Source organism: Emys orbicularis, chromosome 3 (assembly GCF_028017835.1).
Source record: "Emys orbicularis isolate rEmyOrb1 chromosome 3, rEmyOrb1.hap1, whole genome shotgun sequence".
NCBI classification, from domain to species: Eukaryota; Metazoa; Chordata; order Testudines; family Emydidae; genus Emys; species Emys orbicularis.
Window position 1 is genome coordinate 35,211,815 of NC_088685.1, and position 72,089 is coordinate 35,283,903.

Below are 72,089 nucleotides of genomic sequence, written 5' to 3' on the forward strand. Positions count from 1 at the left end.
GCCCACCTTATAACTTTTAGCACAGAACTTGCTGGGATGAGGGAGACCCAGGCTCAATCCCCCGCTCTCTGCCAGAGGGGGAAGAAAAGATCTGAACAGGGGTCTCCCACCTCTCAAGAGAATGGCCTAGCCACTGAGCTATGGGATAGTCTGATGTGGGCTCCCTCAGTCTCTCCTGTGGAAGCTGTTCCACTATGTATACTAATGAAAGAGTGATTGGAGCAGGGGGACTGGAGCTAGGATCTCCCACCTCACAGGTGGGTGCCCTAAACACTGGAGTACAGAATCATATTCTTTCTTTCTCACACACACACACTCACACTCTGATTATTCCACTGTGGCTACTGGATCAGACCCCTCAGACAAATTAGATGGCCAAACACCTCTATTCCCCTGGGCTGTGGATCATTCTGGGGCATAGGTGGGAGATTGCTGCTTCCCTACAGGGAAGCACTTGTGTGCATGCTCAGAAGCATAGACTCCTATGGAACTTTTACTGCTAAAACTGAGTGAGTTTAGGTGCCTACAGGGTTTCAGCAGGAGTTTTGTGCATTTATGTCGTCCTGAAACTGAGACTTAGGCACCTGGACCAGAGTCTTAGGTGCCTAATTCTAGATTGTGCATTCAGGCCTTAGTTAGTAGGGGAATTCATATGGGTAAATTTCCCAGGCTTTTCACAGGGTTAAAGTCACTGGAAATTGGTCAGTTAACCCCCCATTCAGTGTCTTGAGACCTGATCCTGTAAGACAAAAGAATGCACAGATCCTCTTCATCACTGAGCATTTGGGCCGATAGTTCAGCCAAACTGAACTCAGCAGACAACAGAGCGCCCATATCTAGCTAATTTAATTTTGAATAGCTTAGTTAATTAAAATAATATCTGTGAATCAGTTAATTAAAATAAGGAAATCTGAAACTAGATTTTTTTTAGTAATTCATAAAATGTGGACTTTGCAAAAGTTTTGAAACCTAATTCAAGCTTATTACAAATTCAGAAGTGAACTCAGAGTTATTTGTGGGGTTACAAGAGGGTCCTAAATATCTCCCCACAACCCATCTGTGAGACTTTTTTATCTGACAGGTAGTGGAAGAGGTGGAGATGGGTAGGGAAAATATAAATGATTAAACTTGTTCGTGAGTAGGAATGGCATGTGAAGTAGAATCCCTCTTATTGAAACTTCTGATTTCCTGAAAGCCTCATAATCCATAATCAGGTCATGCTCTCTGCCTTGCACCACTTACATAAACAGCAAACTTTCTTACATATGCTGTGTATCCAAATACATTCTGAGGGCTTGACCCAAAGCCCAATATTGCCATGTTCCATTTGGATAAATGTAAATGGGAGTTCTTCTATATCCACAGGACAAACGTTCTCTTTTTTTCAAATATATACAGTATTAAAATCCTAATGGACACTTCACACACCTTGACAAATGATACTACAGGTAATACTGAAACAGAAATCACTGGCTAATGTGCTAAATTCTGCCTTCAGACCGTGGATTCACCATGTCTTCCAATTTACTTTGTGGATCTTTTTATAGGTCCTTGGGTCATCTGTTGGAGGTGGTACATCTTGCTATTTAAAGTTTGATCTTGGCACTGATGATTGTTCTACATATAAAACATGGAAAGATTCTATCCTTATTGGTTTAAATGCTTAGCTCTGGGATTCCCATATATTAAATGTTAAACCATAACCATTGACTAGTTCACATATGTATGGTCATGGGAAACCCCTGTTTATGTCCATAAATAATATGACCATAATAGATTTCACTCAGGTATATTATTTTATTTCCAAAAATTTACACAGTTGCAAGTTCTGCTTATGTAAAATTCAGTGCTGCCACATTGGATAGTGTAGAAAAACAAAAACTAAAAACAGCGGGAAATGACAGGTACAGTCTGCAGCATAAGCATTTGTTGACTAGGGATAGAGAAAAATCACACCAGTCAGTCTAAATAAACCTTGTTAATTGCATCATATGGGCATATAGAAGAGACAACAGAGAGAGCGATAATATTGTCTTTAGCAATGCCATCAGTGTCTGAAACATGGGGACAAATCCTGTTTGCCTTATTCACACTAGTCTCATCTGTAGAAATCTGGGAGTCTAATTTGTGTAAGTACATCAGTCAGGATTTGACTCAGTTTCTTCATAATTCAGCTGTTGAAAAGGAAAGCAACTGTAGATATTCAGTATGTATGCATGCGTGTGCATGCATACACACAGAGTGACCCACATTCTCTTTGTCTTTCTCAAGCAAGTAGTCTCACTAGCTTCAGCATGTAAGACTACTGGTTTGAGGAAGGTGAGCAAAATTTCACTGTGTGTGCACGCGTGTGTATGTGTACATGTGTACACTCCTTTATAATATCTTCTGTAGAAACCACAAATTGTTCTTCAATAACTTGAGAAGCAGGTAAATTTGAATCAAGGAATGTTTTAGCCTGATCATAATCTGAAGGATGGGGACAGTCCAGTATTTAATTCCATCTCAATCGTTTGTTTTTTCAGTGGAAAAACAATGGTGCTTCTGCATCTATTGAGACATACGCTGTGTGAAGCAATTTCAGTCTTTCTGTTTGAATTTAGGTTTGGTGATGGCAGCTATGGAAATTGGCAGTTGCTGATCTAGATTCATAATCTCTTATTAATCCTCATTAAGTGCTATATATGGTGGTTATTTTGCTAGGTATAAGGTGCACTTTTTCTACGTTAAGATGGATCAGACACAACCATGAAAGAAATTTCTTTTAGTTCCCGTACCTTGACAATGCTATCGACACAAAATTTTCTTTTACTCCAAGTAATCTCCAATTTTTACTTTTTAATTGATTTTCCATAAATTCAGTTTTATGATTAAGAGCAACATTATCTCTAATTAAGGCAGTTGAAAGCTGCTTAGCATTATCCAATTCCTGATTTAATCCTTGTGTTTTCCACTCACTATTTGAAGAGTCTCTTCAATCAAGACTTTTTCTTTCAATCTGAAAATATGACCTAAATCTCCAGTTTAGCAACAATATGGTCTTCCAGTGCCTTAGTAGCCTGCCAAATCCTATGTAGTGACTATTCTGAAGATGAGATGAATTACAGTGTCTCCTCAGCTAAGTAACACCCCTGTTCTATGGCAAGGGTATCCCAGGGTCCTGGCAGAGAAATACTTAACCACAGCCTGATCCCTGAAACATTAGTGGCAGACCACAAATACATATCCAGCAGTCTTTGGGACTCTATAGATCATTACAAATGCATTGGAAATTTAGTTTTTTCCCCAGGTTTTCCTGCATTCATGGTACATGTAGTTAGAAAAGGAAATCTGCTCCTCCAAAAAAATCACTGCAAAATAAGGTCTTCACTTTCTAGCATTTTTAAAGGTGAACTCCTGCTCCATGATCCCCAGAAACAGGGTCACACAATACACCCATGTCCTCTGGTTATGACAGAATGAGATTGCTGCTGTGCTATCATTGTTGGGGAGTGCCTAAGCTGAAGGGTTCCTCTTCTGGGCATTGAGGCACACAATTTTTTTCCTGAGAATCACTGTTCAGCATGCAATCAGGAAGCCAGAATACCGCCTCCTTCTGCAATGTCACTAGCCCTGCCAGGTCAAAGGGAGCATGTGGTATTTTCCATTACCAGCACTTTCAGCTACTCTTTCTCATTCTATGTATTCTTACATGGAGAGGAACATAAGACTGTAGTGTGAACAGAATGTAATGCTACATTCTGGGATTTTCTCAGGACATGAGGTGTTACCGTGTTAACTACTTGGTAAAGCAATGAAAGTGTTCTAGAAAAACAGTTTGGATGAAGATTTACGTGGTGCCATATGGAACAAATAGATACTTTCCACCAGAATGACCTTTGTTTTTGATTAAGAGAACAACACCACAAAAAGGAACCAAAGTAAAGTCTCCATAAGAGTTGTGTATGTGTGTGTGTGTGTGTGTGTGTCCTTTAGAACAGTGAACTGAGGAGGACACAAAATTGCTTCCTAACTCTACAGACAGCAAAGTCCTTAGAGGATTAAAAGTGCAGTTCATAGAAAACAAAGGAATAAGCAATATGTAGTGAAATCCTGCATACGTATCAGAGGATTTCATTTTGCTGTTATGCCATTTACAGAAAAAGTGCAACTTCACATCATCAAAGCATCATTTTTTCTATCAAAACCAGGTGTTATAACAAACTAGCAACTGGGAGAATACATGTTTTGAGACAAAGAGAGGGAGACACTGCTACTGAAGACTTGCTATGCCCATACCTTTACATATTTGTGGGTCAAACTTGTTAAAAATAGATGCACAAAAATGGGGCACATGTCCAGTGGTCACCTCCCTTTTACAGACACAACTGGTATAACAGCACAAATAAATGCCCAGTAATGTTTTTAGGAACCTGTGTTCTCACCTATGTGTGAGTAGTTATTGTAATTATACATCCAAATGTAGGTGCACTATTTTCTGAATAATTTTTGCATAAGCAAATATGCTACTTTCAAAGAATGGGTTCTTAAGGTAACTACTTAGAACAGAGAAACATAATATCTCCTTCTGTACATATAGCACAACTTTAATATTTCCACATAGAGTAAAGATCTAATCCAAACCACAATGATATGCTGTGGGAAGACCCCTCTGACATTAGTGGGCTTTGGATCACACCCAAAATTTCTAACGTTAACTGGAGAAATGAAAAGTTCCCCAAGAAACCTGTTTGCAGTGGAATGTGCTCTTTTTAATTCTAATGATTTCCAGCTATTTTTATGTACAGCAGTTAGTTTTCAGACTGATGAGAAGGAGTCTTATTTGTGCAGATGGGAAATGCTTATTATGCTAATAGTGTTCTGCATTGTTAGCGGAGATTATTAGACAGAGATGTTAGAAATGCCTCCAGTGGAATTAAGTAGGTGACAAGGTAAAACAAAGAGATAAATGACAACAGTGATTAGGAAACGGATTGTGCTGAATACAACAAGTGCAAGGGAAAAACAGAAAGAAATTTGATTTCTTACAAGAAATAGGTTGGTCAATAATGTCATCTTTTTTAAACACAAAGAGTGGTTTAGCTAAATGACAAAAAACTCTGCCAGTTCATTGATCATTGATTCTAAATATGGTAGTTAGACTACAGTGTAATATTTAACCTGGAGAAAGCATGAGGAAATGTCAAAATGGTCAGTGGGGAGAAAAACCAGAACACCTGAAACCAAGTAAACCACAGACACCCTTGTGTTTTATATAATTAATATATTCAGCCAAATATCTGTATCATGTACGGCCAACTATGTATTTTTTACATTTAATCCAATGAAATGTACCATTCATCTCTCTGAAGTCTTAGTAAGTCAAGAAAACGCAAACACTAGAGGCAGGTGTGCTGGCTCAACATACTCTACCACTCATCAGAACAATATTTAAAACTGTTGCTCTTTAGGTCCATTTGTGCTATATCTACAACCCCTGTTCCAGCCATTTATAATGGTGCCAGTGGCACCATGGAGCCGGGCCCATGGTCAGAAAGGGCCCTGGCCTGCTCGGCTTGCACTGTGCCCTGAGACCCCATCAGACAGTTGGCTTCCACCCCTCCCCACTTGCTCCTCTCGGCTTGCCCACCGGCCAGCCAAGGGCTCCTCTCCGCCCCCTGGCCCCACCTGCCGGCTCCTCTTTGCCCCCTAGCCAGACCCCTGTGCACCTGTGGCTCTGGGCAGTCTCTGCTTCCCACCACCTGTGGGGCCCCACCTGTCTCCTCGGAGCTGAGCCGCCTGGGACTGGTGCAGAAGCCTGGCCAGTCTTGGCCAGTTGGGGGTGAGGGAGACAGTGTGGGGGGCTTGGCTGGGCCCCTCCAGGCAAGAGGATCCTGAGGGAGCCCAGCAGGGACAGGCCCTGGCTTCACTGATTGCAACACTCCCTGGGGGCCGGAGCGATTCCCCGCCCCGGGACCAGCCCTGGCTGCACTGCCAGCTCAGCCTGGCAGACACAGTTACCTCCCAGCAGGGCCGGTGAGTGCAACCGGGAGGCAGGATATGGGGGAGTGGGTCTCTAGGAGGTTGGGGGGGGTGCTGGGCTGTGAGGGGGCGGGGAAGATCTGTGTGTGTTGGGGCACTAGGGAGTGGGGGTTTTGTGTGGGGTGCTGGGCAGTTGTGGTAGGGCTGTGGGCAGGGGTGGTGTTGTGCAGGGTTCTGTGCATTTGTGGAGGGGGTCTGAGAGGAGGTGCTGTGCATAGTGGGTCCGGGGGGCCTCTGGCCATAGGGAGTCGGGGGTGGGTGTTCATGTTGGACGGGGGGCTGTGTGGCGTGGCATGGGCCTGTCCCCAAGGGGAAGGGGCACGCTGGCTGCACAGGGCCAGGTTGTCCACTGTGTGTCTGGCAACTGCCGATTTGTAAATAGTTCCCTCACACTGGGCTGGGCGGAGCAGGCACTGGATATAAAAGCAGTGGGAATAGCTCTCTGGAACAGTTAAGACTGGGAGAAGGTTTAAGCTGAATTTGATGTTTGCTTATTGTGTGTTTCGTTGTTAATAAAACCCACTAGGAAGGGAGTAATCTTGGACTTTACATACTTGGGAAGCAAGGAGAGAAAGGTGCCTGGTAGGGTGACCAGATGTCCCAATTTTATAGGGACAGTCCTGATTTTTGGGTCTTTTTCTTATACAGGCTCCTATTACCCCCCACCCCCTGTCCTGATTTTTCATACTTGCTGTCTGGTCACCCTAGTGCCTGCTTACATAGTCTGCTTAATATCACAGGTCTCTGCGAACATGTGACCGTAACACTTCACTCTAGTTTGGTTCCCCACATAACGCAAAGTTCAGTTCAAGGTTTCTCTCTACGTACACTGATATTCAAATACTCTGAGTTTGGAGCTCGCTACCTGAGAGATTACCTATCCCTTTGTGACATGGCCTCCCCTGACAATTCTATTCCACCAGAACAATGCATCTGTTGACCAATAAGGGAAGGTTTGTAAGAGCAAGAGATTGAACTTTCACAGGAGCTGGACTTAAATTACGGAACTCACTCCCGTAATAGACAAGAATAACCATGGAACAAACAATTTTCAGAACTAAATGCCAAATTAATTTCTTCAATTTAATTTTTTCCTTAATAATTTCTACATTCACACCCACACTCGTACCCCTTCAAATTAATCAAACTATTGCTCCGAGGATGGACTGGAAGAAAAGGGAAGAGAAAGATTGTTAGTGTTATCTCTATTTTTAAATGCTCACATGTTACAGTGATGAGGGCCATAAAATAGATTAAAAAACACTTTTTTCCCCATTATTCAGCTCTCTCTAATTGCAGTGCTGCCTCTTTAAACATAACCCCACCCTAAACCCAGGGACTTATTTTGCTATACTTCAAATAACAGGACTGTACAATGCAAATCAGTGAAGGCTAATTCTGTAATGATTGGTGGCTGAGTTACCTCTGATATCACAAATGCACCACCATCCCACCCTTTCAAATTGCGCGATAAATCAAATCAAGTTATTAAATATTTGCAAGATTTTTCTCCTGTTTTTTTCCCCTGTGTGTTTCTCTAAGGAGACAGTCCCCTCTGTCCCTTGTTCACACTTGCCAAAAGAAACCACACACATTCAGGAGGGCTCAGAGCAGTGGGACATTTTGTACTAAATATGATTTCAGTGAAGGCATATTTTCCTTGCAGAATCTTTAACACGGAAAAAGATATTAAGAAAGCTATGCACACATCTCAGGCTCTAGATTGCACTAAGTAAATGAGTTCCTAGTATTAGAAAAGATTGAGTACTGTATTTGGTGTGTATGTTTAAAATCAGTCTGGTATGCGTGTGTTTAAAGTAATAAGGTAGACATCCGAAAGTTAATGTTTTAGTAACAGAAAGCCTAAGGATACCGGGGTTCATCTCACTGAAATTGACAGCTATTATGCTTCATTAGGAGTGACGGCCCACCCCAAGAGCAAAGGACAGGCAAATCACATAGTATCATTGATTGAACGACTTCAGGGGCTCAGAGCTAACTGCATGGCCTCTTGTTCAGCTGCAAAGCTGTCTTTTTGGTTGTTTGAGGAAGTGTACCATTGACTAAGGAGGTGAAAGAAAGGCCATTTCTCTTTTTTCCCCCTAGTCTCAGAAAGGTCAGGAGCTGGCTTCATCTGTCATGCTTAATCAGCTGATGAAAACTCTACTGACGCCTGAGGTTTGTGTCTCCTCTATTTTAGGCATAAATCTTAATGGGAGAATCATTCTGTAATGTGTTACTTCCTGAAATGTGGTGCTGCTCTTTTAGGAGAGAGCTGGAGGCTTCTGGTAGCACAGTATATCTGAAGCCTTCCCTGCGTGACACACTTTTGTCTAGTGATATGTGACAGCTTCCCAATTGAATATGATAAGGCACGTGCATTCAGACTCCAGTGAGGGGTTCTAAGAAATGGAATGTATATAGGATTTGAATGCAAGGCAAATAATTACAGCAATTTCAATTAACAGGATGCTGCAGAGTGAAGAAAGAAGATGGGAGTATATTTAAATTGCCAAAATCCTGTTTCTCCCCTTCCCCCTCCCCCCCTTTTAAATTCTAAATGTTAGCTGAACAGGAAAATACTGCAGTCTATGCATCTAAGAGAGAGAGAACATTATAGTTAAGGTTCACAAGTGAGAGCTGCCGTGGTAATCCACATGTGTCTGGGAAAACGGGTTTGTCTAATGGCAGTCTTTGCAAAGGAGGCAGGGCAGAACCACTGCTTTTGTCACATGACCAGGACATGGGCAGTTGTGACTAATGGTCAAAGCAGGAGTCAGCCTAATGGTCAGACCAGGAAATCAGTAGCCAGGAATCAGAGCTCAGGGTCAAAACCAGAGTCCGAGGCCAGACGTCAGAGCCAAGGGTCACAGCCAGAGTCAGGAGTTGGAGCTGAGGGTCAGGGTCAGGAATCAGAGTCGAGGCTTGGAACTGGGTACCTGGAGTGAGGCAAAGCAAGGGAAAGACTGGGAACAAGCAGGTGCTATCATAGTTGTGGGCAAATGCCTTGAGCAGCCACTGAACTGTTGCTACTGCTGGGCTTAAGTCTGCTGACTCTTCCCACCCATCAGGCAGTGTAGCCAATCAGGCAGCCTTCTACAGGCTAGCTGTGCATTAGGTGTCCAGAGACTGGCTCTGCTGAAGGCCTTGATCCCTGACAGCCCTGTTCCCTCTGCACTGGTCAGCACAGCTAGCAAGGCAAGGGAACAGACTTTATACCCTCTTTCTCCAAGCCTGCAGCAGCAACCGGGCTCCCCAATTCCTTCCAGAGCTCCTGGTGGCATGGTGCAATGTGGTGTAGTGTATCTCTGCATTACCCCCAAAATAAGGCTTTGGCTATATGCATGATCTAGTTCCCAGTGTTCAGAAAAGAGTGGGCTCATAGGTTACTATTAGCATGTATTATTATATTGAGGTAAGGCTCAACAGTTACCATCTAGCTAGAATGAGTAACAGCAGCAGTGAAGACGTGGTGGCATGGCTTCAGAACGGGCCAGTAACCCAATGTTGTACCCAGGGCCTCTGGCAGACTTGAACTGGGATGGCAAGTCTGTGCTAAAGCCCTTGCTTCTGCCTTTTCTCTACCATGGTTACCTGTACTAGCTAGATTAAAGCTAGCATGGGTATGCTTACCTGCAGGGGCGGCTCCAGGCACCAGCGCTCCAAGTGCGTGCCTGGGGCGGCAAGCCGCGGGGGGCGCCCTGCCGGTCCCTGCGAGGGCAGCAGTCAGGCAGCCTTCGGCGGCATGCCTGCGGGAGGTCCGCCGGTCCCGCGGATTCAGCGGCAATTCGGCGGCGGGTACGCCGAAGCTGCGGGACCAGCAGACCTCCCGCAGGCACGCCGCCGAAGGCAGCCTGCCTGCCATGCTTGGGGTGGCAAAAAAGCTAGAGCCGCCCCTGCCTACCTGTGCTACAATCACACCTTAATTTGCAGTGTAGACACACCCTAAGAGACAGTCCCTGCCCTGTAGAGTTTACCGTTTAAAAAGACAAGCAACAGACAAAAGGAGAGTGAAATGCAACATACAAGCAGAGTGGTTAGGGTGATCATAGATACCGTTTCCCCCCCAAAGGCAAGCAACGTATGAAAGTTGGAGGAAAGGGAAACAATCAAAGTCTGCATATTTTATATAAACTATATATATTCACATAGCTGCACATTTTATGTACGTTTTATATCTTAAAAAATTGCATCAAATCTGCCCAGCAGCCTGCCAACCACTGCAGAAGTGGGTTATAGGAGATTTTAAGGACAAGAGAGGAATGGCCTACAGATCAGTTCAGAGAGGATATTCTAGGCACAGGGCAGCATGGAAGACAACATGGAGATGTTTGTGGTAAACGAGAGTGGTTGCAGTACTACTGGCAGTGTAGAGGTGGTGGAGGTGATGCAGTAAGGATAGTAGAGTCAGGGACAGCTGTGAAAGACCTTGAAGGTAAAGGCTAAGAAGCTTGAATTTATGTGGTTGAAAAGGAGGGAGTCAGAGCAGGATTTCAAAGAAGATCCAATAATGAAAAAAGGAAGATGATCTTAGTAGCTCAATGGTAAATAGACTGGAAAGGGTTGGGGTGAGTTACAGAGAGACACAGAAGGAGGAGGGCTAATTAAAATGGGAGATGAGGAGAACCTGGGCCAGTGTTTTCATAGAATGAAAGAGTGGGTCTTAGAAATGTTATGGAGAAAGATGTGGCAAGATCTGGACAAAGCCTGAGTGCGTGGGGCAAAGGAGAGGGAACAGTCCAAGATGACTCCCAGATTACAGTGACTGAGTGACAGGGAGGATAGTGGTGATGCAGAATACTGGTGTCTACAGAATAATCAATGGGACCGAACAGGGCCGGCTCTAGGATTTTTGCCGCCCAAAGCAAAAACAATTTTGGCCGCCCCCCACATTTTTTAATTACCCCACCCCCGGCCCCGCCTCAACTCCGCCCCTTCCCCAAATCCCCAGCCCTGCCTCCTCCCCCCAGGCTCTCAAGCCTAGGAGGGAGGGAGGGGGAGAAGCGGCGCCCGCGCCGCGGCCACTCGGAGTCTCCCCCTCCCTCCCAGGCTCTCAAGCCTGGGAGGGAGGGGGAGCAGTGGCGCGCGAAGCGGCTGTTTCGCGCGCCGCGGCCGCTCGGGATCTCCCCCTCCCTCCCAGGTTTGAGAGCAGCAGCGGAGGTGAGCTAGGGCGGCCGGGGCACATTTTTAGGGGCGGCATTCTGGCGCCGGCCATGCCGCCCCTAAAAATGTGCCGCCCCAAGCACCAGCTTGTTTTGCTGGTGCCTAGAGCCGGCCCTGGGACCGAAGCAGTCATGAAGAATTGAAAAGAGCAATAAGTGTGAGGATTTTCAGTCTGAGGAAGAATTAAAGGATTTTTGTTCTATGAAGATCAGAAGAAGGGTATTGTATATGTTAAAGCAGTGGCTCACCTTTCCAGACCACTATACCCCTTTCAGGAGTCTGATTTGTCTTGCATACCCCAAGTTACACCTCACTTAAAAACTACTTGCTTACGAAATCAGACATAAAAATACAAAAATGTCACAGCCCACTATTACTGAAAAATTTCTTACTTTCCCATTCATATCATATAATTATAAAATAAATTGATTGGAATATGGATATTGTACTTACATTTCAGTGTATAGTATATAGAGCAGTATAAACAAGTTATTGTCTGTATGAAATTTGAATTTGTACTAACTTCACTACTGCTTTTTATGTAGCCTGTTGTAAAATTAGGCAAATGTCTAGATGAATTGATGTACCCCCTGGAAGACCTCTGCGTACCCCCAGGGGTACACGTACCTCTGGTTGAGAACCACTGTGTTAAGGTACTGTACTAGATTTTTCTTCCTGGACCTCAAATCTGCAATTCAGGCTGAGTGTCCTACTGATTAAATAACCAGATGAGCCCCCCGCCCCCCAATATATGCAAGCAGTTAAATATTCTTACCCCAAACCAATGTACAGAGACAAAACTTCTCTGTTCTTGTTGTGCACAATCTGCAAGGAACTTCCTATAGACAGTAGAAAAGGAAACGATACTTGAGGATTTAGGTGTGGTTTCATAAATGGAGGAGACTTGATGTGGAACATTTTGAATTCTGTTTAAACTGAACATTATTAAAGATAACTACTCTACATATTCAGAATGAGAGGAAACTGATCATTTCTACAGCTTTTTTTATTAGGCTTTCCCTCTCCCTCACCCCCCACTCATTCACAAAGCAAAATTGAGATTTTAGTCTGGTAGATAACCTTGCACTGTGAGTAAAAGCAGGAACTTGTAATGATGGTTAAAATGATTCTTTTCTTTTTGATTCAGAATTCATTATTATTATTATTTTTTAAAAGTCTAGAGTACCAACCCCAGATAGAGTCTGAGGAAATGATGTCTCATAGGATGCTGCACAAAGTTAGGTTGCTTATATTTGTATTTATATACATAGAGAATTTAATTAGCCCAGTACCAGAAAGGGAAAGAATGCAATTGAGAGCTTCCAGAACAACCCCCTCTCTTCCCTGTTCAATCTCAAGGATCTGAGAGGTGCTCCTGACTCAAACAAAAAGTACAAGGAAGCTCCTCAGATTAGAGCAAGATTAGATGTTTGGGTGTTGAGCACCAGGAGCCCAGCCAAATTAGATGGGTGGGTGCCAGGAGGCTCTTTCTGGGACAGGAGGCAAGAATTCTCCCCTGCCCCCAAAGGCTGTTGAGTACCCTACTATATGCTCTTCTTGTGGGGCAGGAGAAATCCAGGAGGATGCATCTACTAGCAGATCTTTCAGCCCTGCCCTCACTTGCCAACTGTGTACTGTCCTGCTAGAAGCCATTGTGGAGCTGAAGTCAAACCTGCCCTGTGTGCTCCCCATGAAAACCTTGTCCCCACTTGCATGGCAGGAATACACTGGTTCCACTGCTAGGGGACTCCTGGCATCTGCAGACATAGGGGCCAGATTTGGAATTTTATTTTCTATTGTATTTTTATTTGCAATTTGGTTTTTTTTATGTACGTATTATTAAAACTTTCTTTGGGGCTTTTTAAAGCTAACTGTATGCCTGATGCTTCAGTCCCTGTAGTCAATGGCAGTTATGGATGAGGATGCAGGGCCTCAGTTTCCCCATCTCTAAAATAGGACTAATAATACTTCTTTACCTACTGCAGAGATTGGATGAAAGCTGATCAGTTAGGGCTCCATCCTGTAAAGTGCTGAAAATACCCTGTGAGCTCTGAGCATTGGAGTTGGTTAAAAAAATCATATTTTGATGTTTTGGACAAAAAAGGTTGATGTCTTTTTTTATGACCAGTGCTATTGATCACCCACAACTTTCACTGACCTGCACAGGAGTCGGGATTTCTGTGCTCAGCACCTCTTAGGACAAAGGTCCTTACTATTTTTAAAGTCTTCTTAAGATGCAAAGTGCTACCCAATTATTACATGTTGTACATTGTGATAGGCTATGTTTATGTGAGCACCCATCAGACATGCTCCAGGGTGTGTGTCGCCCTCTAGTGACTAAATACTACTCTACAAGCTATGGTACTGGCTCAAAAATGTGTATGAGAGTTTTATGCAACCAGTTCTCCCCCTAGTGGCTGCAGTCTGTAGGGAATATAAACCTAATACCCCTGGTGTTCCAGAAGTTACCACTAGTTAACCCCATAAAAATGTGTGGATCAGCTAACTGGAAAATTATAATTAAAAGTACTGGGATTGCAGGCACCCACATATGAAAGACTGCTCGGTTTGTCCTGTATAGCTGGCCCCCTTGCCACTGGAGAACAGTGATCAGATTGGGCAAGTTTCCCTTTCCCAGCCACTGGAGCATGATGGCCCAGATGACTATATTTATGGCTGGCTTGCTGAGGGCTGATTTGTCTGCCTGTACAGCCTGTAGTTCCTTAGTTCCAGCTGCCTATTCAGCCATGCTCCCTGTTCTCACTAATCGCCATTTCAGAAACCAAATGACCGGGGGTGAGCATAACTATCATTAGGAAAAACGATGACAATTAAATATAATTAATAAACACTCCTATTACAGGGCATGTGCATGCTGTGTGTCTAAACTGGACTGAGTCTGAAAATTAGCACACCTCATTACCCAAATGAATTGGTATTACCCGGCATAACTTCCACTATTAATATAGCTTAAAGAAATCTTCCATTTGCTCATGTGTATCTATTTCCAGCAGACTATGTGCTTTTTAGTCAAAGAATATTAGAATGAACCTTGCTAATCACATCAGTCCAGATGGTTGGCTCTCTTCTTGCCAAGTGAAGTACTGTAGCCCCTTTAATGTGTCATTTACATAAGCTTTGTTTTAATCAAGATCCATGAGCTACACTCTACTCTTCTCTGCATCTGGGGTTCAATGCTGGGAGGTTCTGTTCCTTGCTATCAGCTCCTGTTACAGGTGAGGGTGCGTAGCACTTTGCAGGATCTGGCCCTTCATCCCAGTCTTCTCACAGAATTATTGAACCCTTTAATTGATCAATATCCCCTTTTGTTGCTGAAAGTGCTGATGGGTATATATGTGCCAGTCTTAGCCAAATCTGTGCAAAGGGATTGATGCAGACATAGAACCCATTCAAAACAAACACAGCCTTGGGTTTTGTTCAGCCTGCATTCCTGGACCAGCTGTGATATGTTAGAACTGTTTTTGGGTTCATGGACTAACCAGTTAAAACTTTTGCAATTTTTTTTCTCCCTCTGGATATTCACTAACTTTGAGGATAGCTTTCAGACAGTCTTCCAAGTCTGATCAGAATCTGGTCACATGGGGCAAATCACAAAATGTTATCTAATCCACAAACCCAAATATTGTCTATGTATTATTATAGTTGCTAGAGGCCACCGATGAGATTGGGGCCCATTTTTCTAAGCACCATACAAACACATCATAAGAGACAGGCTCTGCCCTGAGGCCCTTACAGTCTAATAGACAGGACAGACACAGGGTGGAAGGGGGAACCAGGCAAGGTGACTTGCCCATGGTCATATAGCAGTGCAGTGGCAAAGCCAGAAATAGAACCCAGCTCTCTGAGAGCCCTGTTCACTAGGTCATACTACTTGGTTTGACAAGATTTGAACATGAGAAAATTGGATAATGTGAATCTGAACCTTTTCAACTTTCAAGGCCTGCCATCCCACGTGAACTGGTTCCAATGTTAAAAATGTGGAAACCTGTTTCAGGCCAGGCTTGGGAGTATTCACACAGAGCTAGTTATACTAGCTAGGGAGGTGTGCACAATGAAGGCACTGCCTGGTGTGTTAAAAAGATGCAACAAGTAGAGCTGTGTGAACTATAGACTTTTCAGTTCACTGGCAATTCTAGAAAAAAAAGTTGTTTGGGGTCGAATGAAACATTTCTTTTTGGCAAAAAGGAACCATTTCATTTCAGTTGGGACCATTTTGAAATGTTTTACATTTTTTAAAAATAAAGTTGAAGGAAATTTTGAACAGAAAGGTCATTTCAAATGAAAAATCAAAATGTTTCATTTCAAAAATGTCACAATGAAACATTAAAAAATTGTGAAAAATTAAAAGGTTTGGGGGTTATTTTTGCCCAAACCAATTCAGCAAAAATTATACAAATTTGCAACGTGTTTTGGAGATCCCAGATGTGCATTTTTCAGTGAAAAAGAGTTTTGACCAAAATATTTCACCTAGCTCTAGTAAAGAGTAACAGGGAAGGATTAAAAAAAAATTGTGAAATTAAAGCACCTGTGCTATTGTGATGGATGGAGAAAGCATGAATGTAGTCCAGCTACCCACTCTGACCTTGCTGCATAGAAATTCTGATACCAAACAGGTTTTATTTTAGAGGAACTCCTGAGCACACACCACTGCCCAGAGTTTGCAGGCATCCACTGTTATAGTGTGCTTCTTCCCCACTTCAAACAAGGAGTATGTACAGAGCCTTTGTATCAGAGACACCTTTCCAGTGCCCCACTCACCTACACTTCACTGGTAGCTCAGGTAGCACAGCCATTGATGCAGCACAGAGGAGTGAGGAGGAGGAGGTGAGTCTGTGCTACAACAGTCCATGTAGTTGGCCAAGGAGAAACAGACATTTACGTGGATGTTGCACACTTCTCCCACATATTGTAGAGCTTAAGGGAAGGATTATGCCTCCTGTTGTATAATGTCTGCTGGCGTGGTCCAGCTTTGAACCAGTCCAAATGCCAGTGCCTAAATGGCACAATCTAGCTTTAAATTGGGAACCAAGAACACTGGTGAAGATAGTTGTAATGCCTGAGTAAGGAAGCAGAATAAAGATAACAATGACCAGAAAAAACATATTGACCAGGAAGGCTGCTTCAGTTTTGCTGCTGAAGATTTCAGGGCTGCAAAATAAAGCTCTCAAAACCCCAAGAGAAATAGCTTTCAAATATCTCGGATGTCGGAGACTCCATGTCTAGAAAGGAAGAGCAGGGTAGGGAATGTTTAAATTAGTGGAAACTGGATTGCATTTCTGAAAGAAGCTGTTTTATTTGTTTTTGGTTTGCCTGTACAACTTGGTTTCCAACTGAAATGCTGAAGAAAAACCTGCTAACAAACATATTCTCCCCATCCACACGGAAAGATGGAATTATTGAATAGTGATTCGTTCTCACCACCAGAGAGCTAACTCTCACAGCATCCTGTTGTGTTACTGCTTCCGTTGCCCCCTGCTGCTCCTGCCTCTGTTTTATGGCAGATTTGTTGTGTTTTATGACACTTTAATCAAGTCTTCTTATTAAATGTTCACGCACATTGTTCATGTGAGACAAGAGCTTGAGAATAACCTACATCAATGCCTAATGACTTCTAATATAGCATGGTGATTGTAAATGGGAGAACACAGCAACTTTTCTGGTACGATTACCGACACCGTGCTCACTCGTTTGATAACTTACAGAAATCTTGATAAACCCTGCAGTCTGCCTTCACAGAACGCCATCACCTGAAGTGCCCTGCTTTACAGGGCACTATCTTAGTGTTTGCAGGGGGAGGTTGTAAATTATGATACATTTCTTGTGTTTGCTAATACCCGCTGAGTCTTCCACATCCCTCAGAAATAAAAAAGTGTTCCTTAATTACATGTGCTTACAAGGAAGAGATCAGCAGCTGGGACTAGAATCTGGAAGACAAATTCTCCTCTCCAGTACACAAATGCAATCCCACTGAAGGCATTGAGAGTTGCAGCCATGAAACCCAGAGGAGAATTTGGCCTTGGGTCGTCACCTATAACAGACAGGTGTTGTCACTTAAGACGAAGGAGCAACATGGCAGCATAAACAAGGGTAGTAGCTTGTTTACTGCATTAACCATAATTCATGTAAGCATCTCTTTAGATTATGTAGGATCAAGCCTTTACAGAGCTCCTGTGTCTAAGTGCTATATAATAATTATGAGAAAACATACAAAGATCATATCTCATGAGCATCCTTCTCCTTAATCAAAAAACGTCAGGTTTAAGGCAGGCAACTGATCAGGGGAAGGAAAAGAGAAATAAACAAAATAAAGATTAAAAAAAAAACCACCCTAAATAGATGAGTGAATGATAAGGCCTTGCACCATGAACTAGAATTCACCAAATCAAAGGGGAAGAAGCAGAGATACAGAGGAGCCACTTCGCCCTTCTTCGAAAGAGCACTGTAAGCAAGTCAATAATACCACTATGCCGCTGACAGACAGAGTATGCAGATAGTCTATGCCACTGACTGCTACATTATTGGAAAATATATTTGCTTAAATAGATCAAAAATCTAGCAGGAAATGAAATAAATGAGGGCAATATATAAAAATGGTGCTTTTGGGGGCGTAGTTCAATAAAAGAAATTGGAGAAATTTTGCGTTTCATGGTACTTGTTAAATTCTTCAAAAAGTTGAAATGTTCTGGACCCATAACACCCCCTTCCCTCCATTTCCATAGGGAAATGTCTCAGGGCTAGATTGTCACCTTGCAAGCTGTCCTGAGTAAGGGGCAGTGCAGCATTGCACTGCCTCAGGAGCAGAGCAGGCAGGGCCAGCTCCAGGCACCAGCTCGGCAAGCTGGTGCTTGGGGCGGCCACTCCGGAGAGGGGCGGCAGGTCCAGCTATTGGGCGGCAATTCGGCAGACGGTCCCTCACTCCCGCTCAGAGCGAAGGACCTTCCACTGAATTGCTGCCGCAGATTGCGATCGCGGCTTTTTTTTTTGGCTGCTTGGCGGCCAAAACCCTGGAGCCGGCCCTGAGAGCAGGTAGCAAACTGTGATTCCGAAAGTCACAGTTCAGTCCCTGCTTCACTCTTGCTCAATAAGGGAAGTAAGCTGTAGAAGTCCTTTTCCTGGTGCAACTTACTTCCCATCCGCACTAGCTCAGCTGTGCTGGCCAGCCTATTGTGCAGGAAGAACCACACCTCCTCGCTGTCTGCAGGGAGCTGTGGAGTAGGCAGGCAAGGGCCAGGGAATGTGTGGAGTGGCTACATAACATTGTGACCCAAAATGCAGGTAGCCTGTGGAGGAAAGGCACTTTACATCCCTTTACTCTTCTGGATGGGCACATAGGCCGGGTAATGATTGACTCTGATGAATGTAAATGACAAAATTTTGGGTCTCCCTGGAAACCCTTCATTGTCTGCTAGCTTTCGAAGAATCAGATGAGGGACAGAAATCAGTTTACACCTAAGGTAGAAACTTATTGCAGTTGAGAGATCCATTGACAGAGGAAGAAAAGACCTTAATCTGGCATATATAAAGGATAATATTTCTCCCCCATCTCCCTCCTCTTGTTCATTGGTACACTTTGATAGGCTGGCTACTGGAAGGCATGCACATACTGTATTTAACAAACTTTGCATCAGTACTGCAAAAAATCATTCAATCAAAGTGGAATAGCATTGTGTGCAGTTTATCCTCTGACATAGTTACATATTTCCTGAACAGGATGTCATCAAGATGCTCACTGTGATAGCAAAGGAAATACTATAATACAGTTTAATAGTTGCCAGCAATTGAAAAATGTCTCCAGACATAATCACCCACAATATCCTGTACAGGCAATAAAAAATTATGCCAAAACACTCCCCAAAAATGTTACTTTGGTATTGACACAAATTGCTTAACCCTGGGACCTTGACTAATATAACAACAAAATCCAGTATATGCAGACGGCAGCTAAAGAGCACCAGTGAGTTAACTGCTTGTTGACAACACATCTGTTATGTGGCACTCATAGCTGTATTCAAACTGTGGCCAGGGCCGGCTCCAGGCACCAGCGCAGGAAGCAGGTGCTTGGGGCGGCCAATGGAAAAGGGCGGCACGTCCGGGTCTTAGGCGGCAATTCGATGGTCGGTCCCTCAGTCCCTGTCAGAGGGAAGGACTGGCCGCCGAATTGCCACTGAAGAATGAAGCGGCGCAGCAGAGCTGCCTCCAAAGTGCTGCTGATCGCGGCTTTATCTTTTTTTTTTTCCCTTCGCTGCTTGGAGCGGCAAAAAAGCTGGAGCTGGCCCTGACTGTGGCACAGTGTTCTTGTTCAGGGGTGAATAATATAATTAGCGAGAGTAACTAACTTCCTAATAGATAAATATGTGTCTGGCATTCGGATGAATTGTTGGAAGATTAGCAGGTTGACTGCAATAACGTTTGGCCAGATTTCTGAGGCATTTACCCGTCTTGAGTAGCATCTCAATTCACAAGTAAACTTAATCTCTTGGAGTGCAAGAGTATTCAAAAAAGGCCCTTTGTGGGTGACCAATATGGCAGGTTGTTCCCCTGAGACAGACAACCCATTATAGGGTCTGATTCAGCTCTCGCAACCGTGTAACTTTTGAGTAACTCCACTGAGGTCAGTGAGGCTGCACAGTGCGAAAGGAGACTCAAGGCTGTAGTTTTCTAAAACCTGTATCATAATTCCACAAAGTCTGTCTGCTAGCACAAGAACAAAGATGGCTGCCAAAGCTTGAGACCCTCATGTGACCTTCTTCCCAGATTGGCGTACTACCCTATTAAAAATACAATGATGAGCAGCACTGAAACCTGCATAAAATAATCATATGCAATACAATATCCATCCAAATGAAATAATAAGGAAAGCATAATTCTTAAAGAAAGGGAGCATGGTTTATAGTTGATAACCATTAAAACAAAAAACACATTGACAATGGATTGTCTTCAGCAGTTCTTTAGCGGACAGGAGGCACAGGCAGATGTCCAGGTAAAGTGATTTCTGTATGCTCAAGGTCACTGCAGCAAGTGCTTGCTTCAATCCCTGACCAGAGGCATAATGTGGAACCTATAAATGCTGACTGAGTGAATAAGAGTACAGATAGTCATTAGGACAGAGTTCAAGGAAGGTGTGCAGTGTGTGTGTATCCAGGTCTCTCCTCATTAAGGGTCTAATCCAAAACAAGTCAGTGGAAAGGCTCTCATTGACTATTATGGGCTTTGGATCAGGCCTAAAAGTTTTAAAAACCTAAAAGGCCAGTATAAAGTCTGTCTGGAAAAGACATGCCAACAATATGAAATAGGAGAAGAGACAAAAGAAAGACAAACATGAAGTTAGAAAGATTTTCTTTAGATAAAAGGGCAATTAAGTTTACACAATGTCGGTTCATAAACAAAGCTTCTTCTGCTGTGCTAGTTTTGCTTATGTTTCCTTTGTGTCGCTGACTGGGGGAAATGAGTTACATGCCATGCATTGTAGTCAGATCCTGATGAGAACTCATGTTAAATCCCCACATCAAAATCCTTTCAGCTTCTGCAGAATGGAGTCCTGCTCCGAAGGTGTAAAAGATGTTAAAAATGTAGACATTCAGTGAGGAAACAAGGGGTGGGTGGTAGTGGTGCTGATATTTTATGTGAATGTCGGTGCATGTCACGTATATGTGTGGGTGCAAAGAAGAGTGTGTGTGGGAGGGGATGTGGGAGGCATGTGACTTTTGTGACAGGATGTCAGCGCTTCAACATCCCATCGAGGATGGGATTTTAAGATTGAGAAGAAAAATGCTGCTTTGTAACTAAATACAGTGCTACCTTTTGTACATTTGATTATTCTGAAGTTTACACAGAACGATCTGAGCCATTTAGGATTCCCTGGTAGGGAAAATCAACACCTATTGTTGAGGGAGACTATACCATGTTGTAAATTATCAGGAAGAGAGCTGCCTTCTGGCTGACGTCATATTGATTTTCACTGTTCAATTTTTCCCACCAAGGTGCAGCTGCAAAACACAAATGTGCTATGTGGCAGCACACCACTCAAAGGAGCAGGAACTCTTTGTGCAACTGGGTGGGAGGCACATTGCAAAAGTGGAGATGATTTTTAGCCAGCTCCAAATGCATTTTTTTTAGATTTTACATTAAAAAATATGTTTTTGTTCAGCACATATCAGATAAAGTGCCTGACTGAGGGCAAATACAGCCAATTCAATTAAGGGCAAAGGGCAAAGAGGGGGGGTTGTCTCTCCTGGGTGTTTCTGATTAGATGATGCAGTTTGTCGTGAAGTGAACATGTGAATATCAGCAAATGGCTGGAGCTTCACCATGCCCAAGGGCATTTCTGGGAGAGGTTGTGCCTGAGGAAAGTACAAAACCACACTCAGCATGTAGGTGTACATGTGGGGGGGGAGGGGCACCAGCTTTGCTATGGCTTAATTATGGTGCATGTGCTCCAACCACATCTATTGGCCAGCATGGAGGTGGTGGATCCCTGGTGTTGGGAAGGAGCAGACCCAGCATTCCATGATGTACAGGGAGTGAGAAGGGCCTGGAGCTGTAAGAGATGCTGGGGTTTCAGGATGGAGCAAGGTTGTTGGTGCACACACTTTTCCTTATTTACCAACAAAGCAGCCAAGCACAATCTGGCCCTAAACAAAAACTGAAAACTTTAAGCATACTGAAATATATTCTAGGTGTGAGCAATCAATTCAGATAAAGTAAAGATGCCTCAGAAGCCCAACTCTGCTAGGTGTCACGTATTGCTTAGTAATAGCAATTTGTTAGTTATGTGTGGCCTGATTTTTCAGATGTCAATTCTCATTGACTTTGGTGGTGGTTGAAGATGCTCAGCACCACTGAAAATCAGGTCAGCAGTATGCTAGGTGAGTAAGTAACATAAGAATTGCCATACTGGATCAGTTTTGAGGTCCATCTAATCCTCCATCCTCTCTCCAACAGCAGTTGCTTCAGGGGAAAGTGCAAGGATGTCACAGTAGGCAAAGATAATATAATCTGTCCTGCATTAAGGTTTCATCCTAATCCCTGTTAGAAAATGGATTAAGCCCTAAAGCATTAGGTTTTTATTCCTTCCAAAAATGCATTAACTGTTATAACTCTGGCTATTTTTGTTATCCCTAGAAATGTCCAATCTCCCTTTGAATCTTACTGTTCTTAACCTCAACAATTTACAAACATAAGAAAAGTCGCTCTTCACAAAGAGTTTACGATCCAAAAATGCAATTGCGTGTATGTGTAAATTTACTCACATGATTATACCATTGAATTCAATGGCACTTCTCATGAGGGTAAATTTATATACATGCTTATCTGTCTGCAGGATCGGGGCCTATATAGGGAACATATAGACAAGATACAGAGAGCAATGGTTGGGAAATGATGCAACATAAAACTTTTATTAATCTATTACTCTTTTACCCCTTTTTTGTTTTCTTTCTTAACTCTTTATCCCATTTATTTCTGTTTTATTTCTATATTATTGAGATTGCTTAATGGTTTCCACTCTAACTCCCTGTTTTCAGTTACTTTTAATGTTCTGAAATTATCACCTTTGGAGATAAACCTTTTCCTGCTTATAGTCTCCGTGAAGGCGATTTTTTTTTAAAGTCAAAGCACAAAGAGTCCAGCTATTTTTGAGCATGAAGAGAGTAGGGAAATAAATATCTTTCCAATTATAAACTCATGGCTGTGACTTTTTTAGAACAGCCTTAGAGCCAAAATCAATTGGCACTCAAAGCTGAAGTTTAACATGGAAATAGCCCTTAGTTTCATGAGATTTCCATTACAACTTTTCAGACACCAAGAGCCAGATTCAGAAAGGGTCATAGGCAGGCCCACCAACGAGGGTTGAGGGTGGGGGAAGGGGGCAATTGCTCGGGGGCCTGGGCGATTTAAAAGGGCCTGGGGAAAAGTTCCCTGTAAGCAGGCGCTCAGGGAACCCGCTCAGGACCCGGCCCCCAACTTGCTACAGCCAGGGCGCCCCTCCCCCCGGCCCCAACTGTGCTGCGGCCTGGACCTGCCGCAGCCAGGGCGCCCAAACCCAGGTGCGGCTGGGGCAGCGCGGCCTGGACTCAGTATATTCCCTCTTTCGATGTGCACATGTAAAGTTAATAAGAGTGACACATTCACATTGAGAGGAAAGTATATCACATTGACTGAGCTTCATTTTGTCATCTGCTATCAGACCCCATCTATCCTATGCTCTTCATGGTTTCCCTTCACTGCTGGGTTGGTAGGAAGTCATTTCATACACTGCAGGCCTGCCCAGACTAATGACCATCATGTGGTTTAGTTGTTCAGAAATCAAAGCTGTTGCATTAGCTTCCTTTCTGCTAAAAGGTTATAGGTCTAATAATTAGAGCATCCCCTTGATGAGCACATTGAAATCCAGTTTGCCTGTCTTAATGGCAGTGATCAGAATAAAATTATAGCTCTTTAGAGCAATCATCTTTGATATGATGTTAGCTCTGCATTGTGTAAAGTTAATGCGCTGTTATTATTTCCTTGGGCATTACTGGAACTGCTCTCATGGGCAAAGAGAGTAGGTTTTGGCCCCTATGCTACACCGTGAATATCACTACCTGTAAAGAAAAAAACCTGTATGTACATATCACTCACACTAAAGGTTTTTATTCTCTTTATATTGACATGTGATAGAGTTATTTCCTATAGGGCCTCCAGACAAACAAGGCAATTTGCTCCTAATCAAGGTCACAGTCCAGGAAAGCATGTGCTTAAGTCCCACGGACTTCAATGGGAGTTATGGGGGGAGTGGCTACATAGCATTATGAAATTGCTGGACAATGGAAACAATGACATTAATACTGGCTTTTAAATACCCTATAATACAAACACACATGCAAAAATCTACTAGCAAATTATTATGGAAAAATAGAGATTTGAGGGTTGATGCAAAGCTAGGGTTGCCAACTTTCTACTCTCACAAAACCAAACACCCTTGCCCCGCCCCCTGTCATGCCCCTCCTCTGAGGCCCCACACCTGCCCCAGCCCTTCTCGGAGGACCTGTCCCCACTCACTCCATCCCCGCTCCCTCTGTTGTTCGCTCTCCCCACCCTCACTCACTCGCTCATTTTCACCAGGCTGGCTCAGGGGGTTGGGGTGTGGGAAGGGGTGATGGCTCCAGCTGGGGATGCGGGCTCGGGGTGGGTCCAGAAATGAGGGGTTCAGGGTGTGGGAGGGGACTCCGGGCTGAGGCAGTGGGTTGGGATGCGAGAGGGGGTGAGGGCTCCATCTGTGGGGTGGGCTCTATGATGGGGCCAGGGCTAAGGGGCATGTGGTGCAGGAAGGGGTTCTGGGCTGGGGGGTGGAGCTGAGGGGCTGGGGTGCAGAGGGTGCTCCAGGCTGAGGCAGGGGGTTGAGGTGTGGGAGAGGGTACAGGCTCTGAGCTGGGGGTGCGGGTTCTGGGGTGGGGCCAGAAATGAGGGGTTCAGGGTGCGGGAGGGGGCTCCAGACTGGGACAGGGGGTTGGGGTGCGGGGGCATGTGAGGCCTCCAGATGGGGGTGCGGGCTTTGGAGTGGGGCTGGGGATGAGGGATTTGGGGTGGGAGGGGGATCAGAGCTGGGGCAGCGGGTTGGGCCACGGGAGGGGTTCAGAGGTGCAGGCTCTGGGCGGTGCTTACCTCAAGCAGCTCCCCAAAGCAGCGGCATGTTCCCCTTCTGGCTCCTACATGGAGGCACGGCCAGGTGGCTCTGCTCGCTTCCCCATCCACAGGCGCCACCCCCGCAGCTTCCATTGGCTGCGTTTCCTGGCCAATGGGAGCTGCAGAGCCTGCGCTTGCAGCGGGGGCAGCGTGTGGAGCCCCCTGGCTACCGCTACGTGTAGGAACCAGAGTGGGGACATGCTGCTGCTTCCGGGAGCCGGTTGGAGCCACACCAAGCAGGGAGCCTGCCTTAGCCCCCTTGCGCCGCCGACTGGACTTTTAATGGCCCAGTCAGCTCTGCTGACCGGAGCCGCCAGGGTCCCTTTTTGACTGGCCATGCCGGCCGAAAACCAGATACCTGGCAACCCTATTCATGTTGGGAATCTCTCCATTGATTTCAGTGGGCTTTAGATGATGTCCTTAAAGCACTTGAACCCACCTATCCAAAAAAATGTTCATTATTTTGGAAAGGTTCAGTTCCCAATGCATTTCCGATTGAAATCAGTATTCTATGAATGTACAGCATGTGAGGATAAAGAATTGACAGATATTGAAATCTCACTCTCTCTACATTTTTATACCATATCCATTACTATGCTATCTGAATACTGAAATGCTCCACTAGTTTTAGGCCCTGATCCTACAATGACATATGCATAGGTGCCTGACTGATTATATTGCTTGCTGCATATTCAAAATGCCCTTACTAGTTTGTCTTTAACCTTGGAAACTCAGAGAGCTATGTACAATTTTTTGAATGGAAAAAAGAAAGTGGTTCAAGCATAATTACTCTGTGTTTTTAAATTATTGTATGTGAAGATGAAATAATGTTGCCTGTATAACTTCTACTAATTCCAGAAATCCCTGTAAATGACTTGTGAGTCTGAAGGGATTGTTCTGGCCAGAGATAAAGTGGAAATAAGAAAAATCTTAATTTATCTTTGGGCAGTTTTGAATGTACAACATTCAGTACTTTGAAGTTTCTAAACAAGTTTAATACATTATGGAAACAGGCTTCCAAATATTTTTTTTTTGCAGTGCAATTATAATTCCATAGGTTCAAATTCCCTTTTTTATTCAAGTTAAAACAATAAAATGGAACATGTAAGATTTTAAATGGAATCTCCTGGAAATAAAATCAGTCCTCTTTGTCAATTTTATACTTTTTTTCATATGTTTTGAACTTTATAAAAGGAACATCTTCCAAAATTATATTAATCAAAGTCCTGGTAGAGAAAAATCTTCCAGAGAATGCTGGTTTCATGTTACCGCTAAATTGCTTCCAGTGTTTTAGATCAGTTCATTGCATAATATTGCATTATTCTCATTCTTGTGCTTGTTCCTCTGTTGCCATTTGTAGTCCTGATTCTTCTTTCTCCAGTGACAAAATCTGATAGTTTTTGCCACCAGAAGAAGACAGTTGTTGTCCAACTCCGAAGATTAGCCTGGAGTCAAGCAAGTTACTGATGTAATGCTGCCCCTGGTTGGGTTGCCTGCAGGGATTCAGCCTGGGACCTGTAGATTTAAAAGTATGAACTTCTCCTGGTTACAGCTAACGGACCAAGTTCATTAGCTTTGAGGAAGCAGCAGACATATTCCAGTGTATGTGGACAGACTACTAGCAAGAGAAAGAGACCCATATTGCATTAATGTGATTTACATTTGGGTTTCAGTGGTTTTAAAGGCTGCAATTTCTCCCATCCATATCTGGTATGGGACAGCATGAACTGTATTCATGGGTATCTGCTATGAGATAGCAGAAACATTATTATTCCTCCCATGGGCTGGGCTGCTTCACATCTGGCACTTCAGGTGAGGCCTCAGCTGGAGTACTGTGTCCAATTCTGGGTTTCACATTTTAGGAAAGATGTGGGCAAATTGTAAAGAGTCCAGAGGAGAGCAACAAAAACGATACAAAATTTAGAAAACTATTAAGAAAGTTTAAATAAACTGGGCATGTTTACTCTTGAGAAAAGAAGACTGAGGGGGGACCTGATAACAGACTTCAAATATGTTAAGGCCTGTAATAAGGAGGAGTATGATCAATTGTTCTCCATGTCCACTGAAGATAGGACAAGAAGTAATGAGTTTAATATGCAGCAAGGGAGATTTAGATTAGATATTAGGAAAAGCTTTCTAATTATAAGTACAGTTAATTACTGGAACAGGCTTCCAAGGGAGGTTGGGGAATCCCTGTCATTGGAGGTTTTTAAGAGCAGGTTCTACAAACACCTTCCAGGGATGGTTTAGATTTACTTGGTCCTACCTCAGCACAGACAGCTGGACTTGATGACTGCTTGAGCTTTCAGCCCTACATTTCCATGATTCTATTCCTCCCAGGAGAACAGGACAAGGCTCTTCCCAGGAATCCAATTCACGCCTATATCTTGGTCAACAGGGCCCAATTTAAGTAAGATTCTCCCCCCCCCCCCCTTTTTCTACCCTAGAGCTGAGACTAAACCTCTTCAATATTGTTTGCCTTTGTGAGCCTGGGAAGCAAGATACATGAAGCCAAAATTAGATTGCTCACATGGCAGAGATTAGTGTAGGTCTGGGTTGTTGAGCCTACTCGCCCTTATTTTTTATTTCTTACACTGTTAACCTGTGTTTTTTTTTTCATTTGCTCCATGGGGAAACAGCCACAGATGAGGGCCTGGGATTAGCTAAAATGGTTCACCAACAGCTTAAAAAGACTTAATTGAGACTCGACCAATTTTCTTTTTAACCTACAGTATATCTGTTACTAAAGCACAAGTTCTCTGCTTTGGAAAGTTGACTAGCCAGCACAGAGCGTGTGAGCAATGACACCGATGAGGTCGGTGCCCGCACTGCCCCAGCTCATGGCTAGAATGCATTACTTCTCAATGGACCCACCCTGTGTCTGTGTGGAACCCGGGACTCCTGGGCCCCCTCTTACATACACATCTTCAAATTAGCAACTCGCGGTAGGGCTGTCACATCAACTAAGAACGTGTTGAGGTTTATTTACAAATGGCTTCTACAGAACAGCAATTCTTTGCTGAAGTGCTCAGAGATTAGAGGGTCTGATTCTGATGTGCACTAAGGCCCTTTTATACTGCTCTGGCAATGTAAAAGGGATTTAAAATGGACGGAAATGAAAATGACATTCTCTTTAAGGCCCATTTATTTGAGGCCTGCCAGAGTGCTGTAAAGGGGCCTGACATCTTATCTACACACACAAAAGTTGTACTGCTGTAACTATATCAGTATAATCAAAGTAATACAATCCTCTAGTGTGGATTTAGTAACTGAAATACAAAAGTGCTTATATTGATATAGCTTATTCTCATACGGGAAATGTAAAAGAGAATCAGGCCTTGGAGTCTTTTAATTTTAATAGAGTTTGTGCCTGTGAGAAAAGCCAATTCCTCCAGTTTTCTGAATGTTGGTTTTGTTTTGAGTAAGGGATTTTGTGTGTGGATAAGGTGGTGGTTTGTCAATTGAGAAGTGATTCTTAAAACAAAAGGGAAAGTCAGGAAGTTCAGTGCGATCAGACAAAAGTGATCAGTAGTCTTTCCTCTTTCTTCTTCCCCTTGGACCTTCACTCTTTGAGTAAGATGCTATATCTTTAGCAGTGGGAAGCCACTTCTCTACTAGTGGGACTATTACAAAAAAAAAAAAAAATAGACATGTCCTTCCATTTTTATGCCATTTTTAAAGATAAGGCAAAATCTAACCGGTAGGTCAAAATAACATTTTTTGGAGCAAAACCAAATCTACTTAACTGTATACTTATTATATTTTGGGCTCAAATTTGATCACTGGCCTATGCAATATGATACGCTTTTGAGAAGCTAGCAGCAATATAGCTAGGTCAGGATACTACTGTCTTCCAAAAGGCGCACTAGGATACATATATACTTGTACTTCAGTATCACTAAAATGAGTTTAATTTAAAGTGAGAAGCTTTTGACCTACAAACTAGTTATCCCCTTACAGTACTCCTGCCGGAAGCTTGACTGCCGTGGTCATATTTCAATATGGCCCATGTATTTTTTAAAGTAAGAAAAAACATGTATCTCTACTGGTGCACAATCTATAGTAAGCAGTCTGCCAATACATATCTTTCAGCCAGTCCAACATGCATGAGACAGATTTGTGTCACTTTCTGGAGGTTTTGGGTCCATGCAACAATAAATGAACTGGGACTGTCCTTATTGGGTCTGATTCAGATAAACTTACCCATGTTGTGTAGTGCCTTAATTTGCAAGTTGTCCCACTGAACTCAATGTACTCTGAACACAGTTGCTTTACAGCAAGATGCAAGTAGCCCCAGTAGATAGATGTGGTACTATCTGTCCCTTATGAAGGTCTCATCCTAATCCTGTATAGTTAGAAATTGATTTAAGCCCTGAAACATTAGATTTTATCTTTCAACATTTTTGTTATCATTAACTATTATAATTCTGGATATTCTTGTTACTCAGATAAATGTCTAATCTCTCCTTGAATCTTGCTAATTCTTTGCCACAATGACACCATGTGTTGTCTGTAAAATATTTGCAAACGTATTTATCAATTTTGAATTTGCCCCCTTTCATTTTCATTGATTGGCATAATCTGGATAAGCATGTGAACTTTTGGAAGGTTATAAAAATCAAAATGTAAACCTTTTGAGGTGCCTCTATCAGTAGAATGTGTATGTAGTGTTGCTATGTTAGGATACTACATGGTCTTATGTGCATTTTTTGCTACAAAAGCATGGAGGAAACCAACAGCAAAACAGAACTGGTGCTAATGCTGGGGGTTAGATTCCAGCATGCTCCAATATGTATGTTGGCAATGATGAGTGGCTTACTAACTGCATGATCCTGTGTATATTTTGGCACTTCAAGGGCTGGTTTACTCCCGGCTCCTACTGTATGTGTACTTTGGCATGTTGGTTTAGTGCATGCTCCTAAATATTATGTAGATTTGTAATGTTGACTCTGGGGTTTGCACGTTTTTATTCCTTTCATAGTACTTGGACAGAATAAGAATAATTGAAAAGGGAAAAGGCTATTATTCAGTTAGCTTAATAAAATCACAAGTCAGCAGGTAAAGTGGGAAAGTATAAAATACTTAATATCACTTTAAGCTGTGGATCCAAAATCCAAACCAGGTTTGGTTTTAAGTTGTGTCACTGGAACAGCAAAACACAATGTGGGAGGTTTTACCAAAAAACAAAGCTTAGCTGCCTGAGCCCATCTTTAAAGATACAGAGAAGAGATAGGCTTTATTACCAATCCTTTTCTCTTCAAAGACCACCCAAAGCACCCTCATACATATGAGGCCTGATTCTTCTGTGCAAAGTCAATAGAGTTAAGTTTGTGTCAGAGCAGAAACTGGCCCACTAAATACAATTCTGCTCCACCATCTTTATTAAGCAACTTATCTTTATTTCTTCCTTTGGTGGTCACTTAAGCCAAGTTTTACTTAATATCTTTGCAGTGAGAGTAGCTCTGGTGTAAGGATAGGTTGTGGTCTTGTTCAAAAATAACGACATTGGGTCAGATCATAATCCCTCATATTCACACCTGGAGGGATGCCCCAGGCCTGGACCTCCCTCCTTCACTCTGCAGCACTTTACCTCTCTTCCCTGAACGTACAAAGAACTTGCCCATGCGGGCCAGGGTCAGCATGGAGGAAGGGGTTAGAATTAGGGTAAACCAGAGTTGGGACAAGGGAAACAAACGTCAGCCCCTGCCACAGCCCAGTGGCAGATATCTGAAAAAGTTCTATTCTATTCTCTATAGTCTCATACAGCACTCATCACCGTAGTATAGGAGAACTTAGTTAACACAGCGCTGGGCTCTACAAAATTGTTATATCAACAAGGCAAACTCCCGGTGGTGAGAAACATCGCCTGCTATTTTGGGCTTCATATTCATGTAAGACTGAAACAGGAAGGATTGGCTAGTGGTTAAAGCCTAGTGCTAGCTGTCAGGAGATCTGGTTCTGTTTTCAGCTCTGTCACAGTCCTAATTTCTGACCTTTCATGAGTCACTTAACCTCTCTCTATCTCTTTTTTCTTGTGTATCAAATACGGATGATACCATCTACTGGGCTCACAGGCAGACAGAATCATGTAAATCTTAATGTGTTAATAGTTGTAAAGTGCTTTGAAATCTTTAGACGGGAGAGGCTATTGATAGGAGATACTATTAAGCAGTTTTACTGAAGATTTAAGCCTGGGATTGGCCAAACTGGCTGTGATAAAATAAGAACTCTTAAATTTTAACAATTCTTCTCTTTAGATCTGAACTCAAAACCAAAACTTCCTTAATATTCTACAACATTATGACATGTCTACATCTCTGGGGTGAAATCCTGGCCAATGAGAGTCTCACCATTGACTTCAATGGGGCCAGTATTTCCCCACTGGTTTTCAGCCATACCTGGGAGCAGCACTATTGAAATACTATGCCAAAAAATATTCTCATGGAATCTCAGATTGTGCCAGGAAGCCGATATGTTGAGAAAGCAAGTCATGAGAGAGCCTATGCATGTGAGATTTCTAACCTAATTTGCAGACTGAGGCGATTTAGATAGTTGGAATAAGCATCCAAGCTTTTGAGTACTTATTCCTACTAAAATCTTGCCTGATCTTATTTGGGGAAAACTGGGGAACAGATATGGTAAGTGATTTGCCCAAAGATATACAACAGCTTAATGGTGGAGTTGGGAACACAGCCATGCACCCTGAAGAAGGAAGTTTCTTCACACAATGAACAGTCAATCTGTGGAACTCTTTGGGGGACATTGTGAAGGCCAAAACTGTAACAGGGTTAAAAAAAAACTATACAAGTTTGTGGAGTATAGGTCCATCAATGGCAGGGGATGGATCACTCGATGACTACCTGTTTTATTCATTCCTTCTGAAGCACCTGGCATTGGCAACTGTGAGAAGACAGGATATTGGGCTAGATGGACCATTGGTCTGACGTAGTATGGCCATTCTTGTGTTCTGACTCTTAGTTCCATGCCCTAATAATTATGCTCTACAGCCAAAATGCTTCTGTAATAAATGTAGTCAAACTTTACTAATTCTGGGTCACTGAGAACGAAAATGATGCTTAAAATTGTTGATTGGCTCTAGTTTTCAAGATATGCTATTGGGTCAGTATATATGACCCTAGACTTGGGAATGGTGGAGGATAAGTGAGTTATAAAGGGAAGGGATCTCAATTTAAACCAGAAATGACTAAAATACATCTTTGACTGGATCTATGAATAAATCTATGACTGGGTTTGGACAGTACTTGCTTTTTAGGCAAAACAATGAATGATGCAATCTGAAGCTGGTATTGCGTCATACATGATATGAATTGCATCATGTTATTCCTAGAAGTCATGGATGATGCAATCATAACGAAGCTTACATCACTCTGCTGAACAAATTGCCCTATATCAGTTCTAGAAATCATACAGTGTCGTGCTCTCTTATTTGTCAGTGTTTGATTTTGCAAAGGGACACATTTCTGTTTAGCCAAAGTGAGCAGAGATGCCTCGTACTTGTGTGAACAGTGCAGATAACTTCTGCTATGTTTGTGGTGAAGTGACTTTTGCATCACAAAAGCGCAGTATAACCACTATGGTTAAGAACGCCTATCACCTTTATTTTGGCTGCAAAATTGGAGATCAGGACAAGAGGTGGGCCCCACACATATGCTGCAACGCTTGTGCAACAAATCTTCGCCAGTGGTTGAACAGGAAAAGGAAATCTATGCCTTTTGCAGTGCCAACGATTTGGAGAGAGCCAACAGATCATACCAGCAATTGTTACTTCTGCATGGTGCCTCCAGTTGGGAAAGGTGTGTCAAAGAAGAAAAAGTGGACTGTGCATTATCCAAACATTCCATCAGCTATACGTCCAGTACCCCACGGAGAAGGACTGCCGGTTCCTGATGCACCAGAATCATTCTCACTTGAGTCAGACGAGGAAGAGGAAGAGGATGAAACTTCTGGTCCTGAACCATCAATGTCACAGGACCCACATTTTCTCCCATCCTCCTCCTCTGAACCACACCTCATAACACAAGGTGAACTGAATGACCTTGTCAGGGATTTGGAACTACCCAAGAGTAAGGCAGAGCTGTTGGGCTCCAGACTACAGCAGTGGAATCTCCTGGCAGGTGATGTTAGGGTTTCCATGTTCCATGACCGTCAAAAGGATCTTGTCCCATTCTTCTTCATGGAAGGTGATCTTGTAGCCTGCAACAACATCGATGGTGTGATGGCAGCCCTCAACATCGTTCACGATCCAGATGAGTGGAGACTGTTCATTGATTCATCGAAGACGAGTCTTAAAGCTGTTTTACTGCATAATGGCAATGTTTTGCCATCAATTCCAGTTGGTCATGCAGTCCATATGAAGGAAACCTATGACAACATGAAACAACTTTTGAGGTGCATAAACTATGACCAACATCAGTGGCAGCTTTGTGGCGATTTGAAGGTTGTTGCTCTCTTGCTTGGTCTGCAGACTGGATACACAAAGTACTGCTGTTTTCTCTGCGAATGGGATAGTCGTGCAAGAGATTCCCACTACATCAAGAAAGATTGGCCACTCCGACAGTCATTGGAGCCTGGGAGGAAAAGTGTTCAGCATCCACCACTTGTTGAATCAAGGAAGATTTTGTTACCACCCTTACACATCAAGCTGGGTCTGATGAAGAAGTTTGTCAAGGCCATTGACAAAACACAAGCAGCTTTCAAGTACCTCCGTGGAAAATTTCCAAGGTTAAGTAAAGCTAAGATATAGGAAGGTGTCTTTGTTGGTCCTCAGATTCGTGAACTTCTTTGATATGATGCATTTGACCATGCACTGCGTGGCAAGGAAAAGACGGCATGGAAAGCCTTCCAGTTAGTGGCAATAAATTTTCTCGGAAACAACAAGGCAGACAACTACAGGTTGTTGGTGGAAAACCTCCTCAAGGCATACAAAAGCCTTGGTTGCAACATGTCACTAAAGATACATTTTTGCACTCTCATCTAGATTTTTTTCCACCGAACTGTGGAGCAGTGAGCGACGAGCACGGCGAACGATTTCACCAGGACATTGCAACAATGGAGAAACGCTATCAGGGCAAATGGAGCCCATCAATGCTTGCAGACTATTGCTGAACAGTGACAAGAGATGCTCCATTTAATGAATACAAGAGACAAGCCAAGAAGCGCCGAGTAGACACTGAATAGGACTAAACTATGTACATAATAGTTTTTTGCCTTTTGTTTCATAATACATTTTATTTATATAACCCTTTTGCTGATTTTTAAAGTGTTACATAAACAGGACAGGTGAAATATTATCATGTAAAGCAACCATAAACACATGAAAGACCTAGGTTTACAATTTATGATTAAAACTCTACTATCTACACAATATACATAGACATAAAATGTAAAAACTTAAATATCTTAGAAACAGTAGCCAATCAGTTGTTTTAATTGTCATATTTGAATTCAGCACATCAAAATACATAATAAATAGCACATTTTATCTCTGAAGCAGACGACTTCTCAAAAATTGTAGACCAGTGAATAGGACTATGGTGCTGCTTTCTTAGGAAGCTTCAGTGGGAGGCAATAGTCGGTCTGATACAGTGCTCACTGAAGTCAATGGAAAGCCTCCCATTGACTTCAGTGAGAACTGGATAAAACCCAGTGGTCTTTTCCAGTAATATGTACACAGAGGAGCTCTGGTAGAACTAACTTGACTCAGCTAAGGTCATTATGTGGGCCTGGTGGACACACAGCATGGTTTCAGTGAAAATAGATGACGACATTAAATGATGCTTGGTAACAGTTTCTGATACATTTTTTTTCCAAATTCAACAACTGCCTGCAGTCTTTGCTAAGCAAAATTTATCCTTAAAAACTCTAATGCAGAGTATATACAATTACCATAATTCTCCTTTCTCATTTGTACCAGCTAGTTCCAAGATACCGGGCACATTGTTCAGCATTAATTGTACTCCTATTTGCTGCAGAACATTTTAATGGATTGTGAGCATAACATGACTGCAGCTTTCCTGAAAGTTACTAAAAATACCAGTTTTGTCAAGGAAAAAATCTTTGAGGAATGCTATTCTCTTGGACCTTTTCAGTCCTACATATGTCTCAGCTTTCAGTAAATTACCAATTACACTTTGTGAGCAGCAAAGAGGCATGTGCAAAGGTGATGTTACTGAAGAAGCATATTTAATGCAAGTAGTAGCTGGGACACTTCTATTAATACATACTTCTTAAACAAGCTAAGATTTTCAAAAGCAATAGTGCTTCAGTTTTCAGAGTGCTATATTTTGGACACCCCAGAACCACTAGTCACTTTTGGTCAAAATCACTACTCAGTTTAAAAAATCTTGGCTTTAAAATGTACTTTGCCAAAATAGATTCAAAAAGAACTCTAGGAGATAATCAACAAATTCTCAAATCGGTGACCCCCCTCTCATTCAGGGTGCACAATTTTCACCTTCAGTCTTGAAAATAGCTTGGTTTGAGTTCAATTCTCAGAATGCCTGAAGACGGTCCAGAGACAAAGGAGTGTTGTTGTAATTTAACCAAGCCATCTTGCCCATTCCGACTGTCTGTTCATGCAGATCTATGTTCTGGGACATCTGAATCTTGGCAGGAGTTCCTGTAGTATCGCTAATTTCATGTCTCTGCCCTGTCAAGGGTATCCCCTTGGTAGACTTTGGCACTCAAACAAATATCAGTCACAAAACCCAGTATCAAGAAAGCACTGCAGGAACCGTTCCAAAAAATAGACAGTGGATGTCCCTGAAAATTCACAGTGCTTTAGCATTTTATTCTCCAAAATGTTCTTCATTGTATAAAAACACTAGAAGGATATTTGATTTGGTGACATATTTTACAAACAGTTTTATAGCAGGCTTCAAAAAAGGTATTAACTTACCTACTAGACATTTTCCTCTCATGCTATTTGAAAATCTAAGGACAAATTTTGCTGTCTGTTATACTGGTGTAAATCCAGAGTAATTCCATTGGTGTCTATGAAGTTAACTCAGATTTATATGGATATAACAGAACAGAATGTAGCCCCTGGCATTTAATGTCTGCTGTCCTGCCCTGTATTTACTTTGCAGTCATCTGCCATTTATTGCTTTCCCCTTCTGTATACATTTGCTCTCTTTGTGAGATGTTTATCAAAACCGAAGTATTTCGTAATTTTGCTGAGATTTATTTTGTTTTCTCAGACCAGAGTATAGCAAGTCTCAGATCAATAAATTTCCCTTGGAAACTAATACCCTGCAACCTGGCTTTTACACAGAAAAATGAAATAAATATTTGTGAAATAGTGAAACGTTGTTGCCTTATCTTGAATTGTGTCCATGGATACAGTGTTTTTTGCCAGTCTGTTTTCCCAGAATACCCTATCACTAATAACAAAGTCTCATCTTGTCTTGGATTTGTAGTTCTTGTAGATGCCCAAATCATTTTATTTTTGGCAAACTTTGTTAAATTTATTTGACAACTAACCTTCTGCCTTTATAAACCTTAGAGCAGAAGAAACATGCATAGACTGGGTGGTTTTAATAAATGAATGTACTATTACTAATACTGTACCAGAGCCTTCTGATCTGGACATGAGTGTTTACATACCATTTGTGTTCACCCCCACAAGAAAATAAATTTAGAATTCAGTGGTACGAGACTCAGTTTGACTCCTACTGCAGGCCCTTGATGAAAATTACACAACATAATAAATAAAGTATTAAAACAAAGGCCTGCCCAGGTCAAATGAGGTAACCATAGTGTGAATACAGTTTATGGCTTGCTCCAGTTTTATGCCAGATTAACTCTACTTAAGTCAAGGAAATGACACTGGCATAAAACAGGAGTGGTATTGTTCAATGGGCTGATGAAGGCTGACCGTATTATAGAGGTTATGTGCTTTAGGTATATTTCTTCTGGTACTTGGAGCAGGGGGAGTAAGGAGAAGAATGTGAATAGATAATGGGCTATTTCCAGCCAACTGGTGGCCACTATATTCGAAACTTTCTGGTTCTTTTGTATTATTCCCAAAACACACTATTGGTGTGGATTAAAATAAATGGTCATGAAACAGTTGAAGAGGTGAGTGGAAAATTGAGAAAAAGATAGTAAAGTATGTACTGTCTGAATGTATAAAAGAGCCAGGCCTTTGAAAATGTATGTAATGAATTAGGGTAGATTGCAATACAGCTTGAGTAAGAGGCAGTGGATAGCCATGTTGACTTAGCAGCCCAGCAGGGACTGGATTGTGATTCTGAGAGTCACAGTTCAAGCAGTACTCCGACTTCGCTCCAGGAGGGAAGTAAGCTCCATTAGCACTTTTGCAGGCTCAGCTTACTTCTCCCTCTGCACTGTCTTGTACCACTTAGGGAAGGAGGGAGATTGAGGCAAGGCTCTGCCCCTTCTCTACTTACGTGCTTGAGGGAGTAGCATGGCATGGCAATTTGGGTAACCAATGCAAATGTGTAAGGGGGTTCCTACACCCTCTTGTTCTCCTGCCCTTGTGAGTAGCCAAGCTCACAGCTAAGCTCTTAACCACCGTAATACGTTACTTGCTCTATCCATCTTAAGCTTTTTCCTCCCAGAAATATTATTTTGGTCTTGCTAGTCAGAAAAATGAATATGAATCTTAGCCCAGATACAGCCCACCATCAAATGCCCACAGCAGAACACAAGCCAAATCTGAATGTCAAGATCTGTGCACATTCCTAATAACAGTTCGACTGTATAAACAGACATTAGGAACGTAAATGAGTGAAGAGTAAAATAGAACAGCTCCATTTTTGGTATTTAAATTTCCATTTCAAACACCCATTATCTACGCCATAAATCAAGGCGTGAGATTGTAACTCAGTGAAATTTTGGGGGACTATGTATGATAAGATTCTTATCTAAGACTTATGACAAGATTCAAGAACGGTTTGGACATTTATATGGATAACAGTAAGAGTTATCGTAATTAATGAGGCTATTAAACCTCGTGCTTCAGGGTTTAAGCCAATCTCTAACTATTAGAGTACGTCTACACTGCAATAAAAAAAAATCGCCCTGAGTTTCAGAGCCCATGTCAACTGATTCGGGCTCGTGGGGCTCGGGCTATGGGGCTAAAATTGCAGTGTCAGTATTCGGGCTCAGGCTGGAACCTGGGCTCTGAAAGCACATGAGGGAGGGGGGTCTCAGAGCCTGGCCTTCCGTCCGAGCCCAAACATTTACGCTGCAATTTTTTGCTGCAAAGCCTGAGCTCCACAAGCCAAAGTCAGCTGACCTGGGCCAGCCCCAGCTGTGTTGCGGGTCTTGTATTGCTGTGTAGACGTACTCGTATAGACCTGGATGATGCCTAATGTTGGCAACAGATTATCCCACATATAGCTACTGCAGGGTTCTTACATCTTCCTCTGAAGTATCTGGTGCTGGCCATGGTTAGATGTGGGATATTTCAAACATTAAAACTAGGTTATATATATTGTGTGGAACAATAGAGGCTGCTATACAAAGAAATGGAAGAAGAGTAAAGCTGTGGGAAAAGTTTCTATATAAAGCAAAATGGAAAAAATATATATTTTTTCATTAATTTTGAGAAATATATATTTTTTAATATTCTTTGTCAATAAAAAAATGAAACATTGTTTTTTGAACTGCATGACCATTCTGGCTGCGTAGAATGGAAATTTTAACAAAAGTTAAAATCACAAACTGTCAGTTAAATTTCTGTAAAATGACAAATTTTCAAAAGAATATCACATTTGCAAAATGGAATGAAATACGGTAATAGAAAACTAAATGTTTCACTCGGTCTTAGTGAATCTCATCCTGCAAGGAACTGAATAGAAGGCGCTTAGCCCTGCACAGGATTGGCTTTGTGACCAGGAACATGTCCCCTTCCTTGACTGTTTGATATTGTACATGATACCTGCATTTATGTTGATATGCCCTGGGCCAGGTTTAGCTGTCAATTACACTCAAATGGACTTAACGGGTATATAGCTGAGGGCAGAATTTGGCCCTTGTTTGAGTTGCCTTATTTGGTAGAACAAAAGGAAATTGTACTCCTTGGCGGTCCTCACTTATTCCAGCCTCCAGAGTCTGTAGTTCTTCAACCTTCTTAGTTAGGCCTGTACTTTTTCAGTGTAAAACAACAAGGCCTTGAAAATACTGTGCTGGCTTGGCAACTGACCACTGCCAGATAACAACTGACACGAGGACTAATTTGGTAATGTGCAGCATTAGAGAGTGACATTTACTGTATCTCCTGGTGCAATTGATACAAAGCATGCAGCCGCGGCAAGCCTTGCATGGTATTTGCAAAGTGTCAACTTGAAAGAGTCAGGCTGCTCTTATGTCGGCTCTCAGAGGCAATTGCTGCAGCCCATCAAATCAACCTTCATGTAGTATAAACAGGGAGATGCTCTCCCCTCCATTCAGTGTTACTATTCTGTGTGGTTGCTAGTTATATCATATGTCAACACATTGTACAGATAATGAAAATAGGGAGTCTGAACTTGTACGGCAGATAAAGGTTTCCCTGGAGAAGCAAAATTACTGTGAACCTGTCAAGAGAAGATTAAGGATTTTGCAGAATAATCAAAGACAGGGAAGTTAGCCCTTTTGATATGCCTGTTAGCCTTGGTATGACTTACTGTATGGAATAATTCTCTCCGACTAGTTCATTAATATGTAAGTTATAATAGTCTCAGTGAAAGGATATTTCAGGTATAAAAAGTTGGTGATCCTCTCATGCCTTCTAGCTAGGTGGGGTGTAGCTATTGTGACAATGATCTCAAAATTAGAGATCTCGTAAAGAACATTTTCATTTGAATTTGCTTAATAGATCAGAATTTCTGGGTTTTTTTAGATTATGAGTGTTATCAAATTCTCAAATGGGGTTACTGTTTTCATTTCTTCCTCTTCTAGTAAAAGGTTGGGAAACAATGGAAGCTTACCATCATAACAGGGTGGGCATGTGCAATTTTACTTTCACCCATTGACTTTCTGCCAAAATAAGCAAAATGCTTAGATCTCAATAACTCAGCAGTACTCTTCATTAAAAAATGCAGCTGTAATCTATCAGAGGGTTCAGAACAGAATATCTAGCTTTAGCATTCAACCTCTTTCCCAGTCAGTCTCCTGGTGAAACTAGCATGGGGCTATCAGTCAAACCCACTGATAGCAGAGGGTTAACAGCACAACTCTTTCCACTCCAGAGGCCTAAAAATGGCATGCAGACAAACAAACTTCATCACACATTCTCCTTGGTAACTACTGCCCTCACTAGGGTAACTCTCCCCTTCAAAACACTGCTTAGACAGAGCACAAATCTATCTCAAACTGCTCTCTCTCTCATATAGGGCTTTGAACAGCACTTTCATTACAGCTGTTCAAAAATGATTTGAAAATGAAATTTCAAAGTTGTTTCCATTCACAGTTTGAAATGGACCCATTTTCTATTTTTTACAACATTTGTTGCAATATTTCTTAACCAATAATTTTCATCAACATCATTTGCAGAGCCATGTTTGATGTATCATTTACTGAAAACCAAATGATAACACATTTCCAAAATGATTTTGATAAATATTTCAGTAAAAAGGGCTTGAAGGAAAATATTGTGAAAAGGGAAACATTTTACTAATGGCAACAATTTTTTTTGTGAAAAGTTCTGTTTCTGAACAAAGGCTTTTTTAGTTAAAAAATGTCGTGAAAAATTTCAGACAGCTCTAATATTTACAAAATAAATGGTTGCCCATGCTGGATTGTCATTGTAATTTATTAAAAAAACATTCCTGTACACATAAAAAGATGTTGTGAAAGATGAACTCATTAGCCAGGACTGGCCTTGAAGTTGCAGGGCGTGCATCAAACCTGGTAGTAAGCCACCCTTGCAGATTACCCTGTCCAGTCTGATGGAGTCTAGGATTTTGGCAGAGTATGGATTGAATGCATCTCATTCACCTCTAAATAAAATATATGTGAGATGGATCATGAGACAAAAAACTGAATCACTTTCCTTTTTGACAAAGAGTTAAATTTGTGAAAGTCTTGAGATTACATATGAACTTTTAATGGCTTGCGATTTGTTACCATACTCTGGCTAGAAAAAAAAATCTAGCCCTGTTTTGCCCTGTTGTGAAAACAATTCCTTGCCCTGTTGTGAAAACAATTCCTTGCACCGTTCCATAGTGAATGAATCCAGTGCTAATCTGTGCACTGAGAGCTTTTCCTGCCCTTCTGTAGAAATATTAGACTTCTGCAAATATGACAGTAATAGTCTCAGTGCATAGCTGTGATTTTTGTGTTCAGTGTGTGTATATTCAGGAGAGGTGGTAGTATGTGATGCCAGATTTTTTCCTCATTTAAGGAGACAAGTATTGGAATTATATGCCATTTTAACCAGTAATTTGGCACATCTTTAGACTTTACATCATTTGTGGTGGAAAACATTTTTACAGAACTATAACAGTATGTTCAAGACAAGTCACCCATATAAACATCTCATGAGATAAACTTTGACTGTAGCTATATGAATTAAGGTTTATACTGTTCTGAAAATCACATCACTTCCTATGTTCTGTACAATTTTTTATCTTCTTTAAAAGATGTTTTCTTAAGGTTGTTTGCAGAAAGCTCCTATGTGCTGTCCTATGCTTAAAAAGAAGACAAAACCTTTTGTTTTAGGAAATCTTTTCATACAGAAATGTAATGATTAAAACAAAGTGGAACGACAATCTTCAGGATAAGAACTGGACTGGAACTCAAGAGATTTGGGTTCAATTCGCAACTCTGCTGTAGACATCCTATATGATCTTGAAGAAGTGACTTCATCTTTCTTTGCCTCAGTTCCTCATCTGTAAAATGGGATTAATACTACTCACTTTGTCTTTCTTGGGTAAAATTTTCAGGCGTACTCAAGTAACTTAGGAATCTAAATCCCATTGGCTTCCCATGACAATGAAGGGGTGGTAAGGAGTTTTTGTATGTGGCTGGCTGAGTTCCTGTTGAATTGATCATTTAATGCTGCTGAGTTTTAATTGTATTGATAATTGTAATGTGTTAGGGTACATAGAGTCTTGGATAGGTGTGTTTTTAGTTATTATTTAAATCATATAAATAATTAGTCACATTTGAAAATGCGATTTAGCCTACTATATCACTGACGTGCTTTTGAAAATTTTACTCTCTGTCTACTTAGACTATAAGGGCTTTGGGACAGTGACCATCTCTCAATATGTCTCTGTACAGTGCCTTGCACAATGGGACCCTGATGTCGTTTGGGGCATCAATGGGGTACCATAATACAAATAATACTAATTAAAACATATACTATTAGGGCCAACTCCCCAAACCCTTGCTGCTCATGAAAGTAACTCTAACTCACAGAACGATCCCAATGTAGTTCTACTCACATGTGTAAGGGTTTGCATGCAATGTCTTTAAATGAGAACACCAGAACTGCAGTATGGACAACAGCTATAGGAAACCCCTTGTAGAATGTTGGGCTGGTCAGTCTATTTTTTCTCATATTTTCCTCTTCAAAACAAAATTACTGTCCCCAAATGAAAATTACGCCCCCTTCAAAACCTGCAGGTGCAAATGCTTGTAAAGATTTCCACCTGTTTTACTTTAAAACTCTTTCAATACTGAGCACGCTAGTAATCACTTTTGGTTTGATCATATCCGTGGATTGGACAATTCACCACTGCTGTAAGCCCATCATGAAGTGTGTGGCTATTTTTAGAGGTAAGCCCAAAGTTTGACGTTCAGATCCAAATTCACATCTTGTTGTTTGTGGCAAATATTGCTTTGCACCTACTTTTATTATTACTTGTTTTGGAGTGTTTATGGTAATTAACACTGTCAAAGTTTGTAAAGCACTTGCATCTTGCAGAGGATTTTGAGGAGGTTTAAGTTGCTTGTTGATAAAACAAAAAAGCCATCTTGGGATGTGAAAATTTATTCTGGTTATTAGTAGTTTTTCAAAGGATTATTACAATATGGATTTTTAAAAACCTGTACAGATGCTATCAAACTGCATAGTCATTATTTTAAACGGACTGCTTATTAACTGTTGTCAAGTTATTCTGAGTGTCATTTTGGCTACCTGCAATCATTATTGAAAGAGTTATATAAAGTAGTTTTCAGGGCAAGAAATTCCCAAACTGGCCATACCTGTGTATAATTCTGAAAATGAAGTCTTCTGAAAGCCAAACTCTGAAAAATATGGGATCAGTTTAGTATCCTTCAGAAACTGTTGTGAAATTTTTGAATTAACAAAGTAGAATGTCTTGGTGACCTCAGCCTGAAATAACTTTTTCTTTAACCCCAATTCTGGCCTTCAAAAAATCCCCCAACCTCGCCAAGCTCATCATCAAAAGCAAGCTCCCCACAGACCAGGACACACCAACTCAAAGTGGTACCAGACCCTGCCAGAACAACAGATGCAAAATCTGCAGACACATCTCCTCACTGCTATGATGATTAATACCCCCCACAACACACCTTTCAAGATCCATGGGTCCTACACATGTCTATCACCACATGTAGTATATCTCATCCAGTGTGCTAAATGCCCCAATAACAACTATGTGGGTGAAACCTGACAATCATTACGCTTTTGAGTGAACTCACACTGAAAAAATATAAAAGATAAAAAATGCCATATCATCCATGGACTAACAGTTTTCACAAAATAATCACTCTGTATATGATCTCTCAGTACTTGTCCTCAAAGGAAACCTGCACAACACCTTCAAAAGAGGAGCCTGGTATCTTAAATTCATAACTTTGCTAGACACTAAAAATCATGGTCTTAATAAAGACACTGGATTTATGGTTTATTACCACAATCCATAATCCACTAACACCTCTTTTTTGTCCTATGACTGCAGAGGCGTTAACTGGCCACTTCATCTTGAATGGTCTCTTGCAATATGTGTTAACTACTTATGCTAAACAATCTGTTCCGCCTTGTATTTAATTGTGACACTCTGAACACCTTTCTCAGATCTGAAGAAGCTGTGTAGCCTGAAAGCTTGTCTCTTTAACCAACAGAACTTGGTTCAATAAAAGATATTACCTCACTCACCTTGTCTCTTGTGGTGACATTCAAGCCAACAGCTGCTTTCAGAGATACTTCAGAAATGTGTCACACCTCCCTCTGTTTTTTGCTGTTTGGGATATGTCTACTGAAGGGAAAAGTTATGCCTCCACTTCTTGTATTTGATATAGTTTCTCTTGTCAGGCTGAGTCGAGACTGAGACAATCTAGTAGTCAGAACAGGCTAAAGGACACCTGATAAAAAAGTCACAAGGAGTATGAGTTCTCTGATCTCATATATTGGCCACAATTCTGATCTTTGTAAAGCAAATCGGTTTGTGAAAATGGAAAATTGTGTCACATACAATGGGGCCCTGTCCACAACTGAGTCTCCGAGACACTGCAATAATACAAATAGTAAATAGTAATAAGTTGGAATTCCCAAATCTGGATGTTGAAGATTCTCAACTGTGGCAGAGGTAACTGTGTTCCATAGCGACAACTGTAAGTCTTGCTATATTTGGGGTTAATTTTCAGAATATATTGTTGTTTCAAGATGCTTATTCTGGCTGCCAAACAAAAAATGGCCTCCTTACTCATTCTTCAGACTGAATTTATTTAATATAGAGTTTTGTAATGAGTCTAACATTATGTGGAGCATATTTATGTTTGTGTTGGATATCAGGCTCCTGTAAAGTGAAACTGCTCATACGCACGCGCACACACACACACACATACACACACCTAGAACAATTCATTGCTGGTGTCACAAGCTGAAGTCAGGGGAGTTTCACCAGGAATTAGTTTTGCCTGTTGTTTGTAATAGGACCTTGGTCACCATGTCTGATCAGCCACAGGGCTGATCTACACTACCGCTTAAGTTGATCAAACTTACGTCACTCAGGGGTGTGAAAAAGATACCCTCCTCCCCCCCCCAAATGATGCAAGTTACAGCGACCTAAACACTGTCCACATCGCCATTATGTCAGCAAGAGACTCTCTCTTGTTGACATAGCTTCTGCCTCTCACGAAATAATTATGCCACAGGAGAGCACTCTCCCTTCACCAGACGCACTACAGCAGTGCAGCTCCACTGATGTAGCAATTCTAGTATAGACCTGCCCACAGTGCTGCAGGGTACACAACAACATCTATTATAGCTGCTCAAAAACTATACATTTTCTTATGTGCTGGTCACCATATTAGGGTTGCCATTGCATCTCCCACAAATGCCCCATACCATAGCTGCACAGAAATGTAAAATATCAGATAATTCAGCTGCATACCAAATAAATTCAACATTCAGCACAAAACAATGACACTATAAACTAATCAGTGTAATATAATGTTTGTCATGTATATTCCTGGTCAGGTCTGATTGGCAAAGATTTTGAAGAAAAGCCTGGGCATTAGAAGAACAATATGCCATCATTGTCATTAGCTTTAGAGAGACGAGTTTTGCTACAAATTCTTTTGCTTATTACAATCACAGGCAGCCCCCCCTTCCCCCGATGGGGAGGGAGGGGAGGCAAAGGGGGCAATTGCCCAGGGGTCCCTGGCTGCCGCCGCTGCTGTGGTAGTGGCAGCAGCAGCCGGGAGCCCTTTTAAATCGCCCGGGCAGGCCGCAGGGCTCCTAGGCGCACATGGGGTGGTACTGGTGGCAGCGAAAGCAGCCGGGCGGGCATGTGGAAACCCTGGCCATGCCGGAAGAATGCTCATTGACAATTCTGTCCTGGGGCCCGGAATTGCTGTCGGCGGGCCTGACCACAGGTTTTTTTTTTTGTAAGTTAACTGCTGCCACCATACAAACCTGCATTCTCCGTTTTGGAAAAATGTGTGAAAATATATTAAGCTGAGCTAAACAAGAGAAAGTAGTAGCCTCATTACCTCAAATGAATGTAGCTTAGATCACTAGTGGGTTTTTTTAATTATCTGTTATGGAAATAAGAAATAAATTAACATTTGTAATATGATTGACTAAGAAACAATTATATGAAACTTATATAGTCCATCTATTAAAATTCAAGATTCTGATTGCTACTACATGTAGAACTCATACTGCCATATGCAGATGCATTGCAGTCAATGGGATTATGTGCAGTTTCTATGCTTGCTTTTAAGAGTTTGAAGCACCAGGCCCTCAAACTGTTAACCACTGAGTGTTCTGTCTCTTCATACACCGAGAAGGACAATGTATTTTGTCTGAATTACTTTTATTTTGGATTAAGGGAAAATACAAAACAAGCAAAACAGAAACAGTGTCTGTTCTATAACATGCTCTATGTACCTCTGCCTCACAAAATGGTAGTTGCCTCTGCTGATAGCAGACTTCTAGAAATGTAAAGGTTCAGTATTCTGAAAACTAAATTCTAATAGTTGAAACACCTACACACACCACATAGTATGAGTTATCTTCCCAATAACAGTCAGCGGAATAACCACACAGGGGAAGGGACATCACTACCACAAACCACATGTTGTGGAAGTGTCTCCTCAATGTCAATATATATATATATTTTTTGGCCTAGGGCTCCACAACGAATTGCTGTATCTAAAATACCTGTACTCTCTGGACTCATGCTTCTTGCTTTGTGGGACTTTGGGAGGAGAGTGAACAAAATGCCTCTCTTATCAGGGGAAATTCCACTGCTAATTCCTAATAAAGATTCAGTCAGTAAACACCTAGCTCAACTCTGACTTGCCCTTTAAAAAACAACCCCCCCCCCCCACCTTTTAAAGCAGCATTTTCAATTTTCTGAGCTCACAGTTAAAATAAGTTCCCCTGCTGCCTTCTTGCACTAGGATATATTCAATCAGCTTTTCAAAGACCTGTGGTGTCATGGTGCATCATGTTTTCCTCTACCTCAGGATTCCTGCCAGTGACAACGAGACCTCCATGCCCTGGAAAGTAAGCCAGATTGGATTTCAGTTTGAACCTCTGCCCCCCAAACAAGCACACCATGACTTGGGAACGCACAACAAACCCAAACTTTAGCTGGATCAGTAGGATCAAGGGCAAAAGGTGATCTGGAGGATAAGAAGATTGCAAATCTTATCTCCACAATTGTGCTGAAACAACATGCCAGTCCCATTGCTTTTATGCACGTATTTCTGGCAGCAAATTAAAGGAATATGTTGTTTTCTGCCACCGTAGAGAGTCATCCAGTACTTCAGTTACTGAGTGTATTATTACTGAGATTTTACCATTGCCACTCCAGATTCCAGTATGCTTATATTGTGTCTATAAGGAGGCATTATCACGGTGGCAGATTTAATTCCACTTTTTAGTGAAGAAAATAAATGTTATTTGTCACAGTGAGAAGACTTAAGTTTTTAATTGTGAAATCTCAGGCAGACTAACTTTGGCTGAGAGGTTTCCCATTTTCTTTGTTAGCTGCTCGGGGGGAGGGAGAAAGGGGGGTTAGAGAGAGGTAACCTTGTTTTTATTATTCTGTAATATTTTCCCACATTTAGAGCTGCTCTACGGTCATTTACATTTATGGCATTTAGGTTGGAATTCAATTAGGCAACAGACACAACAAGCAGTGCAATTTGGGTGGTTGCTATTTGCACCTATCATGGTGTTGTGAGGCATGAAGCCAGAGCCTGAGTGATTGAGCTTCTCAAGAAGTCATTAATCCCCTAAGAAATGCCATGCTTGGAGAGCCTAGTAGCTGTTATGTAATGGAAACAATAAAAGAATAAGGATAAAAGTCAGACATTGTGTATTTACTGAACGTTATTGATGTAGCAGTGACATCACTGACGGGCAGGCAGATGACACCTTTTGTCATATAGTTCTGATGCCAGCTGGCAATGACAGCAATGCCACCCAAGCAGCTGGAAATTTTGGTAAAGTACCTGTGAACATGATTGCCAGCTGCCTTCAGAACTCTGTACACAATAGGTGTTTTCTGATGGCCTGTCAGTGCTGTCATAATCATGTAAATATCATCTGATATAGCCACAAGTGCCAACTTTTTCCTTTTATTTCTATATACTGACCCAATTTGAATGAAAAAATATAGCAGGGAGGGGTAATATACCACCAGTTCTACTCAGGTAGGATCCCTCATCTTGGAAGTGGGCTCATGTGCTTCTGCAACATGCCTGCACCTGGAACTTGCAGAGGCCTCTTTGCTGGTGTGGGGTTAGGTGTGGAGGTAGAGGATGGTGACTTGATGGGCTGGAGAGATGGGTAAGTTGGAGAGAAAGGGCAAACATCATGTCTGCTTTGGTGATGTGGAGATTCCAAAGAAAAGAAAATATACCCAAGACTGTATTATCTTCTGTGCAGCCACTTCCAGAATAGGATTCCTTCATAAGAGAGGGTCCCTGGGGCAACCATAGCCAAGGGAATCTCTTACAGACCCACACATCTAGGGACAAGGAGGAAACTGCTGAGGGCACAGAGCTGCAGAAGAGATGCTAGATCTCTACATATATGGCCCTTGCCTCTCTGAGATCTGTGTGGATCCCTCAAGACCTGCAGAGTGTTTTAGATAGGCCTTGTGGCCTGTTCTGTTAGGAGGCAAACCCTGCCCACCACAGAATGATTTTATGGGAAACTTTGAACCAGCTTGAGATAATTTTACCGTTGGAGGGGGGAATGCTGCCCATGGGAATTTTAGGCAATTACTCTTACCTGACAGGACTAATAGCTGAGAGAGCTGGGTAATTAAAAGGGAATGGAGTAATTTTCCTGCTAGCTAGTTCAGGGCAGGTATTAGGGATTTGTGCAAATCTGATATTTAATTGAAAATCTACAGCTGCTTCTTTGCCAGAATTCATGAGTCTGGTATATAAATCCCACAAAGCTTGTGAGTTTTAGCTACCAAGTTCACTGCTGTTCAGCCGATGGCTTCACTCTGGTATAATTGTTAGAGCCACAGAATCTAAATGGGGGAAAAAAATAAAACAGTAAGAGATACTAAAGAAAAAAATCTCTTCATATACAGGAATAAAGATACAGCCAGGGAGTCCTAAACACTGCAGACAAGTTGTGCAGGAGGTCAGACTAGATCACGATTGTCCCTTCTTGCCTTATAGTCTATGAGTCTATGTTTATTGTACAAGAAAATGATAAGATGGTGGTAAGAGGGTATACAATGATTCATCTTTAACCACAATATATTTGTCCTAGGGTGAGAACTTACAAATTGCCATAGCAGATCAGACCAGTTGTCCATACAACACCATGTTTCTGACTACGTAGAGAGTACCAGCTGCATCAGAGAAAGGTGTGATGAACCCAATAATGAACAACTATGGGACAACCTACCCATAAGAGAAGCTTCTTCCTAATTTCCATCAGTTAGTGGTGGGCTTATACCCTGAAGAATGAGGTTTTACATCCCAATTTTGAAATCCTATCTAATGTAACTATAGATATCCTCATTATGCATCCAAATATCTACTCCTTTTGAACATTTTACTAAGTTTTCTCCTTAGTCCTATCTTATAACAATGGGTTCCATATGTTAATTATTTTGTGTGTGAAGAAGCACTTCTTAGGTTTAAAAATGCGGCTTTTCAGTTTCATTGAATGTTGCTTTGTTCTTATAGTATGAAAAATGATCAATAGGAACCCCTAATTCAACTGGCTTATGCCCTTCATTGTTTTGCACACCTCTGCAATTACCTTGTGAAATAGTATTAGTTTTTCTACAGGTGATTGCCTACATAGATTCCACTCTTGATGCATATGAACCTCAGACATAGGAGATCAGACTGATCAGCCATGTCTGTGAGGAATGAACTTGCACCCCAGATGACCTTATGACCCACACCCAAAGGCGGAGTGGCAGAGTGGGTCCATCCATTCCTCAGTTGCTTCTTACCACCCATTGCAGCAAGATAGAATCCTTTCACGGTCCTCCTGCTTCTCTGTGTACTGTGCTAGTGTTACTTAGTACTCTTTTTTTAATTAGTAGGTTAGTTCTTATAGTTAGTTATTGTCCATTGGCTGTAAATAAAATTTTCACTTAAGTGTCAATTAGGCTAGACATTCATACTCCTCACCCCTGTACAGCAACATAAAAGAAGCTAGAATATTGGGATTCAAGGCCTGTCCCTCATGTGATACGTCAATGCTGGCTAGTGGTAGGTACTCTGATGCTTCATGAAGACAGAATAGGGACTCATGGCAGGTAGCAGAAGGATACTTGGGACTCATAGGGTACCTCCCTCCTTGTATCTCCCCGCCACCCATCATGTGTTCCCCCCTCGTTATTCATATACCTGTCAATCATTGCCCTGCTGGATTCCCTAGAGGGTACAGCTGTACTCTAGAAAGCTTGCATCATCTAGATCTCCTCCCCCACAAAGAAACAGTATAGGCCACCCCAGCCAGTACCACTAATTCAGCCTCAGATTCTGGAGAGGCAAGAGGAGGAGACTGAAGAAAAGCATCAGCTGCAAGGGGAAGAACAACTGGTCCTGGGTAGGATCTCCTCATCTTCCCTACAACCCTTCTACATCTGCCTCAATAGATGACAACAAGATGTTCCAGGAGCTCAGTAGGCACATGGCAGAGACCTTGAATGGCCACTTTGAATGGCTCAGAGAAACCACATAAACTCTTGGTCATTTTACATTCTTCCACACCTGACAGGCTTGCCAGGCTCATAAATGAGGGACTGCTGGAGGCTGTGAAGGACCTATGGCACACACCAGTTTCCATCCCAGCCATATCAAAACAAGTTCATATGAGACACCAGGTCCCTTCTAGGGGATTTGAATGTTTTTATTTCCATCCACTGCTAGTTCATTTGTACTGGTCGCAATCCAGGAGAGGTCAAAACAACAAGGATCTTGAGAGAGGAGAACCCAAACAAATTAGACTTCTTTCTTCGTCAGATGTATTCATCAGCCAGCCTCCAGATGTGGGTGGCTAATTATCAGGCTCTCCTCTTTAAGTATGACTATTTCAATTGGGATATGTTGTCTAAGATTGTAGATGAGCTTCCAAAAGAACATCGAGAGGCAAGACAGACCAGTGTGAGAGAAAGATAATTGATTGCCCCCACTTTCTTACTGGCGGTGCTACATGTGTCTGATACCATGGCATTTACTACGGCCACATCTGTGACAATGACGAGGTTATCCTGGCTTGAGTCCTCAGGGATCCCCAATGAGCTCCAAGCAACAATCAAGTATCTTCCCTTTGAGAGCAATGGACTTTTAAACTCTAAGATAAATGATGCCCTCCATTCGTTAAAGGACTCCAGGGTGGCATGTTGTCTGGGTCTGCATATTCCTGCCCCAAGGAGGAAGCAAGCAAGACTTCAGACTTCCTTCAGACAATGTCTCTCTGCCTAGTATTATTATCAGTCACAGAGGACTTCAGAGCTGTCAAGGAAGAAATGGATATTTCACCAGAGATGACCCTCTGCCATCCCAGAGTTTGGGGTTTCCACCAGGCCACAATTTTGACACCAATGTCAAGAGCTGCACAGAATCATCTGACGATCTTTTCTTTCTATCTCCCACCCTCCTTTGGCAGCCGTCTCTTTTATATTTGGGAATCATGAACTTCCCACTTCTGACCAGTGGGCCCTGGAGACTGTGAACAAGGGGTATTTCTTCTCAGTTCCAGCTCTTCTCCCTTCCTCCCCTTGTCAGGGATGCTCCTCATGAGATATGCTCCTTTCCTACTACAAAAAAATTCTACTCCTCTGGTATTTGGTACTGGCAAAGGAACTGTAGGACAGTGGGACCTGCTCCACCCTTTATGTTCTTGGCTGGGGAGAGAAGCAAGGACATGAAGGGCGCAGGTTCAGCTCCAGTGGACACTGGTGACCAAAATAATCTGATCTCACATCCATGGCTTGAGTGGGTACCAACAATGGAATCCCATGTGGACAACACACCTCAAAGTACCACAGTTACTTCAGGTAAGGAACTCTTCTCTGTGTCTGTATTATTTAACTAACAAGTTTTTAGAAAAGTAAACAAATGAACATGCACAATTATTGGACCACTAATGGAGATAATATTAAACAGCTGCAGAGTGTGAGGGACAACTGAATTTACCCGAGTTGGTCTGGTAGGCAGGACAAATACGATTCCTCTCCTAACTTGCGTAGTTTGTCTACCTTGTAATTCTTATACTTTACCCAACGTCATACTACATGACTTCTACTTAAAGGAGCTCTTCTTTTTATAATCCCTGTCTTTGTTTAAAAATGTCATCAAACTCAGAAGGCCTAATACCTAAATACGGCAACGCCCTATTGTAAAAGCAGGAATTCCTGAACAAGATCAATGGTTTCCCCCCATTTTGTATAGTCGCAATTCCTAGAACACAAATTAAAAAGTCAGCATTTGGCAACAGCGTCTGATGTTTCACCATTTCACCTTGTACTTTGAATGAGGAATCACTGTGATCTTAGGCAACTTGAGCAAGAGATGCACATATGGAGTATGGAGCTGATTTTGCCACATTTCAATTTTTGGTTGCTCATTGCAGTGAGAGTTGTGAGAAGCAGGGCTTGTAAAAGTAGTTTGCAGTTGGAACTACCTGACAGTGGAGTTAAATAGTGCAAAGGAGGCACAATGCTTGTAGCTCTCCGAACACCTCCAATCACTGAAGTAAATGTCAGTTTTGCCACACTGGCTACAAATTAAAAAAAAAAAAAAAACTGTCAAAGTTAAATATTTTATTCAAGCAGTACAGCAGTGATCTCTGCATGAAACCTTTCATGCCTTTTCACAGCATGCTCTTTTACAGGAGTAACAAAATTATTCCTCACACTTCTTTACAATTCTGGAAATGTTTGCCCAGGGAGGAGCAAGAGTCAGGACTCTGCCACCTACAACACCTCCAGGGCAGATATGCACACAGGTGTGCGTGGGTGGGGAGTTTATAACTAAGGAAGAAGAATACAGAATGAACAGATAAACCACACAAAGGGACTATGTTTGATCTTTGTTCTAAAAATTCAAAGAGAGCAAGAGCTGTGAAAATTACTTGCTGTTCCAGTTACCAACAGAATCGGTAAAATCTTTTGCATAGTCCCATAGCTATTTTCTGTTTTCATAAGGGCTATCACATAAATTTCACCTTATTAGCTACAAATGAGATTCTTTACATAGATGTGAGCAGCCTAACTTTCCTAGTGCTCCTACTAAGGAATCTTTTATTATGCTAAAATCTTTGTGGCAAGGACTTCAATCAAAGGACTTGTCATTCTGCATGTGAGTTTATATTCCCCAGTTCCACTGAACGATATGGCTTACTGTATATAATAAATTCTCGAGCTTTTCACAAGCTCATTTGTGTGAGTCTCATGATTAAAAATTCTGTTTATGTTTTGTTGCTTGTCAAGACATAATCAGCTTTCATGCTGGGTCTATCTGATATCTTCCATAATCAGTCAGGTTTATGGGGAAAGCAGGAGTAAAAATGCCATAAAAAGCACTTCATAGAGATGGTTTTGTAGCTGTGAACTCTGTTTTCATTCTGCTTCACCTACAATCTTAAAGCTATGGGTTGCCATCAAAGAAGTTTTTAGTAATAACTTAGACTCTACTAGCTAACTAGCTCCCCCTCTTGAAACTTTAAAAATCCTGACAGAAAACTGCACAAAGAATTGTAAGGCAAGAGGTGAAAAGAAATCAAACTGTACTGTGTTACTTTTATATGTTTTTAATAATGTTTTAAATTTGTGCAGCACTCTGAGCACTGGGGAATTAGCTCTTTGATGATGTTGGTGCTGATTGCTAAACTGGCCCGTTAAAAGAAAGAAAAAGACAAGGTTTTGTAATGTCTGTTGGAAAACAGTTGTGGTTGCAGAGGTCACTGTTGTGTCTTCTTCACCCAGTGAGGGAGCCAGGCAGCACCCCACACAGGTGCTTTGGTCAGGGGGAGAGCAGGACAAGGGGGACCAGGTGAAGTGCTGGTTTAGCGATTCCTTTCTGGCTCCTCTGTGGGCAGTGACCGGACTTTTGGTGCCCGCTCAGTACTTCTGACTGGACACTATACAGATCCCCTTTTGACCAGACTTTCCAGTTGAAAACTGGACACCTGGCAACCCTACATTATCATAGATAGTGGTACCATAGTAGCACCTGGAGGTCCCTCAGCTGAGACCAGTGGCTCATGGGGCTAGGCACTGGACAGACACAAGTAAGAGACAGCCCCTACCCTGAAGAGCTCTCACTCTCAATAGACAAGGCAGACAAAGGGTGGGGCAAAGGAAGTATTAGTACCCCTGTTGATAGGTGGGGAACTGAGGCACAAAGAGATGAAGTCACTAGCTAAAGGTCACACAGAGAGTCTGTGGCATAGCTTGGAACTGATTACAGATCCCCTATATCCCACTCCAGAGTCTTAATTACAAGACCATCTTCTAAAATACTCAAAAGTGACTCCTGAATTTGGGTGCCTTAAATTTTTGGGTGTCTAACTTGAGACTGATTTTCAGGTAGGTGCTTAGCACATTCTGAAAATCCAGCACTTTATAATGTGTCTTGAGTTGGGCACCAAAAATGGAACCAACCAAAATTACTCATTCATTTTGAAAATCTTTGTCTCTATCTCTAGTCACACACGCACATGAGCAAAGGAGGAATTTATGAGATACACACACTGCACATGCAAATCTGCCAGAACAGTCCAACTGCTTTAGAAGAGTGAAAAAAACAACCACGCCCAAGTGACAAAAGGGATTAAAATGTCTTATTCTCTACAATGCACTTCTGTCTAGCACAGTAATACCATATGCAAACAAGAAAAGCTGTTTTTTGAATCAAACACAGATACATTTTATTTAAGAAAAACTAGTAAACTTTTTAACAATGTGCAATTTGCCCTAAACTCTAAATGGATCCTTGTAGAAACTGGTCATCATTTAAAATCAAAGCAAAGTGTTGTGATATATGTTGCATATCTAATCATCTATCTTTTTTTAAGCCTCAATATCTCCCTATTTGTACTCACTTTAGAAACAGAATGTAAGGATTCAGATCCTCATTTGATGAGTTCACTGGAGCTATACCCATTTACATCAGCTGAGGATTAGTCCTAAAATATTTTTCTGCAGGAAAAATAAATTGCTTGGTGTATGCAGATTATGTACATTTTATGTCTTAAAATGTGGTACGGTATCACTTTATATATTGTATGCTTGAGATGCTTTTATAAACTGTGCACAAATACAGGCACACATTGAATGTCTGTGGCTGCGTGCAATAGCATTTTTTAGTGTTCATCATGATTCAAGCAGGGGGTCCTTTAGGCAAAAAGTGACTGTCTGGCTTGGAGGTGACGCAGAGAAGGTCATTTACATTAAGTGAACTAGACTGAGCTCAGTAATAGTGAGCCATTCTCAAACTACTAATGACCATCTGGATTACAGATGCAGTAGCCAGATTGTTTGTTGTGTCCACCAAGTGAGTTGTCTTACCCTGGGAAAAAACTGTCATCTGTCTGTCTTGCCCTGTAGACACAAGCTTTCTTCCAACCTGTCCACATGGATTTACTGGTGGCAAGGTCATCCAGTTCTCTGGAACGTCACTCACTTGCATTTTCTAGCTGGTTAACAGCTGCCACCGTGTTTGGAACAGAACAGGATGGCAAAGGGCTGGGAATAAGACTGTAGAACTGAAATATTTTCGATTTCTTTTTGATGCACATTTACCAGTAGTTAAAGAAAACAATACCTATTTATTAGTTGAATAACAATTCTTTGTTAAATAGATGATGTGGGTTATAGGGTGTTTCTTTTCTCTGCTCCCACGCTGTGAAACTCCTTCCCTTTTGTCTAGAAGAATAAGCAAATCACTGCAAGACCTAAAATCTTTTTAAAAATGCACCCGTTTGATTTAGCATTTAATTAGCACATTTTCGTTTTGTTTTACTGTGGTAGTCATGACTTTGCTTTCAGGTTTCCTTTTAGTTTTATTAATGTAATTGTGCTTTGCTTTGCAATGCTGGCCAGGAAGTGCACAATCTATTTGTGGTTTTTTTTTAACATCACATTATTATTGGTGCAGCAGAGGAATGTAAATATTTTCCCAGTTGCAAAAGCAGCAGTTAATTCCTGGAGATTTTACATTGGTGAATTTTATACCTATGCATTAATCAGCCATTTCTAAAGTACATTTGCAAATGTTAACCTGAGGGTGAATATAATGGACCCTGCTAATTCTTTTCAGGACTTACTTGTTTCCTTGACTGTGCATGTAGAAAATGAAGCCCTGAAAAGGAGCAGTGCCCAAATTAACCAGTTTGCCCTGGGAAACACTCCTTCCTGAAAGGTTCCACCCTGAAATCTCTAGGTAGACATCTCAGGGATTTATTTGTGATTGTCACAGGTGAAGTATTTTTGCTAATTAATTTTGCTAATGAGGTGCTAAACAAACTAAGGGAGTCATCTACCTCTCTGACACTAGTTCAGACTTCATTAGTGAAAGCTTGTCCATGGCAGTCACAGGTAAATCCCAGCCTGGTGTTCTTTACATATGCCAAATATATGGCACTCCTGCATTCTGCCTCATACTTCAGAATGAAACCTTGGATGTTGTTGGTTGATACCTTGTGTGTGTGTATGTGTGTGTGTTTGTGTGTGTGTGAGCATGTGTGCACGCATCTAAGTCGGTGCATAACTTTATGCATGTGTGCATGTGCTTAAGTACCTTACAAAACTGGGACCATAGTAAACAAAGATAATAGAATAGAGGAGAAAGGGATGATGAGGGGGAAATAGAGAGGGAGAGCAGACAAGGAAAAGAAGAGTAGAAGGAAGGATGTAATGCTCATTACCCAGGTTTCCTGGACTGTTAATGTTTAAATAGTGTGTGTGTGTTTGTGTGCATGCGCACAGACACATACACCTGGCCTGATATTTAGAGGTATTGAGTGTCATTACCACCTTTTATCTTCAGTATACATGCAAAGACAAGACAGTATGTTCGGTATTCTGGATAAATCCTCTGAAAACTGTTGCCAAAACAGGTTGGAAACAGCCCCCAGAATCGCCCACAACCCCAGGATAATGTATCTGGACAATAACTAGGGTCACCATATTTCCTGTTTTGGCCTGGACAGTCCCCTTTTTAAACCCTGTCCTGGACATCCTGACTTTTTTTTTTGCAAATCTGGGCATTTGTCCCGTTTGCTCTTGCCAGCAAGAGCAAACGGGACAAATGCTCAGTTTTGCCAAAATAAGTGGGGGCATGCTCCCCTTAGTGGGGTGCGGAGGAACGTTCAAGGGAGCGAGCAGCAATGTTCGGGGGGGGGGGGGGGGGGGGGAGGAAGTCTCCACACACCCCGTGTGCAGCCCACGACCTGTGTCCCGCTCCCCACCAGGAGGCTACACAGGAGCCTGGTCGATGTGTGTCTGCTATGCCCTGTCCCTCCAGTCAGGGAATGATGGGGTGTCATGTGCTTACTCTGCAGCCCAATCAGAGGGCAGCTCTGTAGGGGCCCTAATTCAAACTCTTCTCCAGTTTCCATGGAGACAGCCTGGCCATGGAGCTGCAACACATGGGCCCTGGGTCCTACTGGGCAACCTGCCTGGTAAGTGTCCGACTGGGTCCCGCAGCATCTGCTTGTACCAGGGCACCGAACACGGCATGCCCTCCATCCCCACTGGAGCACCCCACCCTGTCCTTGTGTCCCCACCCCCGAGCAGTCCCCGGAGGCCCCCCACCCCAACCTTTTGTTCCCTGCCCTCGAGTGGTCCCTAGAGCCTCCCACCCCAGCCTTGTGTCCCCCTGCTCCCCGAGTGGTCCCCGGAGCCCCCCATCCTGGCCTTGTGTCCTCCACACCCCCTGTCCTTCTGAACCAGTCCCCAGAGTCCTCTCTAGCCCTCTCCCCCACCCCAACCAGCTTCTTTCTCCCCCAGTCTGCCTCCAGGCGCTTCTGCCACTTTCTGGCCTCCCCCCATCTCCCCAGGGTTGCTATCTGGAGTGTCCTTGGTCTCTCCTGCTACCCGGAGCCTCCTTCTTGCCCCTCTGGTATCCCAGCCACCAAAGGGGCATCACACCGCTAGCTGGATCATAGTCCAATAGCTTCACCTCTTGGCTCCAAGCCCAAAATTACTCACACATACTCGCACACCTACACCCTGCTTTGCTGCCCAGATCCCAGCCCATACCCATTCCTCTTCCCCCCGTCCCCATATCTGCTACTTGGCTCAATTGGAGGCTCAGAGGAATGTGTGTGTGTGGCGGGGGGGAGCATGAGTGGCGATGCCAGGTGGCTTGGGCCAGCCCTGCACATCCCATTTTTAGTTTAGGGAAATATGGTAACCCTATCAATAACTGGCAGCCGGTGGAAATCCTTGGAGTAAGTGAGTTTTGAATTATGTATGGGCTGACCTCATGGAGTTTGAAGATTTGTGAGCTGCTCAATCTATTTGGATTAAAATAATCCCTGTATTCTGAATTTGCAGCCTTTTATATCTACCTTAAACCCATGTTATTCTTTTAGGGCAATTAAATGAAAACAACAGCAACATATTGTTCCAGCTAAAATGAAACCTATGTTATATATTCTGGACAGAAGTGCGTCCCCTGCTCGTAAGGCTGGCATAAGAAGGTGTTCCACAGTTTATACTCTAACAATATTACATTTATAGTTTCACTGGAATTTCTCTCTCCATCCCTCTCGGCTCCTTTTTCACGCTCTTTCTTCTCTACTCACTGCCTGTTTCCTCCATTCAGTTTTTTAAAAATCCCTGACCCTTTTCTTCTCCTTCATTTTCTCATGCTCTCCTAAGAAAAAAATAAGAACCTAATAAACATTCAGCTCAAACGTTCAATACCATGATGTTTGAATGGGTTCAAAGGGAGGCTGGACATTCCTGGTTTGAACTCTCCCTGATGGCAAGAGTATTGACTCTGCTGTAGTGTCCAGGCAGGTGCCTTAGGAACCCTCATAACCTGGCACTATTTGAGCTATTGTATCTGTAGCCTAAAAGGATGCAACATATAAAACTAACCCATGTGATGTGATGCCCACAATTTTAAAATATATACAACTGCCTTAAACAGTTAGCCCAAATTTCACAGGGCATTTGCAGATGATTTTTATTCAGGGTCACAAAGCCATTGTTTTGCTTAGGAGCTTGTAATTACTGCTCAAGTGTATTGAGCTATCATTTAGCAAACTCTATAGATCTCAGGGATCTGTTCTTTGAAATTGTTGTCAAAATCCCTCAGATTAGATTATAAAGGCCATTAGGGCAGAGGCTTTGCCTTCTTCCTTGTCTGTAAAGTGCCTAACATGGGGGTTAGTGTTAAATAAAATAAAAATAATTAGTGTCTTGCTGAGGGAATATGTGGTAAGTATGCAAAGTTAAGTTAAGAAAGAGAGTGCAGCTGGTTCTTGGTCTTTTATATTTGACTGTTGCTGTTCACATACATTATAACAGCCATGCATGGGGGAGGAGTGTTAACGTGATATTCAGTGAAGGTTGCATGGCGTGGGTGGATCACAGTTCCAGGAAGAGCCTGAGGTTATGGTTAACAGAGTTCATGCCAACTCTTCATTTGAAAATTTAGTGGCGCACTATAAATCTGATGTTGACAGAATGAAGTTTCACTGACACATGGCGACTGTGAGGCCCAACCAAGCTCAAAATACAAGGCTGTCTTCAGGCAGCTAATAGGAAAGCAAGACTAATTGCTTCTCAGCTGAAATTTTTGCTATATCTTCCCTATTTCTCAACACATTTTCATTCCTTTGATACATACTTTGAAAACCCTATCTTTTTTATTTTGGTTGCAGGAATTCAGACTCGTTTTCCACACTATCAGTTAAGCAGACTCACTTCTCAAGTAATCTTAAGTACAACTGCTTGTACCATTTAAAAGTAGACTTGATCAAGTCATGAAGAATACATTGTAGGTAACAATCCTATATTATCAAGGCAATCTAGAGTCTTAATTCTTTAATATAAAGTACCTTTACTCATTCTTACTATTGCCAGGGAAAACAAACAGAAAGACTCACTCAGTTGTAACACTGAACAAAGGACTTTATTACAACAGAAAAAAGTATTATCCCTAAAGCTACTATTTCTCTCTATCTCTGATTACTGTAGAGCTTCTGCCTCAATCCTTCCCTAGCTACCTCCTGCCTAGTTTCTTGCTATAGATCAGGGGTCGGCAACGTTCGGCCACGGTTCGCCATCCCGGGCCAATGGGGGCGGCAAGAAACTGCGGCCAATGGGGGCCGCGATCGGCCAAACCTGCGTCAGCAGGTAAATAAAACTGGTCCGGTCCGCCAGGGTGCTTACCCTGGCGAGCCGCGTGCCGAACGTTGCCGACCCCAGCTATAGTTTTAAAGAAATGGTACCCATACTCTCACAATTAGCACCATAGAAAATATACTGGTGTATCTTGTTCTGTCCATTAATTGCATTGGTCGTTGTACTAATTGAACTAATGTTCAACAAAGGAAAAAAAATATAAATAAAAACAGACATGTTACAGTGTGAATGTGAATCCTATGATGCAGCTAGTATATTCTGCATTATCAGCTTTAAGATTTAATATCCCATATATGTTGTGTTGTGTTGGAAAAATGTAACCAATGAACAGAATGCTTGGTAGGTGAGACATTAGTTATTACCTTTGAATGTTGAACATTGAATTCCATGTTTTTATGCAACGTACCTAAAACGTATTGTATTATATTGTATCATCAGACAAATGGACTGCAGTCATTCACAGCTCAGTAAGATAAAAACGTATCCCTTAAATGCAGGACATGGAAATCCTTTCTTGTACTATGGAGCTTGAAAATGAAGTGCTGTGCTATATACGCAAAACCACCAATGGTTTCAGTGATACTAAGGAATATAGGATTGGACCATTTGTGTGGCCAGCCATAGTATTGTCTTTCTATGCTGGTTGTTTCCTCAAATAATTGTTTATTTGTATACCCTTGCCTTCATTTTAGGTGACATTCCCCCCCATGCAGAAGTGTGTCACCACTTGACACACAGGCCTTTTGCTGACTTTTTGCACAGGGGTGAATTTCACTCTTTGAATGCCTCCAGTATGACATGAGTGGAAAATCCACAGGAGCAAGAGTAATACAGGACTTTCAAATTGCCATGAAACAAGAACACACTCTTGTTTATTCTTTCTTTCTTTCTTTGCTTCTTGAAGGCTGTAGTTTATTAGATCTCTTTTGTTTTGCAGCGTAACAGGAATGATGCCCGTGGAACTGGAGTATACTTATAATAAATGGCTTTTGTGATTTTCAAACACTTAGGCTTTGCTTTGGCATTTAATCGCCCCAAAAAGCCACTTATTGTGAGTCGTACACCTCTGCCAGGAACATTATCTCTTCATTATCCTACATTACAGGAAGTTGTTTTATCTTGAAAACATACATTTTTAATTAAAAATTTCACTTACGCTCAGCAGGCTTACATACACTTCATCGTCTACTAGCCTATTTTTTAAAGCATAAAAGTCATGTTTTAAAGCAGGTACAGTACAGAGAGAAGCTGGGATTTAATCTGTTAATCATTATGGTTACACTGTTCATAATCACATTATTTGCTTTTAATGTCAATGTGATTGATAGTTCCAAAGGAATCCAGTGCATTAATTATTTAATTGATCTACCATTAAATGCTTAAATACTTGATAAGCCTTACGGATATATGCTGTATGTGAAATTGAGCACGCCCTCCCTCCCCACAGAATCATAGACATGCAAGGCTGGAAGGGACCTCAAAAAGTCAACAACTCCAGCCCCTTTGCTGAAGCAGGACCAGGTAAACCTAGACCATCCCTCACAGGTGTTTGTCCAACCTGTTCTTAAAAACCTCCAGTGATGGGGATTCCACAACCTCCCTTGGAAGCCTTTTCCAGAGCTTAACTACCCTTATAGATGGACAGTTTTTCCTAATATCTAACCTAAATCTCCCTTGCTTCTTGTCCTACCTTCAGTGGACATGGAGAACAATTGATCATGGTCCTCTTTATTACAGCCCTTAACATAACACTTGAAGACTGTTATCTGGTCCCCCCTCAGTCTTCTTTTCTCAAAACTGAACATGCCCATTTTTTAACCTTTCCTCATAAGTCAGGTTTTCTAAACCTTGTATAATTTTTGTAGCTCTCCTTTAGACTCTTTCCAAGACATCTTTCCTGAAGTGTGGTGCCCAAAACTGGACACAGTACTCCATCTGAGGCCTCATCGGTTCCGAGTAGAGCGGGACAATTACCTCCTGTGCCTTACATATGACATCCCATTAATAAAGCCCAGAATTATATTAACCTTCTTTGCAACTGCATCACATTGTTGACTCACGTTCAATTTGTGCTCCTCCATAGCCCCCAGATCCTTTCCAGCAGTACTACCATGTCAGTTCATTTAGTATTGGTCAGGGACTTGTAATAATACTTGCAGCCAAATTCTTCAGTCATTTGCATCAAGTTAAACTTGGAGTCACACCATTTATACCAATGCAAGTGAGTGCCATGATCTGTCTGTGACTTTTACTAAAAATAACAGGGGCGGGGGGGAGGGGAGGAATGACACCTGGATCCCCATGGGGTGGGGGGGACTGACAGCCCCAGCACCACCGCCACGCGGGGCTGAGGGCACAGCCCTGGCTCCAGACTCTGCCAAAGCTGCGGGACATGGGCACACAGTAACAGCTTGGGCTCCAGCCCCAGCCAAAGCTGAGGGGGACGGGTGCACAGCCCCGGCTCCAGACGCAGCAGTGAGGGATGTAGCTGGGCTCACAGTCCTGGCTCCACACCGGCTGAAGCCACAGGGGGAAGGTAGGCGTACAGCCCCGGCTCTGGCCCCAGCTGAAGGCGCAGGGGTAAGGAGGGGACGCACCGTCCTGGCTCCGGCCAAAGCCATGTGTTGGGGTCGCACAGCCCCAGCTCCACTCCCACCGATGACAGCTGAAGCCAAAGTAACGGAAGTCTGGTAAAGTCGTGGAATCTTTGATTTCCCTGACCTCTGTGACTAAATGGTATCCTTTGCTATAACTTTGCACAAAACCACTGTCAAACAGTGGCACTAACAGGCAATCTTAGTAGAGAGGCTAAGGACTGAATGGGTACTAAGATTGAATCAACCTCTTGTCCCTTACAGAACACAGCTGAAGCACATTAGTGGGGCAGTGCAGGAAAGCATGCTCTCTGGGGCCAATGGCATATTTATTTTGTGGCTAGGCAGTAGACGTCAGACTCCCAGACTTTTAATGTTGCACCTAAATTAATTCAAACAAAGCTAAGGTTTGAATAGGTTGGCGGAGAGAGTGCTGAGAATCAAATATGTGTAGGTTAGTCACTAGTGGATTCAGTTACTAAGATGGAAAGATTTTGGGCAGGAAGAATTCAAATGAGAGAGATGTCATAGGACAAATTAAAAATGAAATGTAATGGGAAAGTTGTGACAATTTGGGGAATCTGTTCATACACATCTTATGGTTTCTGGTTGACATGCAATTGCTGTATCGTGGAATGTCTCAATGTGTAATAAGTCAACCATGAACTGACAAGGGCTGTGACACATATCTGCTGAACCAGGGACAATAGTGTGTCATCAAACCTTAATGATCGCCTATTCAGGTGGAAAGATCTTGGGACAATGGGTGGTTGAAACCTAGGAGAACTAGTTCCTCCAACTTCTCTGCAGGGATGGGGAAGTGCAGACTGGAAAATCCCTAAAAAGTACAAAGGTGACAAAGCAGGGGTTTAAAAAGCACTCACAGTGGGAACAAAGACTCACACTTTTGGAGAAAGAGGAAGCTTTGGACACGAAAGAGGAAGAGAGGGCCATATTTTCATAGCAAGGGTCCCTAACTACGGGACCAGTTAAGGCCAAATGAAACTGACCTGCAGGAAAGAGACTTCATGATTCAGAGGAGAAGCCATGAGCTGCAAAAGAACGATATTGGACACTCCAGAGGACTCTCACTTAAGCCCAGAGAATGCCACAAAGTGGTCAGGAAACTGAGGCAGGGAAATGGATATAGGTGTGTTTATTTTTTTGTGTAGATCTGTATATCTTTTGTGTTATCTAAGGAAGAGTAATAGTATTTAGAATCCTTTACAAAGCTTGCATGTCTGATTGCCTTTCTCTCTCGCGTGTCCCTAAAGAGGTGAATTGTAAACCCAGAATGCCCACAATGGGGAGCACTGGGAAAGGGCGGGCATAAGCTACCAGGGTCATTTCAAGTGGTCAGCATTGATCCTGGGGCCATGGGCAGCTGAGCTGTGTGTTTCCATTTCCCTGAAGGGGTAACAGACAGAGTGCCTGTGCCAAGAGGAAGTGCCAGAGAGGCCAAGGGGAGAAACATTTCTGCAGCCTACTGAGACCCAGAGACGCTTAAGAACACAGGGACTCAGTGTGAGCCCCAAAATGCTGCAGCCTGGTGCATGGCCAGTAGCGGGTGCTTTATCAGGGCTGTGTGTAACAGAGGAGAATAGCTGTTTAAAGCCGTGGCAGAATATGAACAGAAGTGGAACAATAACTGGTGTATAAAAGCCTATGGGAGTAGTGCGAGGAGAAGTTTGATGGCAGAAAAAGAAGATGGAGATATGATGATGATGTTATAGTGAAAGTGAGAAACGGGTCAACTTGGGCCTGATCCTGAGAGAGGCTGAGCATCTCCTACTAGGTACTGAATACTCAAAGTTGATTGAAAATGAAAGCAATGGGTACAAAGAAAGAAAAGATGATATAGTGAGACTTAAATACTGAAATATGCTGGAAGTAGGGTACAGATTTACATTAGGCTGAGGACAAAACAATACATATGGAGAGCAGAGCTCTCTTTGTGTCTGTACCACATTGCCCAGTCCTTTTGTTGCTATGGTTTTCTACCACCTGTCTGCTTTCAGATTGTTTACTTCTCTCAATACTGTGCTGTACTATTTAGATGGTTATCTCAGTATGATGCATTGCGTTACCTCTCTGGCTTCACATTGTATTAACTTGAATTCTGTAAAAAGTGTCTATTAAACCATTGTGTACCAGCTCATTTCTTAGATATTTTTTTAAAGAATTATATAAACTGGATCAGGCTTTTAGAGTCAATCAAAATAATTGGTTATTTCATTATAAACCAAGTCTGTTTTTTTCAGCAAATTGGACAAATGATGATCATGTGGGTAACATTTAGCACACAAAAGACTATTCAGCAAATGGAGTGTAGTTTACCTTTGGATCTTGAATTGCTCTCTCCATTGTGATATATAAGAATCATCTGCATACAAGCACAAGGTTTGCTTTTCATTTATGACCACAATGACCAGAATTGCATTACAACAAATAGATTTTGATTTTACCATTTTTAAAAATAACTGGCATAAGACTTAATTTCACCAGTTTAACTCCAAGTGATAAATGTTCGAATTAGCTGTGAAGTCCAAGCACATTTCTAATTATTTTATTTTTACTTGTGTATTGGTGCTGGTGGAACCCACACTGCAAATTCTGAGCCAGACGTTCAGTTGGTGTCAAACAGTATACATCCATAGACTTCAGTGAACCTACACCCATTTACACCAGCTGAAGATATCTGGCCCAATATTTTCATTTATTGGGTTATGCTGGTGTTATACCAATAGAATAAAAACCAGCAGGATCTTATTAAGAGGGATAAGGCAAAGATGCCACATTTATTGTAAATATAATGATAAAGCAAAAGATAAAAGTAAACAACGTTGTTTTGACTACTTATTCCTATCACTACTTATTCCTTATACACACACACATATATATATAGAGAGAGATTCATTCACACAATCATTCATTTAAGTTCTGTATAGGTGTTATAGTTACCAGCCTATAAGTTGCTTATGCCAAGTTACTGGCCAGGTATCTTGGTCATGAGGATGGAGCCAAGTCTGTGTCAGGTGCACCTGATGCTCCTGGAGGTTGGCAGCAGAACCAGAGACTCAAAATCCTCAGTCTTGAGAGTCCATTCTTATAGGAATTAATTCCTATGTTAGTCTATGGGAGCTGTTTCATCCTGCTGTTGCTGACTCAATCAGCGGATGGCACATTCCTGGGCACATTCCTGGTGGCTCCACACTGTCCAAAGTTTGTGTTTCTCATCCTTCCACGTGATGGGGTGGATCCCAGTTTACCCTCTGGGGGTTTTGGTGGTCCACTTTACACATTCTTCGGCCGATGGATACTCCCTTTCTAGGCTGGCACCTCCCTAACCATTCATGTATATCAAGCATTCATCAGCATACATTCCATATCTTAACCATATTTTAATTTACTGTCTCCACCACTTTCGGGGTGTGTGCTAATTCATTTGAGACTCCCGGCCCTTTAATCACAGAGGGTGGGGGTCTGTCCTAGGAGCCGTTGAATGAAGTGAAAGTCACTTAACGGCTTATAGTGTTTGTTTACATTGTATTAATTACTTCAAGAACAAAGTCAATTAACTTGTTTGTAAGTTTTACATAGTAACAAAGTATCTTTCACAGGATAGATATAATCAATGGTTTCTACAGACAGTAGCTTACAAGTTTTAACAGAAGACCCAAGAGATTTTTGTACTTGATGAAACTGTTGGATTTTAAAGTGTGGGGGACAAATTATGAGGGGGTCACTGTCACTTGGGGGAATCACTGTTAGTACCTTCTTTAATATCCCTACATAATCCCCCTTTTGACACTACGATATTTATATAATCATTAGTGTCACTTTCTTTTTAACCTGTTTAAGAGAAGGTACTGTGAGGCAACATGTGTTTGTGATTCCAATTTAGCATACATTCTTTTTATCTGAAAACACATGCCACACATACCAATTATACAAATACAATTTAATATCAAGACTACTATCAAGGGGTGTAGCATTACTGATAGGATGCCAGTGGTAGTCGGGGACCATCCAGAGAATATATCATACAAGTGGTAGGTTGTAATTTGTTTCTCTGCAGTGGCAATTCGTAACATGTCCCCATTGGCATGTATAATATGAATAGTCTGATTTCCTACTTGGTCATTTGTCTGTTTTAAAAATTTGGTCACTTCTTTGCTTTTAATTAGGCTATCAGTAAGATCTTGCCATCTAATTCCAAGGTCAATTGAGAAGTCGGCCAGCTCAGCTGTTAGTGTTAGCTGGGACCTTTTTGGCTGCGGTAAATAGTAAGTGTGATTTCTAGTAAAAACAGTACTGACATTGCATTTACATTCATTTACTGGGGGGTTGCTAACACTCCCATCCTCCCAAAATACTTCTTTCCACGAGTGGATACATACACATTGTTCATTGTACAATACTTTGGTGTCATTGTCCAATTCATTCCACATACATGATCCCAATGAAACATCTTTACTACAAGGCTACAAGGCGGTAAGGTGAGGCATACCCACTTTTGAGGAGTTCATTCGGTACAACTCCTAGTGTCCAATAGTTTTCCTCCCTCCCCAGCCCACTGGCTTGAGGTCCGAGGCAGCCAGAATGATCCCATGTGTAATATGGGGAGTGGGCTAACCTTCCATACCTTTGCCTCCAGAGACTGTTGATGTGCTATTTTTACAATTATTTCTCCAATTAACAAGTCTGGTTTCACAGTGCTGGAAACATACTGCATCCAGTCATATTGGTAAGTATCAAACAGAGATCTTTTCCTTTGTTTTAACAAATGCATTAAAACCTTAATATTACCCAAAATTACCCAAAACATTTCGTGTTCCAAAGTAGATAGGGCAAGTATTTGCATTTCAGTGCATCCCATAGCTATAGCCGTTTGCATACAGATCACTGCTGCTCCTACAACACTCCGCCCCTTGATCTATGATCATTACAGTACAGTAGTTGTTGTCGTTGTAGGGCACAGGTGATCTGTTGTAAACAAACCAAACAATTATAACCAGGTGAGTATAACTAAAATCATTACAATTGACTAAACACCAGATATAATATAAACAGAAATGCAAACAATCACAATTATAATAATTGGGAATACAATAAAACCATTACCATTACAATAATTGGGTACATTGACTAACAAAGTGAGGCATAGCCATCAAACAATAAATGTCAACCCTAACCCTTAAATACACACAAGAAATAAGATTTGTAGGAGTACCAGTATCAATAACAAAACAACAAAATGCTTATTAGAGAACCTAACAAAAATAAACCTGATGCACTGGGGACCAAATTCTTTTGGACACAAGTGGTGATTGATAAGTTGGATGGACATGGGGGAAGTAGAGAGAGGAAAATACATTTGCCCTGTCTAGTGTAGTATCCCCTCTTTCTCTGGACCCAATGCTAGCACAGGACACCACTAGAGACAGACACAGAACATGCAACACAGAACACTGAACACAGACTTTGTCGCGACACTATAACCATGGTATTTTATAACTCTTCAGCTGGTACCAGCTCTCCTGATGTTCTGGTTCAGAGCCTGAAAGATAGAAGCTTGGAAACAAATTAGCACAGTGCTCCCACCATGGCAGAACCTGCTTAGTCCCTGCCACAGTGTGTTTGGTACTCGGGGCTGCACAAATGCTAATTAAGTGGTGCATTTCTTTGTGAGTTAAATTTTGTTCCATTTTAAAATTCCCAGCCACTTTGCCATGGCCTGGAGGTCTGAGGCAGAAGCAGGCACTGTTGTTACTGTTGCAATGGCATTCTGGCCCTGGGAGGAGGAATTTACCCAAATATCTTTCTTCCCAATCTCCAGAGGGGTCCCAAAAATCTGCCCCTTCTGGGGTCTCAAATGTTCCTTCTTCTGATGTTACTGTTGCTGTAAGATTTGAGAGTGCTGTTTTAACTCTCTGTACCCAACCTTAAGGACATCTAACTGGATTTGGATACTAATGGACATACATTTTATTTCTCTGCTTTTGCAGCAGAGGCTTGTAAATCTTGGTGCAGTTTTTCATTTTTACATTTAGCTAATTGAAGGAATACCTTGTTACAGGTTTTCCATAGAAGCCAAACTGCAGCTGCTTCCTTTTGTTTTTACAGAGTTTTCATGTACCCTTGTTAAAGTGACAGTCTGATTACACAGAGCCATCTTAAGGCTTAGTGTTTCTAGCAGTGCTTCTTTTTGTTTTGTGCACCTTACCCCTGCTGTTGCTTCAGAGAGCACTGTTAATTTCTTATTCTGTTACTATAGCTCTCATCTGCTATTTTGTTACACATTAAAAACAAAACAAAACAAATTTATCTTAAACCTACAAAACAGGAGTTTTACAAACCAGATGTGTTGGTTTAGGTTCTTAGAACCTTACATATTTCCACAGACAAAGAGATACATACACATTTTCTTTTCCTTAACATTACTTCTATATTGCTGTTTTTACATAACTGTACATAGATTATATTCCCTTCATACATTTGGGTCAGTTAAATTCCAATAGAATCCCCTCACGTTTTTAACAAATTTGACTAAATTGTCCATAGTCAAATTATTTCAAATACCTGGATTATTTACAGACATTCCTTTGGAAAAGGGCCCATTTTCCCTTCAGAATGGCTGCAAAGAAACCAAGAATTCCTTTTCTCTTTAACATGGTACTTTTTAACATTTTCACAAAGTTTAACTGCTTAATTCTGTCCAGCCTCTGTAGAGTTAACTTTTCAGGGTCTTTCCTTAAATTACTGTTTATCTCCCAAAATGACACCTTTATCAATTAGATTTTACCATTTTAAGTATTGTTCCAGGGATTCATGCCTGCACTTACTGCTTTCTTACTCCTGCCACTATGCCCTTAAGGCTTCCAGCCAATTTTCCAATTTCTCTATCTGTTGCTTGCCTGCTTGTCTGGGCCTGATCCTGCTTTTTCCAATGAACCTTTCCTTTCCATGGGCACAAGCTTTGTTCCACTACCAATTTAGCAAGGAGGGTGGGCTTCTCAACCAGCCCCCACCCTTCCTGGTCCCTTTTCTTAAACATTTCTTTCAAAATTATGAAATGACCACAATATCACTCACAAAAAAACAAAACAAAACAAACAAACAAACAAAAACCACACTACACTGCCCAAATTCCTATATTCTTCAGAGTTTGGTTTAACAGAACAAGATTTGTATCTTATGATTTTAACCCACTCTGGGCCAGAGGGAGAGACGCTAAGCTTCCCTCTGTATTGTTCGGGCTTCTACCACCGAGGGTTCATACACCAAATATAAAAATCCTTTCCAGGATCAGAGCGAGAAACACTAAGTTTTCCTCTTTACAGGCTCTTAGGCAGAGATAGCTGTCATTACAAGCCTCCCACAGCAGCCAGATCCCTGCAGCGTTTCTTTTTGCTGCTTTTGGGGGTATACATATGAGGATATATTGGGCCAATCTATCCTCTAGATCCGAAATAGAGCAAGCATCTGCAAGGGCTTGTTCAGTCCAAGGACTGTGCCCATATCTCTGAAGGATTTGTTTAAAGGGTGTTATTTCTTTTACAAAAGGTGAGGTTGGAGCTCCTTCAAACTCCATTCCTCCTTCTGAGACTGTTCTCCCTTGTCTTTTCTTAAACATTTTTAACACGTGTATAGTTTCCTTTGTCACCCCTGAACCCTTGCAGCGAGTGACACAGCCTAAATTATCTTATCCTGCTACCCCTGATCTCGTTCAGCGAGCAGCTTTACCTTGCCCTATAGGCTCTTGTTACCCCTGATTTCTCAGTGAACACTTTGGATAAGATTAATTGTAGCTTAAAGTTTTTATGAGCTCTTTTATGAAGCCTCTACCCTTCGGAGGTCAGTAGGCTTTGGTTAACCAAAAATAGAACCGCTCTCTATAGAGCCGGCTGTGTGCACACCAATGTTTACAATAACGGAGGCATTTTTTACTAATATTCCCCCTTTCGCAATTCTCCACCAAAATGTTATACCAATAGAATAAAAACCAGCAGGATCTTATTAAGAGGGATAAGGCAAAGATGCCACATTTATTGTAAATATAATGATAAAGCAAAAGATAAAAGTAAACAACATTGTTTTGACTACTTATTCCTATCACTACTTATTCCTTATATACACACACACATATATAGAGAGAGAGATTCATTCACACAACCATTCATTCAAGTTCTGTATAGGTGTTATAGTTACCAGCCTAGAAGTTGCTCATGCCAAGTTACTGGCCAGGTATCTTGGTCATGAGGATGGAGCCGAGTCTGTGTCAGGTGCACCTGACACAGACTCGGCTCCATCCTCATGACCAAGATACCTGGCCAGTAACTTGGCATGAGCAACTTCTAGGCTGGTAACTATAACACCTATACAGAACTTGAATGAATGGTTGTGTGAATGAATCTCTCTCTCTCTCTCTCTCTCTCTATATATATATATATATGTGTGTGTGTGTGTGTGTATAAGAAATAAGTAGTCAAGCAACTTTGTTTACTTTTATCTTTTGCTTTATCAGTATATTTACAATAAATGTGGCATCTTTGCCTTATCCCTCTTAATAAGATCCTGCTGGTTTTTATTCTATTGGTATAACACTGGCATTTCAGATATTGAATATTCCCGTTAGCCCTTGAGAGGCAATGTAACCAAGAAAGCTTAAGCTGGATTCTTGTGCAATGGAGTCAACTGAATTGTTTACTATTTTCCAATCAGTTGTACCTGTGCAAACCCATTGAAAGCAATGGAGCACTGATGGCTTAATTAAATTCAGTTGTACACGTGTAACCAAGGGCCTAATTTGGCCTGCAGAACCCATGCTAATGGTGGTGATGGACTGAATCCAGACTGAGTCTCAGAGCCCAGGCTGAGTTTGTTGAGATAACTGAAGAAACATCTTTTTACTTGTAAACTGAGTACATTTGATGTGCAAATTATTGAGAGATACATATGAAACCTAGCAATACCACTGTTATGTTCGCTTTTCAGCATATAACTGAACCTTCAGCCCTGAACCTGAATCATGCAAGGGCATCACAACCAGATTTCAGAAAGAAAGTCGATGAGAAGAACAGGAAGTTAAGGTGGGGCTAGCTGAGAAGACAACTCCCTAACAGAATGTGAAATCAAAACAAAATTGAGGCACCTGTAATGTCTCAGTGAATATTACTGGACCTATTAGTGATACAATATATGCTGGTCATAAGGTTCTTGCCCATCCATCCTTTAATGTAGGAATCCCATTTCATCCCCAGCTTCCTTCATTCCTGGCCTTGAGTCTTGTGGATACCTCATCCACCTGATCACAAAAGAAGTGTGTTAAGACCAAAAACATGCACATTGGAATACTTTT